We start from the raw sequence: 71,687 nt of genomic DNA, 5'->3' as shown, positions 1-71,687 counted from the left end.
CAACTGTAAGTAGAGGGGAAATCCATGGCCATCAAGAAGGTCACAGATTCAGGTAACTGAAGCTCAATAAGTGGTGGGCGTTTTAAGCCCTTCACACTGCTATCTGACTACCAGGAAGCCCAGGTAGTTGGTGGGGGCATGGTTTCCTCTCCCTCGAGGCCATCCTTACCTGCAAGGACATTCCACAGGCAGATACCCCCGGGGCCATTGATTGCCTGGTACGGGACCTGGATCATGTTGAGAATGGCGAATCCCATGCTGACCAGAGCCAGGGCCAAGGCCAGGAAGAGGAGCAGCAGAATTATCACGTGAAGGCCTGTGTTCAGCTCCGTCACCAGGTGTGGGAAGACTGGGGAGAGAAGAGACAGTCCACGTTTCAATCTCAGCCCATGCTATGCTTGTCACCACGAAGGCTCTAATAGAGGGCCATGTGGTGGGGGAAGGCTGCAAGTCCTGGGCTTTCAGAAAGCAGGAGACTGCATAAGCTGAATACATGACCTCCACGGTCACCACTTGCAGGTTGACCAGCAAGCCTCTCTTCCGTAGGGTGGATGCAAAATCAAAGGGTGCCCCTGCTGGCTAGCTTCAGTTGCATTGACCTTGCAGCTCTGGGATCTTGTCTGAGTTTATGAACATAAACCCCAAAGAAAGGTGGTTTGAGGGATCTCAGAGCCTTGACCTGGGTTGGTCTGAGAGCTGCCTTCACTAAATCAGCAGGGCAGGAGGGATCTGTGAAGAGTGTAGCAGGGTGCAGCAAAGTGAGGCTGGCATTTAAAAATCTGAGTTCGAATCCCAGCTTTGGTCTTTTGCCACAACTATAAAATGGGGCTCTTCTAAACCTTACCTCTCCCTATTCACCCTCAAGATTGCTGTGGGTAGCAAATGAAGTATGTAGGATTAATAAGGCCCACTTACTGGGTACTAATACAAAGCTAGCTGCTCCTTATGCATCATCTTGGAGGTCTCATAATTACTTAGTGAAGTAGATAATGTCCCCTGTGTGTCGGACACTTAATTCTCACATTGGCAAATACTGTATTAAAATATTAATTTGTATTTTTTCCCCATATTAATGTGGCAGGATAATTTAGGGAAATATTCATTTGCATTCGTTTTCTCTGTATTTGCCACCACATCCTAACTGTGAAGGTGAAATGATCTAACATAGAGTGCCTCAAATACTGCCTGGGAAAGAGTCAGTTCCCAGAAATGGCAGCTGTGGTTATTGCTGTCATTATTTTTACCCTGTGACTTGGAAAAGTGATGTGACTTCTCAGAGCCTCAGTTTCCTCATCAGTCCACTGGGGATAGTAACAACTGGGTAAGAATTGAGGCTAATTAACATTTACCAAGTACAGACACTGGCAGAGCCCTTTCATCCATCACCTTCAATCTCACAATAAGGATAAGAGGTTGAATCGATTAACCCACTTTACCCACAGCCTTCAAGACATTAAATCCCTTGTCTTCGGTCAAGGTGACCCTGAACTCTATATAAGATTATAATTCTATGTACTATAGAGAGAATAGAGAGCTTGGAGACTCTGTTTTCAGTAGTTAAAAATGAAAATTTTCAAATTATGAAAACTACAGAATTCCTGAGCACACCCAGTCCTCCGAAACCACTCTAAAGTTGTTTGCTCAACTTCTGGCCAAATCTGGGTCCAGGGCGGGCCACGGTGGCTCAGCAGGCAGAGTTCTCACCTGCCATGCCAGAGGACCCAGGTTCAATTCCTGGTGCCTGCCCATGCAAAAAAAAAAAAAAATCTGGGTCCATATTTGAGCTCCCAACTCCCTGCAACTTCACTTGCTAGCACTAACCAGTCCCTCATTTGTTGTCCCCTCCAGCCTGAACTCCCAGCTTCCTTGGCTCTACTCCCACTCTGACCCTTGCTCCTTTGGCTCCTTTTTGCTGATTTTCCTGCCTTGTTCACCAGAGGCTGGAGCCCCCCCCCCCCAACCTGACTACAAGGCTGTGCTCCTTTCGTTCACTCTAAGGTATCCTTCTCCCCACACAAGTTTCCAGACACTCCCCATTTACACCCTTACTTCTGATCTAACTTTCCAGTTCTGTATCTCAATGTATCTTTATTTCCACATGGTTGTTCCATTGACATTAGAAACTTCACCCTGGAAAATGATCTTCTTTCAAAGGGATTTTTCTTTGGAAGGTTTATTTCTTCTTTCTGCTTCACTTCTATCACAATGTCTATTAGTTAGTTTATTTTTTCTTCCTAATCCCCCAGATGTTTCTATTCCAAACACGCTACCCTGTTGACTAGTTGGTTTCGTTATTCCCTTCGTTGCCCATTCAATCCTTAGGATCCAAGACTAACAGAGTAATCCTCACCAAACTCTTAAAATAGATGGTGTCACGTGGTTGGCAAAGATCAGGAGGTCATCAATACCCAGCATTAATGACTGTGTGGGGACAGAGGCATCCCAGACCTTGTAGAAATATTAATTTACATTACCTTGTTAGAGAGTTGTTTGGCAACATCTAGCAAAGCAGTTTCACTGCTAGCAGTTTAATTTTCAGGAGCCAGATAGGCCTGGTTGGAACCTGGCTCCTATATTCAATGGCTCTGTGACATTGAGCAAATCACTTAACCTCTCTGAGCCTCCGAGTTCTGGTAACTGGTAGGGTTGCGAGGATTAGTGACAATATGTTACATGTTTGACGTCTTGCATATGAATAGTCAGTAACAATGAGTTTAAACTTACTTTATTGTTATTCATTTAACAAATGTTTTTGAGCATCTTCTATGTGTCTGATACTGTTCTAGGGACTTCGGATATGTCAGTGACAACACCCTTGCCCTTGGGGCCTTATATTCTAAAGGGGTGGAGACAGATAACTATTGTAAACATTACAGATAAATAAATTCTCTAGTATACAAGAAGGTGATTATCATGGTAACCTGTTGTGCTATCTAATTATCATGAGCTATTTATAGTATATTCCCTAAGGACAGTCTTGTTAATTAGTCTTAAGAATATTGATGCTATGGAATCTCTCATACCCTTCAACGGCTTTGTTAATTTCCATTACCTACAACTCTAAAAAATGGTGCCATTTTCCCCCTTTAAAATGTGTTTTTGTGTGGTTTTGAAACAATCTCAAGCTTCAGAAAAATTGCAAGAATGGCACAACAGTCTTAAGCCATCTGAAGAACCATCTGAAGAGAAGCAGCAACCTATTCCCCTTTATCACTGAGCACATTGGGGCTTATCTCCTCTAAAAGGTTGCTCCCTGATGTATCCTCAATACAACCATCAGAATCATTACTTTGGCTCTGCTGCCTTTAATGCTCACACCCCATTCAGATTTCACCAATTGTCTCCAGGGAGTTCTTGACAGCAGCCAGTTCCAGTGCAGTATCAGGTGCTGGGGTGGAGCCAAAAGCTTTCTGGCTCCATCCTCCCTCATAGAAACTTTCAACCACTAGCAAAAACTGGCAGAAACATCCTTCTCAAAGCTCCCAAAAACTAAAAACATAAAAAAACAGTTAAAGGTTTTCAAAGCCTTTTGCAAGGCTTTGATCAGGAAAAAGGATACTTAAAAGCATTAGGATTTTGTGCTGCCCTGGCTGACCCTTCCCCCCTCCTCTCACAGGCTTGGCTGCTCCAGTTCCCAGTTTAGGTCCTTGGTTTGGCTGTAGGACATACAGCGCAGTGTCTGGGATCATGAGCAAGATGTTTCCTAGGGAAGATGAGACATTTGTATCCATGTAAATGGGGGAATTCTTAAGGCCACACATGCATGCCCAAGACAAGATGCACAGACAGCAAGGCTCAGAGAGGCCACTACACTTTGGCCTGGAACTATTCTCCAAATTATTTGCATGGATAACCCCTGATCCAGAGCACTGGGCACAGATCATTCTGCAAAGTCTCGGAAAGGTGTTTTCTTTTTTCCCTTCTTCATTTTTGTTAGTTCTTGGTATTCAAGGAAAACTCTGTCATAACACTAGCTAGATGCAAACTTAAGTAATAGGCACTTCAGAACCTAAATTCTAGTGATACCTTGCAATATCATCAAAATGTCCAGGTTTTAACAAATGACTAAAAAACATATAAAGAACCGTGAAATGATAGCCCAGGCAAAGGAAAAGTTTAAAACATTAGAAACCACTGATGAAGAAGATCAGAACTGGGATATACCAACAAAATGTTTTTTAAAAATGCTCCTAAGTATGCTCAAGGAGCTAAAGGAAAACATGGACAAGGAATTAGAGGAAATGAGAAAAGAAATAGATGAACACAAAGAAAATATCAATAGAGAGAAATTATGAAAAGGAACCAAACAACTGGAGAACATAGTAATAGAAATGAGAAATTCCCTTGAGGGGTTCAACAGCAGATTGGAGCGGTAGAAAAAACAATCAGTGAACTTGAAGATAAGACAATTGAAATCATCCAGTCTGAGAAGTAGAAGGAAGAAAAAAATGAAGAAAAGTGAATAGAGCCTGTGGGATGTAATCAAGTGTATCAATATATACATCGCGGGAGTCACAGAAGAAGAAAAAGAGAAAGGGACAAAGAGAGTCTTCAAAGAAATAATAGCTGAAAACTTCCCAAATTTAACAAAAAACATGAATAGGCCCATTTAAGACACTCAAACTGTAAACAAGGATATATGCAAATAGACGTGCAGTACAGCATATTATAATCAAACTGTCAAATGCAAAGCTAAAGAAAGAATTCTGAAAGCCACAAGAGAGAAGCAACGTGCCACATACAAGGGAGCCTCGATAGGATCACATGTGGATTTATCATTGGAAACCATAGAGGCAAGAAGGCAATGAGACGACACATAAGTGCTAAAAGCAAAAAATTGCTCATCAAGAATTCTATATCCAGTAAAACCATCTTTCAAAAATGAGAGAGAAGTTCGATCGGTAGCGGGAGCGGAGAGCGGACCCCAGAGAGCCCTGAGCAGCCCCACCGCCGCCGCCGGCCTAGTTACCATCACACCCCGGGAGGAGCCGCAGCTGCCGCAGCCGGCCCTAGTCACCATCACCGCAATCATGAGCAGCGAGGCCGAGACCCAGCAGCCGCCTGCCGCCCCCCCTGCCGCCCCCGCCCTCAGCGCTGCCGACACCAAGCCCGGCACCACGGGCAGCGGCGCAGGGAGCGGCGTCCCGGGCGGCCTCACATCGGCGGCGCCTGCCGGCGGGGACAAGAAGGTCATCGCAACGAAGGTTTTGGGAACAGTAAAATGGTTCAATGTAAGAAACGGATATGGTTTCATCAACAGGAATGACACCAAGGAAGATGTGTTTGTACACCAGACTGCCATAAAGAAGAATAACCCCAGGAAGTACCTTCGCAGTGTAGGAGATGGAGAAACTGTGGAGTTTGATGTTGTTGAAGGAGAAAAGGGGGCGGAGGCAGCAAACGTCACAGGCCCTGGTGGAGTTCCAGTGCAAGGCAGTAAATACGCAGCAGACCGTAACCATTATAGACGTTATCCACGTCGTAGGGGTCCTCCACGCAATTACCAGCAAAATTACCAGAATAGTGAGAGTGGGGAAAAGAACGAGGGATCAGAGAGTGCTCCCGAAGGCCAGGCCCAACAACGCCGGCCCTACCGCAGGCGACGATTCCCACCTTACTACATGCGGAGACCCTATGGGCGTCGACCACAGTATTCCAACCCTCCTGTGCAAGGAGAAGTGATGGAGGGTGCTGACAACCAGGGTGCAGGAGAACAAGGTAGACCAGTGAGGCAGAATATGTATCGGGGTTATAGACCACGATTCCGCAGGGGCCCTCCTCGCCAAAGACAGCCTAGAGAGGATGGCAATGAAGATGATAAGGAAAATCAAGGAGATGAGACCCAAGGTCAGCAGCCACCTCAACGTCGGTACCCCCGTAACTTCAATTACCGACGCAGACGCCCAGAAAACCCTAAACCACAAGATGGCAAAGAGACAAAAGCAGCCGATCCACCAGCTGAGAATTCGTCCGCTCCCGAGGCTGAGCAGGGCGGGGCTGAGTAAATGCCGGCTTACCATCTCTACCATCATCCGGTTTAGTCATCCAGCAAGAAGAAGTGAATATGAAATTCCAGCAATAAGAAATGAACAAAAGATTGGAGCTGAAGACCTTAAGTGCTTGCTTTTTGCCCGTTGACCAGATAACTAGAACTATCTGCATATCTATGCAGCATGGGGTTTTTATTATTTTTACCTAAAGCGTCTCTTTTTGGTAATGACAAACGTGTTTTTTAAAAAGCCTGGTTTTTCTCAATGCACCTTTAAAGGTTTTTAAATTGTTTCATATCTGGTCAAGTTGAGATTTTTAAGAACCTCATTTTTAATTTGTAATAAAAGTTTACAACTTGATTTTTTCAAAAAAGTCAACAAATTGCAAGCACCTGTTAATAAAGGTCTTAAATAAAAAAAAAAAAAAAATGAGAGAGAGATTAAGACATGCCCAGATAAACGAAAGCTGGGGGAGCTCGTCACCAGTAGACCCACTCTATGAGACATGCTAAAGAGAGCTCTTCAGGTTGAAAGGGAAGGACAGTAGGATATAGACTGAAGAGATGAAGATCTCCGGTGAGGGAAAGGACATGGGTAAATATATGTACCAGTACCACTGTATATTTGGTCTTAACTCCACTCTTTCACTTCCTATGGGATCTAAAAGGCTAATGCAAAAAATAATGATACAGCAGTAGTTTTGGACTCATGATGTATAAACATATAGTTTATGACAAGAGCTATACAAAGGTGGGGGACAGAGGGATATAGGAGCATAGTTTGTGTATACAATTGAAGTTAACTTGTTATCGAAGCAAATGAAATTGTTATAGATCTAGGGTGTTAAATTTAAACCCCGTGGTAACTACAAAGAAAACATTAGAAAATATGTAAGCTTGCAGAGACTGAAATTAGAGTTTCCAATTTCAGGTTGCCAAGGCAAGAATGAAGAGTTAATGCATAATGGGTACAGGGTTGCTGTTTGGGCAAATAGGAAAGTTTTTGTAATGGGAGGTAGTGAGGGTTCTGCAGCAGTTTGAATGTGATTAATTCCTCTGAATGGTACATATGTTGGGAGTGGTTAGGATGGGAGAGTTTATGTTGAATATATATTCCCACAATAAAAAATAAAAAGGAAGAGTCATTAAAGAGACAATGACAATTAAATGCAATCCATGATCCTGGGTGGGATCTAAGGAGAGGCGAAAAGGCTCAAAAAGACATTATTGGCATATATAAACTCTAAGCCTCAGATCAATATTAAGTTTCTTAAACTGGTTAACTGCACTTAAGGTACTTATATAAGTGAATCTCCTAGGTCTTAGGAAATGTACATGACAGTATTAAATGTTCAGGAGCATGATGTATATAACATCTCAAATGTTCAGAAAATGGACTGATAGACTAACAGACAGATATATGGACAGAGGGGAGGATTCATAGATGGCTACATAGAATGACATGGCAAATGTGGCAAAATGTTAAGATTGGTGGATATGTTAAACTGTGGGTGTAGGAGTTTGTTGTAGTTCTCTGTATGGGGTTTGTATTATTATTATTAATATTATATTTGTAATATTATTATTATGCTGTATGGCAGGGTCACATTTCATTATTTTTCCATGTGAGTATCCTGTTATTGCAGCACCATTTGTTGAATTTTTGTTAGTTTGTTTTTTGTTTTGTTTTGTTTTCTTTTTGGGGGAAGTGCCTGGGCCAGAAATAGAACCTGGGTCTCCTGCATGACAGGTGAGGATTCTACCTCTAAACTACCCTTGACCCCCTCCATTATTTTTGTGACTGTCCTTTCAAATTGTACGGTTGAAAGTATTTCAAAATAGAAAGTGAAAAAAAAAAGGATTGAATAAGGGATCATGGTGATGATAACATAACATTGTAAAGGTAATTAACACAACTGACTTGTACGCTTTAAAATGGCTCAAATGGCAAACTTAATGTTATATGCATATTACCACAATATGTTTTTTAAAAGAGAGAGAGAAAAAATCAGGTGCTGCATATAGTTTGCATGTTCCCTTTGAAACATTTCCTTTATTTTTATTTCCATGTTTATTTGTGTCTTTTTAACTTTAAATGTTATATTTTTAATTGAACTACTTTTCCAGATGTGTAGGGTCCAATTTAATTGCAAGGTCAATATAAATATACCTAGAGATTACAGACCCAGGCACTCAATGTCACTGACATAATTATGAACTGCGCTAGTGTCTTTTCTTGAAATTAATAAACATATATTTTCTTCATATTTATAAGTGATATGAATTTGTATTATGATTTTTGTCAACGGTTCCAGCTTTCTATCTTTCCACATCTAGTAAGCTATTTACTGACCACACTTCTAAAAACTACTACAAATCTGATACATAGAGATCGAAATAATAAATTCCTTATCAGTTTGATTTGCCATTGTGTTGATTAAATATGATTTTGTAGGTCACTTGGCAGCAGCAACATGTAATTGTTTGACTCTAAAGGCTCACAGAATATTGCCTTCTTCGTTTTGGTGTTTTTCCTTTGCCAGACCACCCTTCCTAAACCTTTCCTGGATTCCTGCCTCACCGGGGTTTCTACTGTTTGCACCTCGAGCGGCTCTGAAGCTGCAGTGGATGCCAGCTAACGTTTGTGCCCACTCATGGTCGTGGAGAGCAGTCACACGCCTTGCTTGCCCCGGGTCTCCCAGCCAGTACACATGGAATTGGACTTTGAACCTGGCTGGTCAGACTCCAGAGCCCAGGCGCAGAGCCCTTTTGCTCCCTCTCTGACTTTGACGTTTTTACCTAAATAGAACTAGAACCAGTTACCGCGCTCCCTGGAGGCTCACTCGACAGGCAGTCTACACCTGGCATGTTGGTGATAAAGAACCCATGTGGCCTGGGTCTAAAGTCTAGCTCTGCTGTTTCCTGGCTGGGTGACCTTAGGCAAGTTACCTAACCTCTCCCTGCCTCAATGTATTCCTCTGCAAAATGGGACCATTAATAGCCCTTCCTTATAGGTTTGTTGTAAGGCTTAGATGAGACAGGCCCTGTGAAGTACAATGTCTGGCTCATGTAAGCAAGCACTCAGTATTTTAACGGCCATTATTGATGGAGGTAAACTACAAAAATAGGCAAATACCTATTTTTAGTGCTCTATAACTATGGAAAGAGGTCTCTTCTTGAGGCTAAACAAGAACCCTTGACTCACTGTGGACATTATGCCCAAGACGGAGGCAACAGTCACTCAACTCCACATTTACACATCAGCGCACTTACAGAGTTTTAAAAAAGTAACCGTTCTAAAGCACTTACTTCACATGCTTAAATATACTCACTGGTGAATTGGGACTGGCGGCCCCCGAGCCCGCACTGCCGCACCTTCCGCCCTCGGAAGAGCCCGTAGTAAATGTCCCCGATGAATTTGACCAGCTCAGGCTCGGTGGCATTGACCAGGTCGACTCCAGTCTGACAAAGGATTTTCCCACTCAGCCAGCGGGGCACTGCCAGGGCGATGATAAGCAGGATGAAGGAGGAGAAGCTGAGGAGAGAGGCCAGCCCGTACCACGTCTTCTTGAACCATCCCGGCATTCTAGAAGGCGCAGCTCATCCCCGAAGTCTCCGAGCAGCAGCTGGCGGGGTCCCGGGCATCTTCCACACGCTCAGCAATCCTTTGCTCCAAGATACGCTTTCCCAAGCACGCCGGTTCACGTCTGCCGCCTCTTCCTCTCTCAATCCTTGCCTTCACAGCCCGTGTTTACTACTGCCACATCCGGAAGCTTGACAGAGGCGATCTTCACCTGACTCCAGCGGACTTGGTTACTGGGGGAAGTAACACTATCTCTCCCGCTAGACTAATGTTTCAGCACAGGGCTTAATTGTTCCTGGTTTCAAGTATTTAAGTAACCCTGGTGTGGACCTCAGGATGATTAGGAAGTCATCAATAGGCAGAACCAAACAGATCGGAGAATAAAGAGGTGCCTGCAGCAGAAGGAAAGCCCAAATGGAATGATGAGCATTTGAACATCGCCAAGGATGTGCAGTATCAAATGTCCATCTCTTTGATGTGTGCCCTGGCGTTTCTTCCCCTTAATGTCAGAATCCCCAGAATTGTTAATATCATGAAATGACCCCTGATCTCAAGACTTTTAATTGAAATGTGTAAACAGGGCTTTATGGCTGCTGGATTTATCATTGTGTCGGTTTGCAGAGGGTAAAATGACAACGTGAATCCATTTGTGGCTGTGGGAGCTGCCTGAACTCCAACTCGTATATCCCTCCCTACTCCATGCCTTTCAGGTCATCTGAAACGGGACAGAAAAGTGTTTTTCTTAACGTGGCAATGAAAAAATAATCGCCTTGCTAGGGTGTTTATCTCTTCTAATAGTGAAGGTCTGTCTTTTACTTTTGATCTGTAGGCAACAGGAATGAAATGTTCCCTAGTTTCTATCTCGTACTGCGGCTTATATTTTGACTTTATTGCTTAATGTCAACTTAATGTCACGTTAGATTGTCAGCAGTCACCCTGTCAATAACTTTAGGGTGCAAAATAAAGCACTGGAAAATTTCCTTTTTGGCCACAGAATTCTCATTTATGACTCACTTCCTAAGTGTAGATAGCAGGACGGGACCTGAGGTATGCAGCCTTCTATGAGCAGATGGTCTACCCTTGGCTGTTTGCAAAGTTCACTTGCCAAAGACTCACTTACTGGCAGATGCCCAGCCCCAGCCCTCAGAGACTCTGATCCTAGAAGGCTGGAGGTGAGTTTAGGAGGTGGCATGGTTAACCACAGTTGTCCCAGGAACCTGGCTTGGAGAATGCTCAGTGAGCAGAGGAACATTTTAATGGAAATGACAGTTTCCTTCCTTATAGGTGGGGTTCACTTCAGTGGCCACCCCACAGTGAAAATTAAGAGACGCGTCTCCTAAACTTGTGCAGAACTTTATCACGCACAAAAGAATTTTATTGTATGCTCTTTCACCCCTGATGCTTGACAACCTTTTAAAGTAGGTAGAGGATATACAATTCCAATCATTTCTCTCATGAGAAAACTGAGTGTCAGGGCTGGGGCTAGAATTAAGCTGTCGAACTACAACAGCTCATCTTCATCACAATGACCTTGAAATAGCAAATGTTTTTCTGGTAATGAAATGCTATAATATATAAAGCAGGCTTAGAAGAGTGTTTATCACTTAGCAAGTGATTAATGTTAATTAACATTCTTATTTTAACACTAAGCACACTTTGAGAAAGCAGGATGTGTGTAATACCTTTGAGATGTATTTCTGTCCTAAAGGATGGACATATGTTTGCTTTTAGTATTTGTCTTAGTTTGTATCTGTTATATGGCCCAGAAAAGGCCATGTTCTTTTAATCTATTTCTGTGGGTGTAGACCTATTACGGGTAGGCTCTTTTGATTAAGTTATTTCACCTGAGATATGACCCTTCATGCAAGGTGGGTCTTGATTCCTTTACTGGAGTCCTTTATAAGAGGATAAAAGACACACAGAAAAAGCCCAAAGGGCTCATACAAGCCCCACAGAAGCTGAGAGAGAAAGCCATTGAAGCCAGAAGCTGAAAACAACAAAACCTAGAGAGAAGGACCAGCAGACGCCAGCCATGTGTCTTCCCATGTAACAGAGGAGACCCAGATGCCAGCAGCTTTTCTTCTGAGAAGGTATTGTCCTGTTAATGCCTTAATTTGGACATTTTCATGGCCTTAGAATGGTAAGTTTGTAAGCTAATAAATCCCCTTTGTAAAAGGTATATTGCATTCCAGCTTTAGCAAACTGAAACAATATTTGTCTTAGTTTCCCAGCTGCTGAGATAAATACCACACAATAGGTTGACTTCACAATGGGATTTTACTGTTGCATGGGTTTGGAACCTGGAAAACTTGTTGCTTCCCAGGTCAGTGGAGTTCTGGCAATCCTTGAGATTCCTTGGCTTTCTCATCACATGGCAATGTCCTCTCCTTTCTCTTCACAATTCCAGCTGACTTCAGCTTTCTCTTTATAAGGCATCCAGTAATAGGATTAAGACCCATTCTGATTGCATTAGCCACACCTTACCTAAAAGTAACATCTTCAAAAGGTCCTGTTTACAATGGGTTCACACCCATAGGAATGGCTTAAGGTTAAAACACTCTATTTTATTCCCTCCCCCTAGGGTACATAATTCAATTTACCTACGGTATTGTTTTTTTTTTAAAGTATTTTTATTGAGAAATATCCACACATGTACAGTCCAAACATATTATACAATGACTCACAATATCATCACATAATTGTGTATTATTCACCATGATCATTTTTAGAACATTTGCATCACTCCAGAAAAAGAAATAAAAAGAAAAAAAAAAGAACTCATACATCCCAAATCCCTTAACCATCCCTCTCATTAACCCACAATATTTCAATCTACTCAGTTTTTACCCTTTTTCTGCCCCATCATTTACTTATTTTTTTATCCTTTTATATATATATATATATATTTACTCATCTGTCCATACCTGGATAAAAGGAGCATCAGATACAAGGTTTTCACAATCACACAGTCACATTGTAAAAGCTATATAGTTATACAGTCTTCAAGAATCAAGGCTACTGGAATACAGTTCAACAATTTCAGGCACTTCTCTCTAGCTACTCAAATACACTGTAAACTAAAAAGGGATATCTATATAATATGTAAGAATAGCCTGCAGGATAGCCTCCCTACTCTGTTTGAAATCTCTCAGCTACTGAGACTTTATTTTGCCTCATTTATATCTTCACTCTTTTGGTCAAGAAAAATTCCTCATTCCCCTGATGTTGGGTCCCAGCTTATCCCAGGAGTCATGTCCCACGTTGCCAGGGAAATTTACAGCCCTGGGAGTCATGTCTTACATGGGGGGGACCACAGTGTTTTAGGACTGAAGTAATTATTTTTGGAAAAACTTTATAAGGAACAACTAATTCCCTTCCACGCGTTTGCTGTGCTGAGTGGAAGTGGGGTTAAGAATTCTAACTATTAAAGAGCTGGATTCAAATTCCTCCTCTTCTAGACAAGTGTATGAGATACTCATGTCTCGGTTTTCTGATCTGTCAGAGGATTGTTGTGCCGACAAGAGCAAACAGCACACACATATCACCCAGCACAGTGCCTGGAGAGTGGAAGGCACCAAGTCACTGATATACTCTCCAGCCAGTCTTCAAGCAATTCTGAAGCTTCTGAAAATAAAATCAGTTTCTGGTTGCATCCTGTTCTCTATATTCTCTAATGATGCATTACTGTGTACCTAACTTGGCATTTATTTATTTATTTATTTTAAATATTTTTATTGGGCCACGGTGACTCAGCAGGCAGAGTTCTCACCTGTCATACCAGAGACCCGGGTTTGATTTCCAGTGCCTGCCCATGCTAAAAAAAAAAAAAAAAAAAAAAAATTATTAAGAAATCTTCACACACTTACAGTCCATCCATAGTATACATTCAATGGCTCACAGTATCATCACATAGTTATGTATTCATCACCATGATCACTTTTAGAACATTTACATCACTCCAGAAAAATAAATAAAAGAAAAAAGAAAAAATTTTTACATCCCATAACCTTTACCCCTCCCTGTCACTGAGCACTAGTATTTCAATCTACCCAATTTTTTTTAACCCTTTATCCTTCACCCTTACTTATTTAATTTTTATTCTTATTTTTTTTACTCATCTAGCCACACCCTGGATAAAAGGAGTGTCAGACATAAGGGTTTCACAATCACATGGTCACACTGTAAAAGCTGTATAGTTATACAGTCTTCTTAAAGGATCAAGGATACTGGAGCAGTTTCAGGTACTTTCTTCTAGCCACTCCAATGCACCATAAGCTAAAAAGGGATATCTAAATAATGCATAAGAATAACCTCCTGGATAACATCTCAACTCTGTTTGGAATCTCTTGGCATGCTCTCAACTTCAATTCTCTGCGTTTGTATATTATAGTTAGTCCATATGAGTGAGGCGTGATATTTGCTTTTTTTGTTTCTACCATTTCATTCAACATATCGTCCTTAAGTTTCAATCACCTATTTGCATGCCTCACAACTTTCTTCCTGCTTGCAGCCACTCAGTAGTCCGCTGTATGTATACACCACAGCTCCCCCTTCTATCTCTCAGTCATTTTCTGGCACTCATTTATTGAGCAAACATCTAAGCGTCTGCTGCGTACAAGGTACTGTGTGGGGAGGGCAGGGGAGGGAGGAGGCACAGAGATGTATACTACAGCGTCCTGCTCTCAAGAAGGCTACAAAAGAATTGGGATGGTGCTTTTCAACTGAGAGTTGTCCCTCCCTTCTCCAGCGACATTTGGATGATAGGGGAGGAGGCAGGAAAGAAGAAAGAGGAAAGAGGGCAGGGACCATTGCTACTGGCTTCCAGCTGGGAGAGGGCAGGGATGTTGTAAACCCACAATGGCCAGGAAGCTCCCATCACAAAGAATCATCAGGTACAAAACATCAATAGAGCTGCAGATGAGAAAACCTGTGTCAGGGGCACAGGCCGTGGGCAGATAAAACCTAATATGCGAGATAGCAGATGCCAGGCTCTGTGGGTGGGGGCTCACATGCGGACCTCTGATATTGCCCCTGAGGCCCAAGCACAGGACCAAAAGACTCTTCAACATTAAACTTGTGTCCGGACCAGACCAAAGGCCTGCTGTACTATATGTATGAATAATTTTCAGAATCTCGGTAATCGTTTCCCATAGTGTATTTTTTAAAAATGTAATGCACGGGGGTAAACTTTTGAAATATAGTATGCTACAATTTTGGTGTCACTGTTTTGGCAATTTAAAATTTTCAAATATGCAAAAAATAGATATTTAAATACACCCCCCCCCAAAAAAAAAATTGGAAGAGGCCTAGACTCACAATCGCAAGAGGCCTAGGTAATTATAATAGAAGCAGTAGTAAAAATAATATTAATAATGATCAACTATCATTTATTGAGTTCTGAATACATGCTACCCAATTGCTCTAAGTACCCCCTATTATCTTTTAAGTTCCTTTCCCAAACCTAGGAGGACAGACGATTATTTCGCCCATTTTACTGGCGAGGAAACTGAGGCACAGTTAACTTAAGGAGGTTGCTTAAGTGTCATGCAGCTATTAAACAGCGGGACCAGGCAGTCGGGCTTCGGAGCCCTCATTCCTGTTCAGAGGAAAAATCCACTTGTGGTTTGCTTTGTCTCTCAAATGGACTCGGCTCTTCGAGCGCAGGGGCCGTCTACACTGGCGCAAACCAGCTCACTACCCCTCCCGCCCTTGGCCCAGCGTCTGGCACGCCCCAGGTGCTGGGTAGCGCCCAGCGGGCATGCTGCGGGGCTTTGCCGGTGTACCCGGCTTGGGGTGGCTGCGCCGGCAGAGCGTGGCGGTGCGCTAGGCGGCAGCAGCGGGCGCCGCGCCGGGGTACGGGGGCTGCGCGGTCCTTCTTGGCGGGGTCAGGTGGCTGGGGGCAGGGCGGGGCGTGCCGAGGCGCTGCGCGCGGTGTGGGGACGGACGGAGCAGCAGCCGCACGGCCTGGAGGAGCGGGATGGCGGCGGCGGCGGCGGGCGATGCGCGCCGGGTGCTGGTGTACGGCGGCAGGGGCGCGCTGGGCTCCCGCTGCGTGCAGGCGTTCCGGGCCCACAACTGGGTAAATTCGCCGGTTGGGGTGCTGTCAGGTTTCCAGCGGCGGGGTGGAGGGGGTGGGCGGGGAGCACGGTGTCCGCGGCAGCAGCCCCCAGGCAGGGTGGCGGCCGGACACGACGGCAGTTCGTGGGCAAGGCTTCCGTCGGCTGTATCCCCCGAGGGCGGTCTGGAAAAAGCTGGGGCCCCTGTGCACCCTTGATCTAAGAGCTTGCAAGTGCGTACACAGGTTACGCCCCCGGCCCTAGGTGCGGGGCCTTTGCTCTGTGTGTGTGTATGTGTGTGTGTGTGTGTGGTCTTTGCTGTGTGTGTGTGTGGCCTTTGCTGTGTGTGTGTGTGTGTGTGTGTGTGTGTGCGCGTGCGCGCGCTCTCGCGTTCCCTCTGCCTCCACCAAGCCCAGAAACTTGCGCTGTGACTTAGAGAAAATTCCAGAGTGGGAGGAAGAGGATGGGGGCGGCGCGGCCAAGAAGGGACCGGGAGAGACCACTAAGGAGGGACTTCCTGGCTCATCTTCCTCGTCCTGTGACCGTGAAATGATTCCTGAAAGCTCGGACTTCATTTTCCACATCTGTAAAATGGAGATTAGGATAGCTTTTACCCTAGATGGGCCCTGCAAGGATTAAATGAGATAATCGATACCGTTGTATGTAAATTACCTGGGACGTGGTAAAACCTTTGGAATGCTGACTGTCGGTGACGATTATTTTCTTTAGCCACAGTTGGACTTGAGGGTTTAAAGGCTGATGCTGGCTGCTTCTCTGCTTAGCAAAGAATGTTTCAGTGGTTTTATGTAGTCAGGGGCTCGTCCTGGAAAGCAGAAAGGTAGAGCGGGGCAGATCAGCCGTTAGGGACCCTGCCCCCAGCAAGGTTCAGCACATTCCTGGTAGAAATTGCCGGCTCTGTCCTCGGGGTGCAGCTCTCACTTGTTCAAAGTCCACGCTGGCGCTCTGGGGAGCTTCTCTGGGCAAGGGATTCCCTTGGGACCAGAGAGAGGGTCCTAGGATTTTTTCTTCACCCAGCATCTGGCGTGGGGACATCCTTCTAAGGATTCTGAATACACTACCCTGTGCGTGCCGTCCACCTACTGGGAACCTGGTGAAACAATGATTCAGGGACATCTTGCCAGATCTTGGAGTTGGATGATGGTGTGGCAGCATTTTTTGGGGTGTCTGCCAAAGGCTAGATGCTGTACCCCACATACCAGAGCTCCTACCCACTCTTAATTTCACTTAATTCTAATGCAGTAGATCCTCTGATATCTGGATGTTACAGTTGCCCAAGTTGTGTTTTCCCCTGGCAGGGGTTGCTTTGGTTTACCTTTGACCTGGCAGGAATCTCACTGCTGACTTACCTTTGACCTTGCCTGCCCTCTTGTTCCAGTATCCCCATGCCATGGAAGTGGTGAGTGTTGTTGAATAGATACTGTGTTCTTCTCATTTTGTGTGAGAGAGATTTATCTCTGGGAACTAGGAGCTTCCTGAGTAAGAACCCTATGTCCCCGTGCCAAGAGTGGTCGCACCTCCATGTCATGTTAGGCTCACACTGACCCTGTGAGGCCACTCTTAACAACCCCCGTTTACAGGTGGAGGAACTGAGGCACAGAACACGGGGTTAAGAAAGCAGCTGCTGTGTGGAAGAGCTAGGATCAAACCCAGGTCTGCCTGAGCCCCAACCCACAGCCCATCCCATATGCTCTAGGACAGGGTCAGCAAACTAGGGCCCACCCACCACCTGGTTTTGTTCACGCCCAAAGCTAAGAGTGTTTTTTTCCATTTTTAAATGGTTGCAAAACGAAAGTATAGTAATATTTTATAAAAATTGCGTGAAATTCAAATTTCAGTGTCTGAAGTTTTATTGGCAAACCAAACCCTTTCATTTACCCATTGGCTAGGCTGCTCTCCCACCACAGAGGCAGAGTTGAGTAGTTGCCACAGGGACAGGAGGGGCTGGTGAAGCCTAAAATATTCAACATCTGGCTCTTTATAGAAAAGTTTGTTGACCTCTGTGTTCTAGTTTGCTAGCTGCTGGAATGCGATATACCAGAAACAGAACGGCTTTTTAAAAAGGGGAATTTAATAAGTTGCTAGTTTACAGTTCTCAGGCCAAGAAAATGTTCCAATTAAAACAAGCCTATAGAAATGTCCAATCTAAGGCATCCAGGGAAAGATTCAGGTTCAGGAAGGCCAATGAAGTTCAGAGTTTCTCTTTCAAGTGAGGGGGCACATGGCAAACATGGTCAGGGTTTCTCTCTCATCTGGAAAGGCACGTGGTGAACACGACATCATCTGCTGGCTTTCTCTCCTGGCTTCCTGTTTCATGAAGCTCCCCGGCAGGTGTTTTCCTTCTTCATCTCCAAAAGTTGCTGGCTGGTGGACTCTGCTTCTCGTGGCTATGTCATTCTCTGCTTTCTCAGAATGTTTTGCATTCTCCAAAATATTTCCTCTTTTATAGGATTCCAGTAGACTAATCAAGACCCACCCGAATGTGTGGAGTCACATGTCTAATCAAGTTTAATACCCACTCTTGATTGAGTCACAACTCCAGGGAGATAATCTAATTACAGTTTCAAACATGTAGTACTGAATTAGGGATTAGAAGAAACGCTGCCTTGACCCAATGGGATTAGGATTAAAACATGGCTTTTCTAGGGGACATACATCCTTTCAAACTGGCACACTCTGCTCTAGGGTTTCCCTGGAAGTGCAAGGTGTGGTTTTTAGAGGGGAGAGGGGGGAAGGAGAAGTGAGATGTTTGGAGTAGGATGGGCTAGGATGGGCCGCAGTGAGGGGTACGCTGGCTGGACTTCCCTGCTGGGCACTGAAGGTCAGCAGCTGGTGCCTTTCTCTCGTCGGGTTTCATTTAATCCTCTGTTCTGTCCTCTCCTCTCCCATTTCTGAGTTTTTTTGAATAACGAATTCATCGTCTCCTCACCAAATCTGTTGTCTCTTTGCTTCAGTGGGTAGCCAGCATCGACGTGGTGGAGAATGAAGAGGCCAGTGCTAGCGTCATCGTCAGAATGACAGATGCCTTTACAGAGCAGGCTGATCAGGTAATTCCAGAAAGTTCCCAGTGAGCATGGTGGTCGGAACCCTGAGGGGGAATGTCCGCAGGCTCTGCGTTCTGCCTTTTGTGTGTGTATGTGTATGCTGTATGGCGGGGGTCACGTTTCATTCTTTTTCCATGTGGCTATTCCCTTATTGCAGCAGCATTTGTTGAATATTTGTTGGGGTGTTTTTTTCATTTGTTGGTTTTGCTTGTTTGTTTGCGAAGTGCACCAGCCAGGAATCGAACCCGGGTCTCCCACATGGCAGGGGAGAATTCTACCACTGAACTACCCTTGTACCCCGCCCCCCCCGCCAGTGTTCTGCCTTTTTAATAAAGTGTTGCTTCTCAGGTTAGCAAAGCCATTTATGTTTATTGTGGAAAATTTGGAAAAAGTGGAAAAAAAAGATAAATTCCTCATAATCCATTTTTAGTCAGCCCCCTCTTAACATTTTGGGCCATTTTCTTGTCTTTTCTATTCATATATTATGTTTCTTCGTTTTACAAGTTGAGATAAATTTGTATTTTATGGCCAGCTTTATAAAAATTTAACGTTGTAATTTAAATACTTTTCCAGGTCCCTTAAAAACAAAGACAAAAACAACCTCTTTGTAGACATTGTAAATCTTTATTTTATGGATGAGCCACAATTTATGTAGTTTCTGCCTACTGTACTTTTACATTTTTGTAGTTATTTATGCATTTATTACTTTTTTTTTAAACCATTTTCAAGAAGGCTGTTGTATTAGTTTAAGCTTCTGGAATGCAATATGCCAGAAATAGAATGGCTTTTAAATAGGGAATTTAATAAGTTACAAGTTTTACAGTTCTGAGGCCAATAATTTGTCCAAACTAAGGCATCCAGAGAAAGATGCCTTGGCTCAAGAAAGGCTGATCTGGGAAGGCACGTGGCTGGCATCTGCTGGTCCTTGTTCCCGGTTCCATTGCTTCCAGCTTCTGAAGCCAGTGGTTTCCTCTCAAACGTCTGTGGGCCTCCACTTAGCTCCTCTGGGACACAGCTCTGGGTTCTGGCTTGTTTAGTATCTCACGGGAAGGCACATGGGGACCGCTGCTGGGCTTAGCTGGTGTTTAGGCGTCCGCTGTCTCTGCGGGCACTCCGAGCAACTCCGTTATCTCTGTCAGCTCTGAAGCAACTCTTCTGCAAGCATCTGAGGGTTCTCCAAAATATTTCCCCTTTTAAAGGACTCTTTCCTTATTAGTAAACTAATGAAGACCCACGTTGAATGGGCGGAGTCACATCTGCATCTAACCAAAGGCCACACCCACAATTCCGTACCATTAATCCGTGGAGATGATCTAATCAGAATGGTTTCCACTCTACGGTCTTGAATCAGGATTAAAGGACTTGGCTTTTCTGGGGTACGCAACACTTTCCAACTAGCACAACTGTGGTGAACTCATCTTTGCCTGCATCTCTGATTATTCATTTAGGATGCATTCTGAAAAGTGGAGTTACCCAGTTCAAAGCAAGGACAGTAACAGAGAAGGCCATTTTAAATTCTAAAATGTGCTAATTGTGAAGCAAGAGGTCAGACAACGCTATACCAGTGTGTAATGAACTGAGAAGTTCCCCCTTCTCTCGCTGTGATGGCACCACTCCCTGGAAGGCAGCACTGCTGACAGTTTGGTGGGCATCTTATTGTAAATCTCTTAGGTGCTATGAAGTGATTTTATCTTTCTGGAAGAGCTGTTAGGATAAGCTGCCCTGGACGTCTGTGCTTTGCGTGGTGCTCATGCTAGCACTCTGCCCCATTCCCAGGAAAATCTCCACCGAGTCCCTTGTGGAATGTGCTGTATTTTAAAAGCTGTTTTCTTCCTTACAACCACCCAATGAAGCAGGCAGGTGGGTGATACTTGTTCCACTTGACAGCCAGGGAGACTGAGTTTCAGAAATTAACTGACATGCCAAAAAGCTACTTAGTGGTGGAGCTGGGAGTGTAGGTCTCTTAACAGGGGGCCACTGAGTTCATGTGCCATTGGTCTCTAAGTGGGTCCATTCTTCATTTTGTTCCATTTCCTCTAATAATCTTCTTAGCACCTGTTGCATGTCTGATATTTTATATCCTTAACTGTTTTTTTGCAGTGATTTTTTAAAATCGAAGAAGTGATTAATATATGATACATAAAATACAATAAGTTAGCAGAGAGGGGAAATTTATAGTCCTACCATGCAGTTAATATTTCATTATATTTTCTTCCAGTCCATCTCTCTGAACTTAACATGTATAAATCTAAACTTTGAGCGTGCTCAGCTGTCCTTTCTAAAGCATCCATTGACATCAAAGCCAACTGACTTTTTCCAGAATATAAACTTTTTGTTCTCACTTTTTTACATGTCATCCTGTTGTTTCCTGTACTTAAGTAAATTAGCCTTACTGGGTTTCTTCAGAAAACCTGACATGGCATTGCTCTGTGCCAGGCACCTTTCTAAGAGCTTTATTAGCATTAACTCAATTACTATAACAACTCTCAGAGGGGAATTTTTCTTTTTATTTTCACTTTAGAAATGGGAGAAATGGGGAGACTGAGGGACAGAAAGACTCTGGAATTTGTCCAAGGTCAATCACACCAGGATTCGAGCCCAGGAAGTATCGATCCAAAGTGCTCCTACCCGGTCTGCTAAGCTGCCTCTCAGCACAGTAGCATCATGTGAATAAAGCAGTGAAAGCTGCAGCTAAATAGAAGGGAGGCGCCTGGGTTTGTGCAGCAGCAGATCCTCTTCAGCTCCCGTTAATTGCAGGTTTCTGATCTTGGCATGGTCTGTCAGATGTGGAAGTTGTCTCCACCTGGAACTTGAATGTACAGTGCATCTTATTCAAGACGAAGCTTAAGAAGTGGCCTGATTTTTTTTTTTTTTATTAATTAAAAAAAGAATTAACAAAACAATTAGAAATCATTCCAATCTACATGTACAATCAGTAATTCTTAATAACATCACATAGTTGCATATTCATCATTTCTTAGTACATTTGCATCAATTTAGAAAAAGAAATAAAAAGACAACAGAATAAGAATTAAAACAATAATAGAAAGAAAAAAAAACAAAAAAAACAAAAACAAAAAACCTATACCTCACATGCAGCTTCATTCAGTGTTTTAACATAATTGCATTACAATTGGGTAGTATTGTGCTGTCCATTTCTGAGTTTTTATATCCAGTCCCGTTGTACAGTCTGTATCCCTTCATCTCCAATTATCCCTTCTCTTTTTTTTTTTTTTTTAATTAACGGAAAAAAAGAAATTAACCCAACATTTAGAGATCATACCATTCTACACATGCAATCATTAATTCTTAACATCATCACATAGATGCATGATCATCATTTCTTAGTACATTTGCATTGGTTTAGAAGAACTAGCAACATAACCGAAAAAGATATAGAATGTTAATATAGAGAAAAAAATAAAAGTAATAATAGTAAAATCAAAACAAAACAAAACAAAACAAAACAAAAACCTATAGCTCAGATGCAGCTTCATTCAGTGTTTTAACATGATTACTTTACAATTAGGTATTATTGTGCTGTCCATTTTTGAGTTTTTGTATCTAGTCCTGTTGCACAGTCTGTATCCCTTCAGCTTCAATTACCCATTGTCTTACCCTGTTTCTAACTCCTGCTGAACTCTGTTACCAATGACATATTTCAAGTTTATTCTCGAATGTCCGTTCACATCAGTGGGACCATACAGTATTTGTCCTTTAGTTTTTGGCTGGATTCACTCAGCATAATATTCTCTAGGTCCATCCATGTTATTACATGGTTCATAAGTTTATCTTGTCTTAAAGCTGCATAATATTCCATCGTATGTATATACCACAGTTTGTTTAGCCACTCTTCTGTTGATGGAGATTTTGGCTGTTTCCATCTCTTTGCAATTGTAAATAATGCTGCTATAAACATTGGTGTGCAAATGTCCGTTTGTGTCTTTGCCCTTAAGTCCTTTGAGTAGATACCTAGCAATGGTATTGCTGGGTCGTATGGCAATTCTATATTCAGCTTTTTGAGGAACCGCCAAACTGCCTTCCACAGTGGTTGCACCCTTTGACATTCCCACCAACAGTGGATAAGTGTGCCTCTTTCTCCGCATCCTCTCCAGCACTTGTCATTTTCTGTTTTGTTGATAATGGCCATTCTGGTGGGTGTGAGATGATATCTCATTGTGGTTTTGATTTGCATTTCTCTAATGGCCAGGGACATTGAGCATCTCTTCATGTGCCTCTTGGCCATCCGTATTTCCTCTTCTGAGAGGTGTCTGTTCAAGTCTTTTTCCCATTTTGTAATTGGGTTGGCTGTCTTTTTGTTGTTGAGATGAACAATCTCTTTATAAATTCTGGATACTAGACCTTTATCTGATATATCATTTCCAAATATTGTCTCCCATTGTGAAGGCTGTCTTTCTACTTTCTTGATGAAGTTCTTTGATGCACAAAAGTGTTTAATTTTGAGGAGTTCCCATTTATTTATTTCCTTCTTCAGTGCTCTTGCTTTAGGTTTAAGGTCCATAAAACCGCCTCCAGTTGTAAGATCCATAAGATATCTCCCAACATTTTCCTCTAACTGTTTTATGGTCTTAGACCTAATGTTTAGATCTTTGATCCATTTTGAGTTAACTTTTGTATAGGGTGTGAGAGATGGGTCTTCTTTCATTCTTTTGCATATGGATATCCAGTTCTCTAGGCACCATTTATTGAAGAGACTGCTCTGTCCCAGGTGAGTTGGCTTGACTGCCTTATCAAAGATCAAATGTCCATAGATGAGAGGGTCTACATCTGAGCACTCTATTCGATTCCATTGGTCGATATATCTATCTTTATGCCAATACCATGCTGTTTTGACCACTGTGGCTTCATAATATGCCTTAAAGTCAGGCAGCGCGAGACCTCCAGCTTCGTTTTTTTTCCTCAAGATGTTTTTAGCAATTCGGGGCACCCTGCCCTTCCAGATAAATTTGCTTATTGGTTTTTCTATTTCTGAAAAATAAGTTGTTGGGATTTTGATTGGTATTGCATTGAATCTGTAAATCAATTTAGGTAGGATTGACATCTTAACTATATTTAGTCTTCCAATCCATGAACACGGTATGCCCTTCCATCTATTTAGGTCTTCTGTGATTTCTTTTAGCAGTTTTTTGTAGTTTTCTTTATATAGGTTTTTTGTCTCTTTAGTTAAATTTATTCCTAGGTATTTTATTCTTTTAGTTGCAATTGTAAATGGGATTCGTTTCTTGATTTCCCCCTCAGCTTGTTCATTACTAGTGTATAGAAATGCTACAGATTTTTGAATGTTGATCTTGTAACCTGCTACTTTGCTGTACTCATTTATTAGCTCTAGTAGTTTTGTTGTGGATTTTTCCGGGTTTTCGATGTATAGTATCATATCGTCTGCAAACAGTGATAGTTTTACTTCTTCCTTTCCAATTTTGATGCCTTGTATTTCTTTATCTTGTCTAATTGCTCTGGCTAGAACCTCCAACACAATGTTGAATAATAGCGGTGATAGTGGACATCCTTGTCTTGTTCCTGATCTTAGGGGGAAAGTTTTCAATTTTTCCCCATTGAGGATGATATTAGCTGTGGGTTTTTCATATATTCCCTCTATCATTTTAAGGAAGTTCCCTTGTATTCCTATCTTTTGAAGTGTTTTCAACAGGAAAGGATGTTGAATCTTGTCGAATGCCTTCTCTGCATCAATTGAGATGATCATGTGATTTTTCTGCTTTGATTTGTTGATATGGTGTATTACATTAATTGATTTTCTTATGTTGAACCATCCTTGCATACCTGGGATGAATCCTACTTGGTCATGATGTATAATTCTTTTAATGTGTTGTTGGATACGATTTGCTAGAATTTTATTGAGGATTTTTGCATCTGTATTCATTAGAGAGATTGGTCTGTAGTTTTCTTTTTTTGTAATATCTTTGCCTGGTTTTGGTATGAGGGTGATGTTGGCTTCATAGAATGAATTAGGTAGTTTTCCCTCCACTTCGATTTTTTTGAAGAGTTTGAAGAGAATTGGTACTAATTCTTTCTGGAACGTTTGGTAGAATTCACATGTGAAGCCATCTGGTCCTGGACTTTTCTTTTTAGGAAGCTTTTGAATGACTAATTCAATTTCTTTACTTGTGATTGGTTTGTTGAGGTCATCTATGTCTTCTTGAGTCAAAGTTGGTTGTTCATGTCTTTCCAGGAACCCGTCCATTTCCTCTAAATTGTTGTATTTATTAGCGTAAAGTTGTTCATAGTATCCTGTTATTACCTCCTTTATTTCTGTGAGGTCAGTAGTTATGTCTCCTCTTCCATTTCTGATCTTATTTATTTGCATCCTCTCTCTTCTTCTTTTTGTCAATCTTGCTAAGGGCCCATCAATCTTATTGATTTTCTCATAGAACCAACTTCTGGCCTTATTGATTTTCTCTATTGTTTTCATGTTTTCAATTTCATTTATTTGTGCTCTAATCTTTGTTATTTCTTTTTTTGCTTGCTTTGGGGTTAGCTTGCTGTTCTTTCTCCAGTTCTTCCAAATGGATAGTTAATTCCTGAATTTTTGCCTTTTCTTCTTTACTGATATAGGCATTTAGAGCAATAAATTTCCCTCTTAGCACTGCCTTTGCTGCGTCCCATAAGTTTTGATATGTTGTGTTTTCATTTTCATTCGCCTCGAGGTATTTGCTAATTTCTCTTGCAATTTCTTCTTTGACCCAGTCGTTGTTTAGGAGTGTGTTGTTGAGCCTCCACGTATTTGTGAATTTTCTGGCAAGAAGTGGCCTGATTTTAAGCTAAGCTGTAAAACTCTCTAGCCTTTCCCTCTGCTCCCGCCCACTTAAGAATTTCTAGACAAACAGCCTGACATCCAGTTTTTGTGTATTTAAAGTCCTGGAAGAGTAAATTTAATCCTAATTTGGTATATAAAATTAGTCCTCTCTGAGCAGAAAATGCACCAGGAACAGTTAGGAGATGAAGTGAGAAAGACGCTGAACCTTTAGAAAGCTTTTGGGTGGAAGCAGAACCAAATTTAAGGGAGAGAAACTTAAAAATGTTTCATTTTTACTTTATATTATAAAAGTAAACGTTGTAAAAAAAAAAAAAAGCCGGAGAGGTGCTTTGTTTCGGAGTCAAGTGTGGCACCTGGGATTGGGCTGCTGGCAACAGGACATGGCTTAAGAAGGAAGGGATGGCGCATTGGTGCGACCCATGAGGTCTACAGAGAATAAATCCGGGTTAGATGAGAAACTCAAAAGGAGAGACTGAGGGAAATTCAAGAGTCTTTCTTAAAAGGGAAGCTGTAGGTGTGGCACATGGAAATGGAGACGATTGTTTTCCATTATAGAAGCATTCCCTTCCAAGCAGTAAGTTGAAGCCTCAGAAACTGCTGGGGATAGAGGTGATGGACTGAAATATTACTGTGGGAAGAGACGCACAGACTTGATTTAAGTCTTAAGAGTTGGACTTATCTTAAGGAAGCAATTGAAAGGTGTCTTCTCAGCCATTCCAGAGAAATATGGAAAAGGATAGTAAATGATAGCCAGAATTACCTCTTGCCAGATTTTTATTTTGATGCATTATAACAAGAGGGCATGTATGTAATTTCAACACTTAAAAAATTCCAAATGAACACATTAAAATGAACCCCGATGTGCCCAACTCTCAGCCTCAGTACTTTCCAATATTTGCCATTGGACTGCAGTTTTAGTGGCAGTTTTCAAACTCCTCTTTGGCCTTTTCTTTCAGAGATTCAGTAAAGGGATTTTATATTGGGAGGGAGAGCAGAATGATCTGCAAAGAAAGCCTGCAATGAATAGTACCAGAATGTTGGCTATGGGCAGTGAAGGTCTGGGTGATTTTTATTTTAACCTTTTCCTACTTTTCTTTATTTTTTGATTTCGGAGGTACTTATGTCTCCACCCTTCAAACTATATATAAGACTCTAGATTGTTGTATAAAAATCACATTGAAATGTGATTGGGCTTAGCCACCCAAAAACGTTCATCATAGATTGGTCCTACAAATAATTTTCATTGTTAATTGCCATGTTCTGTAATGTTACATGAACTAGTAAGTTGCTAGTTTACAGTTCTAAGGCTTAAAAAGAAGAGGAAGATAAACTGAGGTATTTGTAAAGATATCTTACACTTTGTGCATCTTTTTGTCCCCTTTGTTTAAGGTTACTGCTGAGGTCGGAAAGCTCTTGGGTGAAGAGAAAGTGGATGCAATTCTTTGTGTGGCTGGAGGATGGGCTGGAGGCAATGCCAGATCCAAGTGTGAGTTCTTTTCTTCACTCGACACTTACAATGCTCTGCTGTTTGTCCAGCTGACAACTGCAGGTTTTCCCTGTGTCTTCCAAAATATTTTCAGTAGCTCAGTGAGATAGGAATTAACACACCTGTTTTACAAATGGAGAAAGAGTTTCTCGTGGAAGGTGATTAGGGGAGGAGCACATGGAGGTTGAAGTTTAGGGTAGTGGCAGAATGAAATAAACTTTGTTTCTGCCTGGTTCTTCTGAAGATTGTTACCCTTCAGGAATTGGGGATGCATAGGAAATGGAGAGATTATTCTGGAGGTTAAAAATAGCTGTTCTAACTTGCTGCCTGCTGGAATGCAATATAACAGAAACAAAATGGCTTTTAAAAGGGGGAATTTAGTAAGTTGCTAGTTTACAGTTCTAAGGCTGAGAAAATGTCCCAATTAAAACTAGTCTATAGAAATGTCCAATTTAAGGCATCCGGGGAAAGATACCTTGGTTCAAGAAGGCCAGTGATGTTCAGTGTTTCTCTCTCAGCTGGAAGGGTACATGGTGAACATGGCGGCATCTGCTGGCTTTCTCGTGGCTCTACCGAAAGGGAGCCTCTCCAAAATGTTTCCTCTTTTAAAGGATTCCTGTAAGCAACTCCACCTTCAAGGGGTGGAGACATACCTCCATGGAAACAATCAAAATGCTCCCACCCAGCAATATTGAATGAAGATGAAAGGACATGGTTTTTTTGGGGTCTACCACAGATTCAAACCAGCACAATGACTCAGAAATGAGCTTTTATTAAAGCCGATTACATTTTCCAACTTTAATTATGAGCATTTTTAAATATACAGAAAAGTTGAAAAACCAATTGAATGGATACCCTTATGCCCTCCATCTCCATTCAGTAGTTAATATTTTGCCATATTTATACTCTCTTGTTTTCTAGCTTGTGTGTATCATGTGCATGTATTTTTTTGTTACCCATTTGAAAGTGAATTGATACTTCACCATATTTATGTTAGCATGGATCTCTTAAAGATAACCCATTCTCCTATATTATCACAATACCATGGTTACAACTAAGAAAATTAAAAACAACCACATAAGGTTAATATCCAGTCCATAGTCGATTACTCCAGTGTATTCTAGGTCTTTTTTTTTTTTTTTTAACTTTTTTTGTTGTATAATATAACATATATACAAAGCAAAGAAAGAAGAAAGTAATAGTTTTCAAAGCACTCTTCAACAAGTAGTTACAGGACAGATTCCAGAGTTTGTCATGGGCTACATTACCATCATCTCAGATTTTTCCTTTTAGCTGCTCCAGAATATAGGAGGCTAGAGGGAATTTTTTTTTATCACAACAATTGACTTTTTTTTTCTTTTTTGTGAAAAATAACATATATACAAAAAAGCAATAAATTTCAAAGCACAGCACAGCAATTGGTTATAGAGCAGATTTCAGTTTGACATAGGTTACAGTTCCACAAATTTAGGTTCTTACTTTTAGCTGCTCTAAGATACTGGAGACTAAACGAAATATCAGTTTAATGATTCTGTAATCATACTCGATTGTTAAACCCGACATTCTCTGTATAGCTATACCATCACCTTTTGATCTTTCTATCCCACTCTTTAGGGGTATTTGGGCTGTGGCCATTCTAAATTTTTCATGTTGGAAGGGGCTGTCAATAATAAGGGTAAGAAGATGAAACTAGCTCATGTTCTGGAGAGGCTGGGCCCTCTAGGTTTCAGGACTTATCTGGACCAGGGACCCATCTGGAGGTTGTAGGTTTCTGGAAAGTTATCCAAGCGTATGGAACCTTTATGGAATCTTATAAATTGCCCTAGGTGTTCTTCAAGATTGGCTGGAATGGTTTTGTTTGGGGTTTGGCAGGTAGCAATGTCTATGTCTCACTGAAGCTTGCATAAGAGTGACCTCCGGAGTAGCCTCTCGACTCTATTTGAACTTTCTCTGCCATTGATGCTTTATTAATTACACTTCTTTTCCCCTTTTTGGTCAGGATGGAATTGTTGATCCCACAGTGCCAGGGTCGGACTCATCCCTGGGAGTCATCTCCCATGTCACCATGGAGACTTTCACCCCTGGATGTCATGTCCCATGTTGCGGGGAGGGCAATGATTTCACTTGCAGAGTAGGGCTTAGAGAGAGAGAGACCACATCTGAGCAACAAAAAGGTCCTCCAGAAGTAACTATTAGGCATACCTATAGGTAGGCTAAGCTTCTCCACTACATTCATAAGCTTCACAAGAGTAAGCCTCAAGATCAAGGGCTTGGCCTTTTGATTTGGGTGCCCCAAATGTTTGACACAGTATCAGGGGATTCCCTGATGGTAAAATTTAATAGTTCTATATATTTTTTCCCCTCCCTCCAGGGACTTTAACAGTACTTTTGATTATCTGCTTAATGTATTCTAGAATGTATCCTGGCATTACATTAAGCTATGCAGGATTAAAGCTCCTCGTTATTCTGGGCTCCCTGTGTCTCCATTGATCAAATAAGCTATCCAGACAGGTTGAGTTAGATTGTGTGCTACAGAAAATTTAAGTTCCAGACAAAATAAACCTTTCTTCCTTTGGTCTTGAAGAGTAGGTGCAGTTCTAAAATAGAGATAATGTCTTCTTTACCCCTGTATTCTGAATAATACTTAATCCCGACCTAATCAGCTTCGTTCTTATCTCTAAATACCTGGTTAATGCATATAAAAAACATCCTCTCAAAATCCAGAAATAATAATTACCACTCCGGGCTAAATGTGTCTGCTCTAAGAACTTATGGTCTAGGCCCCTGTTTTCTTATAAACATTTCCTAAAAGAGACCATACAATAATTGTTTCTTCATTTCTGGCTTATTTTGCCTCACCCAATGTCCTTCAGGTTCATTCACATCTTTGCATGCCTCATGACTTAGTTCTGTTCTGTAGCAGTACAATACTTGATCAAATGTATACACCATCCTTCGCCAGTCTACTTCTCAGTCAGTGCATTCCTCAGCCACGTGCATTCATTAGGAATCATATATTATATCCAAAGTCTACAGTCCATCAACACTCTCAATTTTAGATAATTTCATTGTTCCTAAGAGAAAGATAACCAATAAACACACCCTCATGAAACAGGAAATCCACACCTCCCCTTAACTCATGTCCTCCCCCATTACTTACCCCTGCTGTTGCTGTGGTATTGCTGATATTTTCCTCTTAAACAATGCCCATAGCATGCAATAGCAGCTTTCCCCCTGTACCCTGGACCTAAACACTCTTTGTACACAAATCATACTTTTGAAATAGTTCTTGCAAGTATTTATTTATATGTCTGGTGTTAATCAGTGGGCCATATAGGTCTATACAACCCCTTTCAATCATGTTCACCTTCAATGTTACAGACCCACTAGAGAACCACCTGCACTTCTGTCTGTTCTTCTAGGTCTCTTTCTTTCTCTCTCTCTCTCTCTCTCTCTATCTCTCTTCCTCTCTTTCTCTCTTTCCCTTTCTCTTTCTCTCTTTCCTTCCTTCCTTCCTTCCTTCCGTCTGTCTGTCCATCCATCCGTCCGTCCTTCCTTCTTTCTTTCTTTCTTTTTCTTTTACATGGGCAGGCATCAGGAATTGAGCCCTCTAGGTCTTTTATAACTGTTTTTTTTCCCCTAAACATGTTATTCTCAAAGTTTATGGACTGCATTTTGTTCTTTTTCATTTCTTCATCTAGAGCACTTTTTGTTTTCCTGTGATAGATGTTTTTTTTTTTTTTTTTATTAACGGAAAGAAAAAAAAAAGAAATTAACACAACATTTAGAAATCATACCATTCTACATATGCACTCAGTAATTCTTAACATCATCACATAGATGCATGATCATTGTTTCTTAGTACATTTGCATCGGTTTAGAGGAACTAGCAACACAACAGAAAAAGATATAAAATGTTAATATAAAGAAAAGAAATAAAAGTAGTAGTAATAGTAAAAAACAACAACAACAAACAAACCAACAAGCAAACAAAAACAAAAAAAACCCTATAGCTCAGATGCAGCTTCATTCAGTATTTTAACATGATTACTTTACAATTAGGTATTATTGTGCTGTCCATTTTTGAGTTTTTGTATCTAGTCCTGTTGCACAGTCTGTATCCCTTCAGCTTCAATTACCCATTGTCTTACCCTGTTTCTAACTCCTGCTGAACTCTGTTACCAGTGACATATTTCAAGTTTATTCTCGAATGTCCGTTCACATCAGTGGGACCATACAGTATTTGTCCTTTAGTTTTTGGCTGGATTCACTCAGCATAATATTCTCTAGGTCCATCCATGTTATTACATGGTTCATAAGTTTATCTTGTCTTAAAGCTGCATAATATTCCATCGTATGTATATACCACAGTTTGTTTAGCCACTCTTCTGTTGATGGAGATTTTGGCTGTTTCCATCTCTTTGCAATTGTAAATAACGCTGCTATAAACATTGGTGTGCAAATGTCCGTTTGTGTCTTTGCCCTTAAGTCCTTTGAGTAGATACCTAGCAATGGTATTGCTGGGTCGTATGGCAATTCTATATTCAGCTTTTTGAGGAACCGCCAAACTGCCTTCCACAGTGGTTGCACCCTTTGACATTCCCACCAACAGTGGATAAGTGTGTGATAGATGTTTTGATGACCCCAGAGCAGTTTTCTAGGAATGTCCCACATTCTGGATTTCTGTGACCATTTCTTTAAAGCATCATTTAACATGTTCCTCTAGCCCTAGGATTTCCTGGGAACTGAAATTTAGGTCTAGAGATTAGATTAGGTTAAATATTTTTCAGGGCAGGGATTCTTCCTATGTGAAATTGTGTACTTTATATAACATCACATTGGGAGGCACGTCACAGCAGAGTGCCTGTCTTTGGTGACACTGAGTTAGGTGCTTTGTTCAGGCGGTAGCCACCAGACCTCCTTTGTAAAGGTACATTTTCCCACTTGCAATTAGTAAGTAATTGAGGAATGGTACCCTGGCATCATGTGAGCATCCCATTCCCCAACGCCTTTTGCTTCTTGGTTTTAAGTATCCATTCATCATTCCTGCCAGAATCAGTTGTTCTTTCGGGGTGGGGGGTGGGTGTGGGGGTTATGTGGAAAAGGGTGTTTTCTAATTCTGTCTTTTCTTCTGTATTTTTTTAGCCAAAGCCATTGATTTTTTTTGATGCACACCTAAATAATAAATTGGTATTTTGTGGGGTGAACTCATTGTATATGGGGAGCAACTAGTGGTAAAATGTGGGTACATCAATTTTTATTTCTAGTTTTTATTAGCAGGGGAATGCAGTACTATGATTATTAGTTCTTACAGACCCTTCTCCTGTATCAGGAAGGCTGTTCCTTCTGGATCATGTCTGCAGGTCCGTGGTGGGGGGGGGGGGGCTGTGTTCCCTTTAAGGGGCCATCTGTAGAGTCGGTGATGTGACTTATATTCCCACTTGGTCCTCTCATGTTTCTGGCAGGGCCAGATGGTTACAACAAGTGTGAAATGCTGGTGATTTCAGCTTTCTGCTAATGAGATTTTAAAATTGGCATTAAGCTTTTAGACTTAAAATTTAACTGAGTAAATAGCCCTCTTTATGGCCAAATGATCATAGTCCCTCAGATATTTAGTACAGGTAACACCTGATTTAGATATGTGTTCTTATTGCAAATCTAATGCCCTTTGTAAAGTAAAACAGTCTTGGAATTAAGGCCAGTCTAACAAATGTGCGACAGTCCGCATTGACTGGCTAACATTTTACCATTTGGGAAGAAAGCAGAGCCTTGGGTGGCCACGTGGCTTGGACTTGAACTTCAACTTGCATCTCTGACCACGGAGCTGGGTGTTGTGTGTCTTAGATCTTGTTGTAGACAGAGGCCAGGAGAGTGGAAGTGGCCGGCAGTGCTTTCTTTAGTGCAGGACTGTGGGACTTGAGTTCACCTTTTGGCTTCTTTACTGAGTCTAGATTTTTTTTTTTTTTTTTTTTGCTCAGCTCTCTTTAAAAACTGTGACCTGATGTGGAAGCAGAGCATATGGACGTCCACCATCTCCAGCCACCTGGCCACTAAGCATCTCAAGGAAGGAGGCGTCCTGACCTTGGCTGGTGCCAAGGCTGCCCTGGAAGGGACTCCTGGTAAACCACCTTTCCCCTGTCCGTGGGATGGGATTGCTTATGCTTGCTTGCTGGCTCGGCCGGGCACGTTCATGAGCTGAGGACTGTCAAAGCACTTGCAGTCCCCAAGCTGCTTTACAGTGGTATGGCTTTTGCTTCCTTTTAGGTCTGAGTCTTTTTAGTGGGGGGAGTCCTGACCCTTTATTTGTATTTGTCCTTGTGTTCAAGGTGGTTTAGGAATATTATAATCTGGCTCCCCTTCATGTGGTTGATGTATGATCCACTCAGGAAATGAATAGTGTTGTAGTAGATATTAATTAGTTAATAAACATGCATTATTATCACCACATTATGTTTGCATGTTACAGGCAAGCAGCTTGGCAGCTGGAAATAGCCCGGGCTTTAGAATGAGAAAGGCTCGAGGTAGATTCTTCATTCTAGCTGTGTGGCCTTGAACAAATTACGTGTTCCCTTTGAGTCACAGTTTCCTTAACTGTATGATAGTGACAATAACACCTACCTTGAAGAGTAGATGTTAAAGCTTTATTCATGTATATAAAGTGCCCAGCACACAGGAGGGCCAATAAATGGTAGATGTTAAGATACTATAGTCATTCTTTTCATTTCACATATATGCATTCATTTAATCCTGGGGTAAGTGTCATTAATATCTTTTTCAGTTTGTAGGTAAGGAAACTAACTACAAGTTAAGTAACTTGTCCATGGGTCATGCCAGGAGTTGCAGCACTGGAACCCGAGCTCTAAGTCCATTTGACTCTAAATCATTTGCTTTTTCCAAGCTCTAAGCCCATTTGACTTTAAATCATGTGCTTTTTCCATTACATCATTTAGATCTGAGTTTCCTTTGAGCTAGGGCTAAAGGAATTTAAACCAGATGGGAAAGATAGTGGGGCAGGGAAGCAGAGAGTATCTACCTTCACTACTCAAGTTCAACTCTTTTAAAAAAAAATCAGAGTTTTTTTTTTGCCCTCCAATAAAGATGGTAGAGACTTTGACCATCTTTTTCCATTTTAACACAACTCACTGAACTCTGAGGCTCTTAGTAATGAACAGTTTCTTGCATTCTTTGTTTCATTACATTTCATAGGCCTTATGATCTTAAAAGTCCCTGGCTATTGTAACAAAGCTGTGCAAATGTTAGTTATCAGTTTGGGTAAGATCTGATTTTTATTCAAGGAGACATAGAGCAAAGTTAGAAGGTAAAGAGCTTCATATTTGAAAAAGAATACCCCAGCACTGAAGGACCTACATTTTAGAAGGAAAAAACAGTCTGTTGCTTTCCTTTGGTTTTTAAGTATCTTGGTTTAAATTTTTGGATAGTGATTAAGATCACAGGCTGCTCTATTATGACTCTAGCATTTATTTGTAGTGAGATGTTTAGCAAGTTGCTTAACCACTTTCTGTCTTAGTTTCACCATCTGTACAATTGGGTTAAGAATTATCCTTCCTTTATAGGGTTGTTGTGACTTGTAAATGTCTGAATAGATGTGAATGGCTTAGAAAGCTCAGTAGTAAATGTTGGCTATTATTATTTACTCCAGGCTGATTTTTGCTGACCTGCTCCTGCTTCAATTTTCTATAAGTTTGCTGACCTTTAAGCAGTCTGGCCAGATACTAGCAAACTTATTTAGCCCCTAACTTCTTTCACCTTTTGCTGAGAGTCCTGAAAAATCTGGAGAAATTTGTGTGTAATTTGAAAGTAAATGAAGAATCAGGCTCCATAGTCCTTCAAACCCAAGATTTGTTCAAAACTGAAAAGTTGTTCACTTGCAAAGATACTGAGAAAAGCCTCCATCTTCCTATTTCAAGGTTGTATTTATAGACTCTCTGCCAAAGAATTAACTATATTACAATGACAGTAATCACTTTGGTTCATTTAAAGATCCGTGCTGTGATTGAAAATTGGTTTTTAGGACCTACCATCATCATTTTATCATTCAGAAGAGAGCATCTGTGGTCTTAGCAAAATGCATTTTTTTTTTTTTTTGCCGTATCTTGTAAATCATCTTCCTTTGCCCACATCGGGTACCCAAGAAGGATGTCGTTCTGGAGGTCTAAGCCATGGTGGTTCCTGGTGGCTGTCTCTTCCTTCATCTGATCCTCTGCTCTTGTGTTGTTTGAAGGATGGGAAGAGTGAATCTCAAAGCTCTGTTGGGAAACTGGGGCTGGATTGCGTGCCACCACAGGTGGGCTATTCAATCACTGCAGTACGTTGGGTCTTCTACCACTGTTGGAATCCTGCCCCTGATTAAACAGAAGCCAGAGGTGGTGAAATCGTCTCCTTGTGCTTCTAAATAACTTTTTGAACCCTTGATCCTCTTTTGCAATCTGAGATTGTTGTCGAAGTGGTTTGGCGATGGGTCCCTTGGCTGGGCTATGATTCCTACCCACGCTGCCCTTACCCCCCAGGGACTTTGGCTGACTCCTCAGCCAGTTGTACTTTAACTAGCACGTGTGCAGGGGTGAGGGGTGTGTTTCTATGGAGGCTACTGACCTCTGGCTTTTTGCAGGAGGAGAGGTGTTTATAGAGGTGAACTGATCTTTTTTGTTGCTGTGAAAGTAGCATTTAGTGGGCAATTGTGTAGGGTCCTATGGGGATCATAGTGTGAAAAGAGAAGCAGTTTCCCTGTCTGCAAGGCAGATGGAAATCTACCCTCAAAAAAAGCACCTTTTGCTTTGTTCAACAGATATTCATTGAATAGTGAGAGGATAGAAGACTTATAAATCAAAATTGCTCAAATGGTGCACTTTAAATATGTACTATTGTACTTCAGTATACCTTGATAAAGAAAAAGTAGCATTTTTAGGCATATCCTTCCTAGGTGGCAGGCTAGGACCCAGCCTTCTATATTTGTGATTATGTTTCCTCACCAGAGGTACCTGTCAAGTAGGTGCTATTATTGTCTCTTAATTTACAGGTGAGAAAACCAAGGCTCAGTGAAATGAGGCCACTTTTCTAAGCCCCTTGGCTAGTCAGGGGTGTATAGATTGATTTGACAGCAGGTTGATTGATTAACTCAGTAGTTGTATGGATGCCTGGGTAGGAGAAGTGGTTTGAGTCTGGGAGACTGTTAGGTCAAGGTCTAAACAAAATTCTCTGGGGAAGCAGAGGTAAGAGATGTTTCCAGCTCTGGAGAGATTTTTGTGGAGGGATATGACTTGCGTGTTTCGGAAAAGAAGAGGCAGCAATTTGACAAAGATGGAAAGCAAAGGTGAGAAGGCAGTGCATTATTTTCTATTTAAATAATTTTATTAATCAAGTTCTTAAATGGAAAATGTAACAATGCACGTATGTAAGGAAGGCTCCCCCCTGTTCCAACCCCTGGTCCCTCTGCAGCCCCTCCCCAGCCCAACCACAGCTACGGCTTCTTGTTTCCTTCCAGAAGTTTCTTGTGTGTATTCTAGTGTGTGCCCGCATGCGTGCTCACATGTGCATTCACTGTTTTCTTTTTAACATAATTTTGTGGATCTAATGGGCTTTTCTTCACCTTGCTTTTTAAAAATTTATTTATCCGTAGATTATTATTTAAAAACTAGTTTGCCTGGAATATTCATAAACGAGTGAGTTACTGGGCAGCACTACATACTTCCAGTGCAGCAGAGCTGCTGGTTTGCTCTTAAACGTACAGATTTTGAGAGCCCACCCGCTGTTTAAGTCCAGTTGACAGACTTGCCTTTACGGTGTTTTAATAGCAATGAGTGCTGCTTTTTGGGTGGGGGTATGTTGGTAAACAAAACGATTACGAATTGCTGCCTTTGTGGCACTTAACATTTTTTGAGGAATGAAAGAGCCTTTAGAGTTCATAAGGTTCTTCTGTCTTCATCTAACCCTTGTCTGGGGCAGTGATGTCGCATTATACAGAGGTTGAAATTGCTCCTGAATCACACACCCAGTTCCCTCTCCTCAGGGCTCGAGCCTGGGTTGGAAGCCCTGGCCTTGACACCACAAGCAGGCTTCTTCCCCACCTGAGAGGGGATGCCTCCTTGGAGCCAGGATGCTGCTTTGCCATTCCTTTGTCTTTCTAGCACCGAGTCTGGGGCTTCACAGATAGCAGAGGCTCCATAAGGCCTGGAGTTAAGTGAGGTGTTGATTCCTGGGAGCAAATAGATCCTGGCAGCCCCTTTCCAGGCTCTGGACTTTGTAGGTGGCATAGTGGTGGCAGAGGATCATGATGTCAGGGCCAGGACTGTCACACCAGTCATCTCAAAGTAAGCATGGGCCATCTCTGAAAAGGAAGATTTCCCGTCTCTGAAAAAGAAGGAGTGATGGGCTGCAGATACCTCCTCTACTGGGAGGGATACCGGACAAAAGCAATGGGTTCTCTGCCCTGTGCATGTAATGGCCAATCCATGATGCCAGGGTTTCGAAGAGGGAAGAAATTTAATTTAATTTAATTTTATGCATGACGTAGGAGCACAGACGGCCTATCAGTCAAAAAATCTGTCTCCCTGAGTCTAAGGAGTTCAAGGTTTTTATAGATTCCAACAAGGTGGGAGGTAGTTGTTACCATTACAATATATATACACAAGGCTAAGACCAGGGTAGAATAACCATTACAATGGAAAGTATTAACAAGGGTGAAACAGTTGAGTTTCAGTAATTTCTGGTATTAACTTCTGCCTGTTCTACAATATAGAAAGAAAACATCTGTATAATGATTTAGCAGTCATAGTCAGGGGGTAACTCAGTTATACCGGGGGTGATGTGATGACCAGCTGGTGGGGGGGGGGTGGTGTACGTGTGGGAAGAATGTCCCCTTCCTGCCCCAGGCACTGGGAAGTTCTATTCCAGGCCAGGGCCTTAGCAGAGCCCCTGACACGTCAAGGTGACTTCCGCAGTGGTAAGAGCATCCCTCATGCCCGGTACATTCTCCCTGGTTTCCACGACCCTTTCTTGGATACTGTCTTCGAGCTTCAGCACAGCCTTGCAAATACATTGAGTGGTATCTGAGTTACCATCTCCATTTACAGATGGGAAACAGGCCCAGAGAGGATTCCGAGCCCAGGACCTTTCCCACCATTGGTTACTGTCCTCTGAAGACAGGTAGTTGTTAGTGATTTGCCCAAAGTCCTGGAAAACAATGACCAGTGTTAACTGAGTGTGTCCATGTGGTCAGCATAGTACACAGTATCTTTTTGATCCTGATATTACCTGTAGCATTTGGGATATGTCATTCCGTATTGTGAGTAGAAAACCAGATTCCAGGGTTGGCTAATGTTGCCTGGCGTCAGTTAGCAGGTGGCAAAGCCAGGATGTGAACCAGGGAGTCAGACTCCAGGTGTGTTGTTGAGGGTTTCGTGAGGTTTCAGGAACTTGGCCAGTATTTTGTAAGTGGTAAGTGGAAGAGCTGGGATTTGAACCCCCTGCAGTCTGGCTCTGAAGTCCTCATTCCAAATGACTGCTCGGTTTTGCCATCCCATTGCACTGGGCACATGACTCAATACCACCAATAAAAAGATCAACCTCATGGCTTTTATGACAGATATTAAGTGCCAGGCGCATAGTAGGTGCCGGGTGCATAGTAGGTGCACTTGCATCACGCCTCTTCCACATTTCTCTCCATAAGTGTCACCCTGCTCATTTCCTCTGCACCCTGTGTGGTGCTTGGGGGCCAGTGTCCTTGGAACCCTGTGACTGGGAAGGCCACTGGCCCCAGCTAGCCAGTCCCCAGTTCCTCTTCCTCCTTGCCTCTCTTTCCTTTTAATGCCTGGGGTGGGGCTGCAGAAAGAGGCGGCCAGGCTGAGCTGTTTATAAAGTTTACAGGGAACAGCAACTGTCAGCGGCAACCAGTGGGGATTGAGCCATTTTCTCCCCACTTCCTTTCACAGGGATGATTGGCTACGGCATGGCCAAGGCTGCTGTCCACCAGCTCTGCCAGAGCCTGGCCGGGAAGAACAGCGGCATGCCAGCCGGCTCTGCCGCCATCGCTGTGCTCCCGTGAGTGCTGGGGCCCGGGGGTTCAGCTACCTCACCTGCCTCTGCCTGCTGCTGCCTGAGAGCTGCTCTCCACCAGGGAGGGTGTCATCATCTTAGGTTCTCAAAGGCACCAAAGGCCCTTCACCTGCTTCTCCAACTTTTGGCATGTCCTGGGATGTCTGGAAGGGTGGGTTGGCTGGCTGGGTGGGTCTCTCCGTCTTGCCTCTTTCTTTCTTGTTTGCTTTCCTTCTTGCTTCTTTCTTTCTTGTTTTCTTTCCTTCTTCCCATCCTTCCCTCCCTCCCTTCCTTGCTTCCTTTAAAAGCATTCTGCTCATTTTATTGGAATACACATCCTTCTGATTTTTAAGCCATTGTAAGGTCAGCATGGAAGAGGCACTGTTGAGTCTGTGTGTTGGCAGGGGAAGGTCTGTGGGAGAATGTGGGACATTTCGGGAGAACTTTCTGTTTGATCAGGAAGAGAGTCCCCAGTCAGCTGTCCTAGGCAGCTGCTTTGGGGTAGAGGTTCCTTCTTACTGGAAGGATTCCAGCACCAACTGACTTCTCTGCTGCCTGCTGTGCCATAAAGGGGCTGCTGGGGCTGCTGGGTCTGCTGGGGACACTGGACTCAATGGACTTCCTGGTTCCCTTTCATTTGTTAGGTTCATGACCTGGTCCCACACTATTTTGAGTGATCCTTGAGGACTGAATGTTCTCAGGAGATTTGTACATATCTGAATTCTCTGCCCTCTCACAGAAAATCCTAAAGTTTTATGGGAAACAGCCACAAAATGAAGGATGCGATTGGCTTTTCCCTTACTTAAAGGGATACTATTACACTTAAAAAAAAATTCTTGGAAATAAGGCTGCTCCATTTTAGGGAGTGAATGAAGACTTCAAGAGCAAAGCAATTTACTTCAATAAAAAGTATGCTTACACGCATAAGAACAGAGAACAGAACGTGGTGCTTTTGTCTGTCCCCTACTGCCTAAAGGGAGAGTCTGCGAGCATCTCATTAAATTACTCCCGGGTGCGATCTCCGTTGGTGTGGGTGGCTACCCGGCCTGTCTCTGTCCTTGTCACTGCATGTCCCATGTCTCCATGTAAATATTGCTGCCCTTGATGCCAGAGGCGCACGGTGGCAGTGCCAGCTGTTTGCACTTTCTGGGCTTCCCAGGGGCTCTGAGGCACAGTGGGAACAGGCACTGCCGTTGGGAAGGTGAGGCACAGATGACATCTCTTCTCTCTGTGCCTCGCAGAGTTACCTTGGACACCCCGATGAACAGGAAGTCCATGCCAGAGGCCGACTTCAGCTCCTGGACGCCCCTAGAGTTCCTGGTGGAGTGAGTATCACGGTGATCAGCAGGGGCTCAGTGCCTTCTGACCCCTATCCTCTGCCTTTTATGGGCTTGAAGACAAGCCTGTGTTCTCTTGGGTTACCCACATAGGGCGTCTTTGTGAGGTTAAAGGGCCTCAGAGGGTGTATCGACATCAGTCTGGATGTCATGGCAGCTGGGCTTGGAGATGGGCAGCAGAGGGGAGAGAACAGTGCTGACTCAGCTGCTGGCTCCCCACGCGCCAGCCAGCCAGCTTGACCATCCTGCGTTTAGTGACCTCATCTGTGTCCCGGGGCCCATGATAATTCTTAGGAGGCTTAAATGCGGTCCTGCTTGCTGAGCACCTGGCACAATGTCTGCCCATTGCCAGGGCCCGGGGAGCCTCGGCTCCTATGAATGACTCTGTCGCTGTTGACAAGGAGCAACTGCATGGATGGAAGATTTCGATCTAGGGGCGACATCTGGAGTCATGTATCAGTATTAGTGCTGAGCCCAGACACACAGGGGTGGGCTGTGACAAACGTCCTTTGTTCCCCAAATCATATTCACCCATTTGTGGCATTGGGAAGCTCACCTGCCAATGACTCAGTTTACTCTTTTGCGTTTTCCTGCATTCAGATCTCCCCCAGCCCCTTGATTCAGCAGACATGCATTCATGAGGCACCGGGTGCGGTGCTCGGCCCTTGGGAGAGGGCGTTGAATCTGCCACTGTCCCTCCCTGCCTGCCCTCAAGGAGCCTCTGCCTTGCCTGCTGGGCCGTAGAGGTGGAGGGGACGAGCTCTCCCAGAAGCTCTAGGGTGGAGCTGCTTCTGCAGCTGTTTGTAGGAGATATTTTTGTAAAGCACCTTGGCACATGTTTGTAGGAGATGTTTTGTAAAGCACCTGGCCTGATGTTATATCTCATTTAAATTAAGTTGGGAGACATTGGGATTTTTCTTTTATGTTGGTAATAAGCACTGGTTATACTTCATAACCACTGGCTTATTTAATTCTCCGAGCAGCTGTACAAGGGAGGTGCTGCCATCGTGCTCATTTTAAGACTAGGGACTCAGTCTTAGCAGCCTGCCTGAGGCCTTGGCCGTGGAGCCCAAGGTCTCACCCGCTATGCTGACATTCATTTCTTTGCTCTGTGCCAGGCACCCTGCTTAATACTGGGAGAACCCCTTGACTTACAGAAATATTTAAAAGTGTGGAAGTAACCGATCTTTGAACTGTGTTTGGATTTGAATTTCTTTTTTACAGGTTAATAGTCTCAACAGTACTCAAGAAAAACAGTGATCTACGGCCTAGATTTTAGGTGGGATATCTGGAGTCATATTGGGGCTGAGCCTCAGAGTCCCAGAGGGCGGCTGTGAAACATTCTTTGATCCAGAAATCATATTCACCCCCATATGCAGTATTTGGAAACTCGCCTGAGAAATTGACATGCAGATTGCTCTGAAATGTCTGTGAGCTCATTACCTTGTTACCATGTATGGTCAGAATCACAAACTGCTGGCGAGGCTGAAGATGAAGTAAAACATGCATAATTAACACATACGGCAGAGCCACCCCCTTGCTAAGCTCTGCCCTGTCCCCTGAGATGGCACCATGACGTATTGTTGTACTTTAACGATTTTTAGCAACATCTTGATTTTTTTGAGTCCTTGAATCTTCCCTTGGCTTGCTCAGCCACTGGAGAAGGGGCTCATGGTGATTTGATGGTTAAAAATCAGCTCTGATCTAGAAGGTTACAGATGGTCCATAATATGCCATCAGTCCTGAATGCTTTCTAATTAAAGATGGTTCAGAGTCCCAACTGGAGGAATGTCAAAGCATGATGTTCTCAAATACCAATATTTTGATTAAAAAAAAAAAACAACAACTCAGTTATTTGCCATTATATCTTGTGAATTCATTGTGCTGTTTTTTATCCCCATCTTCTTACAGGGAGTCTTTCCTGTCACCCCAAAGCAGAGCTAGCTGTTAAATGTCCCCATCAGTGCAATCACATAAGCTTTTGTAACAGTCTATTTATTATATCTCCTTTTCCATCGTTCCTCTGTCCCTCTTGAAATGTTGAGAAGCTACCATACCAAAGTATAAAGTATTTGCATATAATTCTCTCTTAGAATTAACTAAGTAAAACTTTTTTAAAATCAACAAAATCATGCCACCATGTTATAAAGAATTCTAACAATGCATGTGAATACTAACAGGAAAGTTAAAGTCACTCCAAATCCTGCCCCTGAGAAATTAGAACAGGTCGAGTCCTGAAGTCTTTGGAAGCTTGGGTGCCTGTTTGTGATACCTTGGGGATTTTTTCACAGTTGGGTCTGTGCCTTCCCATTCCCCCAGGCCTGAGCCAGATTCTTTGCTTTTAACCTGTAAAACTTCTCTCCGTTGTGCTAGAACCTTCCACGACTGGATCACAGGGAGAAACCGACCGAGCTCAGGGAGCCTAATCCAGGTGGTAACCACAGGAGGAAAGACGGAGCTTACCCCGGCGTATTTTTAAGCTTCATCTCAGTGCCTGAGAGGCCTGACCTGAAAAGCTGTTGACTGTTTCAACATGGCTGCGACCGGCACTGTATTTTCTGTAATCCTGTTCGTGGTACGAGTTAGTGAGTCCTATTCTTCTCTTGGCTGGTGTGCATTTGCTCTCCTAGGAAAATATAAAGTATTTATGGGAAATGAAAAGATGTTAGGGTAGAGGCCTATGAATAGCCCTCTGCTATCTGTGTTAACTCTTTACGCACCCAAGCTCTCCGAGTGGCCCCCTCTGTGACCATGTCAGGTTAAATTGTTTCAGAGGCTCCATTTATCTGTCCCTTAGAGTAACCATCATCTTGATTTTTTGGATGATTTGCTGGTATGGGGAGCATTTTGTGGGCTGAGCTATTTTTCAATGTCATGTTCTTGTTGCATATGTAGTTATCACAGCTGTGAATTAAATTGCCTTAAAACTCCGGTAACATCCATTAAGCAAAATCCAGTGGACTCTGTCTTGGTGTCCCCTTTTTCTGTGCAGTTGCCAAGTGTCCCCTGGTCAAGGGCTAAGGTGTGCAAGAAAAGTACTTGTGATTATTTGGAGTTTTTCTGTCTAATAAAGGCACTTCGTTAATTGTGTTGTCTTCTTTCATCAAACCATGTCTTACATACAGAGGCCATTGATGAATCTAATAGATTCATGGACAGCTAGAGGTCTTTTAGTCTGATGTTCTTAAAAGCAGGTGGGGGGCAAAAAAAAGCAGGTGGGACTCATCCCAAAATAAGTGTTTTCAAAACACTAACATGTGCACGATGTTCTCTTGGGCATATCAGAATCTCAGGGTGTGGGATGACTGTGAATTTAGAAGCTGCTCTCCCAAGACTGATACAGGCTATTCTGGTTGAAAACGAGGGAAATAATTCAACCCAGTCATTTTTGCAGATGAGGAAACTGAGGCTGAACGGTGACTTGCCATCATTATTTCCAGTTAGTGGCAAAACTAAGCCAGAAGACTGGTCACCATATCTGTTTATAGAGGCCTTTACTGGGGGTCTGTTTTGCTTACCTCCACTGACATCACCGTAGATGTTATCTGAGTTTCATAGGAAAGAAGACGGAGGCTCAGAAAAGTTGTCTGATCTGCTCAGGCTCCCCCAGCTAGAGAGCTGCACAGCTGGCATAAGAACACAGCTCTGTTTATAGGACCCCACTCAAGTTACAAAGCACCTCGGGTGTCCTTTCTTCCATCTCATCCTCCCAGTAACAGCCAAGATTGGCAGTTTTCATTTTTCACTGAAGAAGCAGTCCCAAAAGTTAAGTAACTCACTGAGGGTCATGCAGTTTCACCAGTCCTGGTAGTTTTCATTCCATTCTAGAAACCAGACCGTAACAATTGACAATTCAGGTGTGTTCCTTTTCGTTTCCACCGACCTGTACAACCTGCTGATACATAAAGTGAATATAAGGAGGAAGGGGGCTACAGAGAGGGGATTCTTATCTCTTACGCTTCAGCCAGTCATTCAACAAGCCCTTTCAGAGTGTCACGTATATATCACGCACTAATCTGCTGCTTGGTATATGTCATGAATTAAGTAGTGCAAAGATCCTTGCCTTTAGCAGAGATTGCATTCCAGTGGGGGTAGGGAGATGGACAACTAGCACAAATATGAACACATTTGAGGATGTAGAAAGGTGAGAACTGTGGGTAAAAAAGAACAGGAAAAAGGGAGGGTAGGAATGCTGGAGGAGGGGTAGTAAGGGAAGACCATGTGAGGAGGTGATGTGAGCAAATCTTAAAAGAGGTATGGATGTAGCCCCTTGGATATCTCAAGTACGAGCATTCTAAGCAAGAGCCAGGCAGGGTGGAGGCCCTAAGGCTGAGTGTGTCTCATAGGTTTGAGGAACATGGGGAGGCTACGGTAGCTGGAGTGGAGTGAGGGGAGTGAGCAGAAGGGGTTCTTGGGGGAGATGAGATCAGATTGACAACTGGATAGGAGAGCAGTTTCCAATCTTTCTTGGTTTGCTGTACCTTCAGTGTCTTGGTAATCTCTTCGTGATGCCAAAAGAAATCCCAAATTGATTTTATAAGTAGTTAGACCCTGACAAATTTCCTACTAGTCTGACAGATGTTATTGTGTTATCCTAGACAATCTAAATTGTCCTTCAAGGCCCTGTGACTTCCCAGCATGGCCTTGGTACCCAGTTTGGGAATGGCAAATATAGGGTGGTGTGCTGGTTTGAAAAGATGTATGTACCCTAGAAAAGCCATGTTTTAATCCTAATCCCATTTCGTAAAGGCAGCCGTTTCTTCTAATCCCTATTCAGTATTGCATGCTTGAAACTGTAATTAGATCATCTCCCTGGAGATGTGATTTAATCAAGAGTGGTTGTTAAGCTGGTTAGGTGAAGATATGTCTCCACCCATTTGGGTGGGGTCTTGATTAGTTTATTAGAATCCTATAAAAAGAGGAAACATTTTGGAGAAAGCTAGAGATTCAGAAAGAGCAGAGAATGCTGCAGCACCATGAAGCAGAGTTAACCAGCCAGCGCTTTGGAGATGAAGAAGGAAAATGCCTCCCGGGGAGCTTTATGAAACAGGAAGCCAGGAGAGAAAGCTAGCAGATGATGCCATGCTCGCCATGTGCACTTCCAGTTGAGAGTGAAACCCTGACTGTGTTCACCATGTGCCTTCTTACTTGTGAGAGAGAAACCCTGAAGTTCATTGGCCTTCTTGAACCTAGGTATCTTTCCCTGGATGCCTTTGATTGGACATTTCTGTAGACTTGCTTTAATTGTGACATTTTCTCAGCCTTAGAACTAAACTAGCAACTTATTAAATTCCCTTTTTTAAAAGCCATTCTGTTTCTGGTATATTGCATTCCGGCAGCTAGCAAACTGAAACAGGTGGTCTTGCCCATAGTAAGGACTTTGACTTTGATATTTTGAGCAAAATTGGGAACCATCATGAGGATTTTGAGCAAAGGACTCACAGTGATATATTTTAAAAGCTATTCTAAAGTAGGAGATGCAAGGGTAGTTCAATGGTAGAATTCTTGCATGCCATGTGGGAGACCCAGGTTTGATTCTCGGCGCATGCATCCACTTCCCAAAAACAAAACAAACAAAAACAAAAATTCAGCAAGTGGTGCTGCAATAATGGGATATTTACATGGAAAAAGAATGAAATGTGACCCCCGCCCTACAGGGGGTCAAGTGTAGACAAAAGGAGACTTAAGAAGCTCTTGCGATAACCCAGGTGAGAACAGATGGTGACTTGGATTAGGGTGGTAACCATGGAGGTTGAAATGCAGGTTAAATAGTGCATGTATTTTGAAGGTAGAGCCAACAGGATTTCCAGATGGATTTAAAATGAGGGAGAGAGAGAAGAGCCAATGGTGCTCCAAAGCTTTTGACATGAACTACAGGACAGGTAGAGTTATTAACAAATGTGTGGGAGAGCTGTGTGCAGAGCAAGAGTCTGAGGGACTACAGTTTTGGGCATATGAGTCTGCTCTGTTAGTATCCTGGTGGCGATGATCAAGTTGGCAGTTGGATTTTGAGTCTGAAGTTTGAGAGAATGAATAGAGTTTGTATTGAAAGTATGGGGCTAGAGATGACTAAAGGAGGTCTAGTCATTACCCAGTAATGTGAACAGGCAAGTTGAATATGAAGAATTATTGAGTCACAAGGGACCAATTATAAAGGGCTAAAGAGAACTCTGAAGAACAGTCAAGGGCTGAGGAGGAAGGAGGAAGAATAGGAAGGCAGGCCCTCTTCCCAATGCTGGAGTCCAGCCATTGCTGGAGAAGGAGGTTGCAGCCACTTGGAGTTTGCTGGTTGCCCAGATCAGAACTGGCCTGTGGTCTCCAGGCACACAGGAAACACCCTGCCAATGTGCAGGGCATTGCAGCCGGGAACTTCTGCTGGGGCACCTGGGAGACTTGTTTTGAATCCCAACTGTCCTTGAGGATGCTGCTAAAACATGGTGAGGAACTGACCGTGGAGATGCTGCTGCATGTCCTCCTCATGTACTGGGGCAGCCATGTGGCAGGAGCAAGACAAAACTATGGAGGCATGCTGGAACCAGGAAGAGTAGCTGCTTCCTCTTGCAGTATTCATTCAGAGCCCTCCATTGGCAGAATATCACATGCAGCTCTGCAGGAGAAATGTCCAAACGGCCTGTATTGATATCATGGGACAGACAATGAAGGATGGTTTGATGCCAGTTACTTAAATATATATAGAGAGAAGAGAAGATGGCCAAGTACAGTCCCAGCACTCTTTAAAATTAAGAGATGGGAAAGAAGAGAAGATGGTCAAGTACAGCCCCAGTGGTCTCTAAAATTAAGAGATGGGAAAGAACTAAGAATGTGGTGTCCTAGGAGGATAGTGGAGGAAGTGTACGAGAAGGCGGGAATGGGCAGCATTGGCAAGTCAAGTAAGATGAAAGTTGGGAACTGACCCTTGGCCAAGGGTCACTTGTGACTTTGACCAGCAGTTTTAGTGATGTAATGGGAGGTACAATGGGATTGGAGTGTGTTTAAGAGAGACTGGGAGGAGAGGGATTGGTGTACAGACAAATTTAACTCAGATGCTTGGGGCTTCTCAACTTTTTTCTTACAGAGTCTAAGAAAAAAACCACTAGGCTTTTGTGTCTGGCTTGTTCTCACAGATATGCTTTATTGCTGAAATAATTTCTCAGGGAGCTGATCTAATTGTGTTATTTGAAGCCTGGCTTATTGAATTTTCAGGCTCTGTCAATCTCAGCTTGTCCAATAGATCTTGCCCCCATGTGCTCGTTTCCTGCCACTTTCCCCATTGAGACTTCTGCTCTCTCTCCATATGGTCTCTCCAGGTCAGAGGTCAGCCCAGGCATTCCTAGAAGTCCAGAGTGTCCCTAGATTTCTGGGAATCGTTAGCGCTTCATGTCACGGGGCTGCAAGGGAGCCCGTTGTGATCTGTTCCATTAAACAATTGTGGCTTTTGTTTGGAACTTGAAGGTAGAGGCTAATCTGCACCCAGAAGCAATATAAAGTTAGGGTTTAATAGAGGGGCTCTGGAGTCAGCCTCCTGGGTCTGAGCAGGCCTCTCCCATTTACTGTAGAACCGCGAGCATATTCCTTAATCTCTCCATGTCACAATCATACAAAGTGGGAATAATGATGGCAGTGATCCCAAGAGGCTGTTCTGAGGATTAAGTAAGTGATTTCACATAAAGGGACTGGCACATGTAAGTACCCAGGAAGAATTAGCTGTTATTATTACCCATCTTTAATTTTAGACTGAAATATGATGGGAAAATAATATTTTTACTTTTTAGGAACAAATAACTTCAGAAGTACAATCGGCTATTTATTGAGCGCCTTCTCGGGGTCAGGCTCTGTGGGGGGACAAGGCATATTAAAGATAGTCACTTATTTGACTAATATTTACAGTGACCTTTTTGCAAAATGCTGCGCTTATAACAAAGGTGCACAAGAGAGACCTGCCTTTTGAGGCACTTGCAGTTTTGGTGGGGAGAGGGACAACCAGACAAAGAACTATCACCTATGGTTTAGTATGTGCCAGAATTTTAAATACATTTGTATGTGTGTGTGTGGGCTGGGAATCAAACCCAGTCTCCTGCATGACAGCATTCTACCATTGAACCACTCCTGTACTCTAAATACATTTTAAGTGTCACAGTAACCCTCAGTTTTGGTCCCCTTCTGCCCAGTCATAGCCGCAGTTGGTGATCTTGTGGTCCTGGAAGGAGTCGCTGCTGCACGCACTGAGCCCCAACCCAGAGTGAGCCCCGCCCCCGGGTGAGCCCCCCCCCAGTGAGCCCCCCCCCCCAGTGAGCCCCGCCCCAGAATGAGGCCTACCCCCAGTGAGCCCCGCCCCCGGGTGAGCCCCGCCCCCCAGAATGAGCCCCGCTCCCAGGTGAGCCCCACCCCCGGGCGAGCCCCGCCCCCAGTGAGCCCCGCCCCCGGATGAGCCCCGCCCCCAGCGAGCCCCGCCCCCAGCGAGTCCCACCCCTGGGCACTCCAGGGTTCCGCCTTTCCCAGGGCTTCCTGGAGAGGCCTGAGGAACACGCTGGAAAGATGGGGGAGTCGCCATCCTGTAGGAGGAGGAAGGATAAACTTTCTCCCTCCCTTGATGGGCTCCTCTGAGAGGCCCCAATTCATCCAGCCCTTCTGAAGTTATCCTGAGACCAAACAGGGAGTCATGCTTGGGACCAAACTGATCACAGTAATGCACACCTAGATTCGCTCTCCTTCCCTCCCCCCTCCCACCTTCCTGCTTCCCTTCAGGAGATTGTACTTCCCCAGGAAGCGTTAGAACCTAAGTAATTTTTCAAAATTTTGCTTTAGAAAGCTCCTATTATGGGTCTTTTATCTATCTATTTTTACTCATTTATAGCTTTATTGAGATACAGTTCATTTATTGAATTCCCTCTGCTTAATGTGGCCTCTGTCTGGAAGCCAACTCAGCAGGTAAACTCACTGCCCTCCCCCCTCGCTGAGGGATGTGGCATCATAGGATTGAGAAAGCCTTCTTGACCAAAGGGGGAAGAGAGAAATGAAACAAAGTAAAGTTTCAGTGGCTGAGAGATTTCCAACAGTCAAGAGGGTGTTCTGGAGGCTATTCTTAAGCTCTATATAGATACCCCTTTTTGGTTTTTGGTGTATTAGAATAGCTAGAAGAAAATGCCTTTAACTGTTGAACTGTGTTCCATAGGCTTGATTCTTTTTTTTTATTGCTGTCAATTAAAAAAAATTTTTTTAAAACATAACAACATACAAACACGAACATTCTTACCATATGATCATTCCATTCTTGGTATATAACCAGTAACTCACAGTATCATCACATAGTTGTGTATTCATCACCATGATCATTTCTTAGAACATTTGCATCAATTCAGAAAAAGAAACAAAAAGAAAAAAGAAAAACTCATATATACCATACCCCTTACCCCTCCCTCTCACTGACTGCTAGTATTTCCATCTACCTAATATAGTTTAGCTTTTGTTTCCCCTATTTTTTTTCTATACCCCTTACCACTCTCTTTCATTGATTACTAGCATTTCAATCTACTAAATTTATTTTAACATTTATTTATTTATTTTTAATCCATATGTTTTGCTCATCTGTCATACCATAGATAAAAGGAGTATCAGACACAGGTTTTCACAATCCCACAGTCACACTGTAAAAGCTATGTAGTTATATAATCATCTTCAAGAATCATGTTTCTTGAAGATGATTGTATAATGATACAGTTTTTGCAATGTGACTGTGGGAAAACTTTGTGGCTGACCATCCCTTCATCCAGTGTATGGGCAGATGAGTAAAATATAAGGACAAAAATAATAATAATAATAATAATAAATAAATAAAAGGGGTGGGGGATAAGGGGTAGGGGGTGTTTTGGGTGTTCTTTTGCATTTTCATTTTTCCTTTTATTCTTTTATGTATTTTTTTTTGAGTAATGAAAATGTTCAAAAATTGATTGTGACAAATGCACATCTATATGATACTGTGAACCACTGATTGTACACTTTTGATTATGGAGTATGTGACTGTATCTCAATTAAATTACAGTAAAAAAAATCCCTCTGCTGTTGCGTAGTTTTGTTTTCTGGCTGACCTCTGACTGACAGTCTTGCCTGATTGTAAAATGGGAATATTAATATCTACCTTATGGAGTGGCTGTGAATATTCATTGAGAGAATATGTCCTTATTATTTATTATTATGGGACTTAAGGGAAAGTGGCAGGCCTAGCCTTGGAAATGGTACATTTTGATTTCTGCCTTTTAAATTTGCCCCCAAAGCCCGTGATTCAGTTTCACAGCTTCCACCTGTCACTGTGGGACGGTGGCAGCACTGTCCACTCAGCCTGCTGAGTAGGCTCGTGGGGCCAAAGCAGCACTGTCGGTCCAATAACTTGGGCCTGGGGAGAAGTCTGTGCAGAGGTGCCCCATGTGGCCCTCTCTGCTGGGCTCAAAACTCGAGGCACAGGGGGCTGCTGCCTGGAGTATTTCAAGTCAGAGCTGATTACAATTCCAGAAAGTGGGAAGGTTTAAGTAATGCGAATAGGGAAACTAGGAAGCTGACACTGCCATTCAAAGTGCAGCTTTCGCATGTTTTGGGGTCTAGAAAGAGGATTGGGAAAGTTTCTGGGTCCCTTTTGAGGGGAGAAGATCTATGTTGAGTCCAAATTTTTTTTCATGGGTCACCTTCCATTCTAATAGTCTACTGCTTAAATTTAAAATAAGTACCACTTGGGACATCTGAGAGCAAGCAAGTGAGCAAGTGAGAGCAAATAAAGCTAGCAGAGGCTAAAGAAAGCACATTAGATAGTCCGGTGATCCTGGTCAGCCACAGGCTTCTGCTATCGTGGAGCTCTGGACTAGCCTTTACAGAATGAGGGTGGAATGAGGGTGGAAACCTGAGATTGTTCTAGCATGTTCTTACCGTCCAGAGAGCCTTTATGGAGGCAGAGCTAAGCAAATCCCATTCTGGCTTCTGTCCTGGTTTCCTGGTTTTATTGCTCCATTTTCAGGAAGAATTCCCTAAAATTGGATTGGAAATATGCTTAGGAGAAAAATTAAAATGTGCCAATTTACTGGTTATCTAAGAATTGCAAACTGAAGTAATGAGATAGCAGTCATAATAGTTACCAAATGAGTACCAATTTTTAAAAATTTATTTATTAATAAAAAAATAAACAAAATAAAACAACATACATAATCAGTAATTCACAATGTCATCACTTAGTTGCATATTCATCATTTCTTAGAACATTTGCATTAATTCAGAAAAAGAAATAAAAAGACAATAGAAAAAGAAATAAAATGAACACAGGAAAGAAAAAAAAAATTATACCTACGATACCCCTTACCCCTTGCTTTCATTGATCACTAGCATTCAAACTAAATTTATTTTAGCTTTGTTCCCCCTATTATTTAATTTTATTCCATATGTTCTACTCCTTTGTTGATAAGGTAGATAAAAGGAGCATCAGACACAAGGTTTTTACAATCACACAGTCATATTGTGACAGCTGTATCATTATTCAATCATCCTCAAGCAACATGGCTACTGGAACACAACTCTACATTTTCAGGCAGTTCCCTCCAGCCTCTCCATTACATCTTGAATAACAAGATGATATCTGCTTGATGCATAAGAATAACCTCCAGGATAACCTCTTGACTCTGTTTGGAATCTCGCAGCCATTGAATCTTTGTCTCATTTCCCTCTTCCCCCTTTTGGTAGAGAAGGTTTTCTCAATCCCTTGATGCTAAGTCTCAGCTTATTCTAGGGTTTTTCTCAATCCCTTGATGCTGAGTCTCCGTTCATTCCAAGATCTCTGTCCCACGTTGCCAGGAAGGTCCACACCCTTGGGAGCCACGTAGAGAGGGGTAGGTTGGTGAGACTGCTCGTTGTGTTGGCTGGAGAGAGAGGCCACATCTGAGCAATAAAAGAGACTCTCTTGGGGGTGACTCTTAGGCCTAAATTTTAAGTAGACTTGACCTATCCTTTGTGGGGTTAAGTTTCATATGAACAAACCCCAAGACTGGGGGCTCCGCCAATAGCTTTGGTTGTCCACACTGCTTGTGAGAATATCAAGAATTCAACTTGGGGAAGTTGAATTTCTCCTTGTTCTCACCACTACCCAAAGGGGGCTTTACAGATACTTTTCCACTCACTGATCGAATCACTCTGGAATTCATCCGGGCATCACTCTGGACAAACCAGCAAAATCTCATGCCCTACCTGAGATTCCAAGTACTTATGGCGTTCAATCAAACTATCTACATAAGTTATATTAGGAAATGCACTAGTCAAAATATAAATTTTGTAACTAATAAACATTTTTTGCTTTAGTCTCACACAGAAGGTGACATTTTAAAATATTATCATCTATTTTCAGTACCCTGCAATAATGACATTCCTTTGTTCTTTCTCATGTAAAAACATTTTTAAAATTGTACCTTGTACATTTCACTATTATTATACATTCTAGGCATTCCTAGATTATATCATCTCAATCTTTAACATCTATCTTTCTTTCTGATTTCATTTATGTCTCCAGCCCTCCTCCCTCTATCATTCTCACATGCAGCTTCATTCAGTGTTTTAACGTAATTATATTACAGTTAGCTGTCCATTTCTGAGTTTTTGTATCCAGTCCTGTTGCACAGTCTGTATCCCTTCAGCTCCAATTACCCAATATCTTACCCTATTTCTATCTCCTGATGGTCTCTGTTATGAACAAAATATTCCAAGTTTATTCTCGAATGTTAGTTCATATCAATGAGACCATACAGTATTTGTCCTTTTGTTTTTGGCTAGTCTCACTAAGCATAATGTTCTCAAGGTCCATCCATGTTGTTACATACTTCATAAGTTTATTCTGTCTTAAAGCTGCGTAATATTACATCGTATGTATATACCACAGTTTGTTTAGCTACTTGTCTGTTGATGGACATTTTGGCTGTTTCCATCTCCTTGCAATTGTAAATAATGCTGCTATAAACATTGGTGTGCAAATGTCCGTTTGTGTCTTTGCCCTTATGTCCTCTGAGTAGATACCTAACAATGGTATTGCTGGGTCATATGGCAATTCTATACTCAGCTTTTTGAGGAACTGCCAAACTGCCTTCCACAGTGGTTGCACCATTGGACATTCCCACCAACAGTGAATAAGTGTGCCTCTTTCTCCACATCCTCTCCAGCACTTGTCATTTTCTGTTTTGTTGATAATGGCCATTCTGGTGGGTGTGAGATGATATCTCATTGTGGTTTTGATTTGCATTTCTCTAATGGCCAGGGACATTGAACATCTCTTCATGTGCCTTTTGGCCATTTGTATTTCCTCTTCTGAGAGTTGTCTGTTCAAATCTTTTTCCCATTTTCTAATTGGATTGGCTGTCTTTTTGTTGTTGAGTTGAACAATCTCTTTATAAATTCTGGGTACTAGACCTTTATCTTATATGTCGTTTCCAAATATTGTCTCTCATTCTGTAGGCTATCTTTTTACTTTCTTGAAGTTCTTTGATACACAAAAGTGTTTAATTTTGAGGAGTTCCCATTTATTTTTTTCTTTCTTCAGTGCTCTTGCTTTAGGTGTAAGGTCCATAAAACTGCCCCCAATTATAAGATTTATAAAGTATTTCCCTACATTTTCCTCTAACTGTTTTATGGTCTTAGACCTGATGTTTAGATCTTTGATCCATTTTGAGTTAACTTTTGTAGAGGGTGTGAGATACGGGTCCTCTTTCATTCTTTTGCATATGGATATCCAGTTCTCTAGGCACCATTTATTGAAGAGACTGTTCTGTCCCAGGTGAGTTGGCTTGACTGCCTTATCAAAAATCAAGTGTCCATAGATGAGAGGGTCTATATCTGAGCACTCTATTCGATTCCATTTGTCAATATATCTAACTTTATGCCAGTACAATGCTGTTTTGACCACTGTGGCTTCATAATATGCCTTAAAGCCAGGCAGCGTGAGACTTCCAGCTTCGTTTTTTTTCCTCAAGATACTTTTAGCAATTCGGGGCACCCTGTCCTTCCAGATAAATTTGCTTATTGGTTTTTCTATTTCTGAAAAGTAAGTAGTTGGGATTTTGATTGGTATTGCGTTGAATCTGTAAATCAATTTAGGTAGAATTGACATCTTAACTATATTTAGTCTTCCAATCCATGAACACAGTATGCCCTTCCATCTATTTAGGTCTTCTGTGATTTCTTTTAACAGTTTCTTGTAGTTTTCTTTGTATAGGTCTTTTGTCTCTTTAGTTAAATTTATTCCTAAGTATTTTATTCTTTTAGTTGCGATTGTAAATGGAATTCGTTTCTTGATTTCCCCCTTAGATTATTCATTACTAGTGTATAGAAACATTACAGATTTTTGAATGTTGATCTTGTAACCTGCCACTTTGCTGTACTCGTTTATTAGCTCTAGTAGTTTTGCTGTGGATTCTTCAGGGTTTTCAACATATAGTATCATATCATCTGCAAACAGTGATAGTTTTACTTCTTCCTTTCCAATTTTGATGCCTTGTATTTCTTTTTCTTGTCTAATTGCTCTGGCTAGAACTTCCAACACAATGTTGAATAACAGTGGTGATAGTGGACATCCTTGTCTTGTTCCTGATCTTAGGGGGAAAGTTTTCAGTTTTTCCCCATTGAGGACGATATTAGCTGTGGGTTTTTCATATATTCCCTCTATCATTTTAAGGAAATTCCCTTGTATTCCTATCCTTTGAAGTGTTTTCAACAGGAAAGGATGTTGAATCTTGTCGAATGCCTTCTCTGCATCAATTGAGATGATCATGTGATTTTTCTGCTTTGATTTGTTGATATGATGTATTACATTAATTGATTTTCTTATGTTGAACCATCCTTGCATACCTAGGATGAATCCTACTTGGTCATGATGTATAATTCTTTTAATGTGTTGCTGGATTCGATTTGCTAGAATTTTGTTGAGGATTTTTGCATCTATATTCATTAGAGAGATTGGTCTATAGTTTTCTATTTTTTGTAATATCTTTGCTGGTTTTGGTATGAGGGTGATGTTGGCTTCATAGAATGAATTAGGTAGCTATCCCTCCACTTCAATTTTTGTGAAGAGTTTGAGCAGGATTGGTACTAATTCTTTCTGGAATGTTTGGTAGAAATCACATGTGAAGCCGTCTGGTCCTGGACTTTTCTTTTTGGGAAGCTTTTTAATGACTGATTCAATTTCTTTACTTGTGATTGGTTTGTTGAGGTCATCTATTTCATCTTGAGTCAAAGTTGATTGTTCCTGCCTTTCTAGGAAGTTGTCCATTTCATCTACATTGTTGTATTTATTGGCATAAAGATGTTCATAGTATCCTGTTATTATCTCCTTTATTTCTGTGGGGTCAGTGGTTATGTCTCCTCTTCCATTTCTGATCTTATTTATTTGCATCTTCTCTCTTCTTCTTTTTGTCAATCTTGCTAAGGACCCATTGATCTTATTGATTTTCTCATAGAACCAACTTCTGGTTTTATTGATTTTCTCAATTGTTTTCATGTTCTCAATTTCATTAATTTCTGCTCTAATCTTTGTTATTTCTTTCCTTTTGCTTGCTTTGGGGTTAGTTTGCTGTTCTTTCTCCAGTGATTCCAAGTGGATAGTTAATTCCTGTATTTTGCCCTTTCTTCTTTTTTGATATAGGCATTTAAGGCAATAAATTTCCTTCTTAGCACTGCCTTTGCTGCATCTCATAAGTTTTGATATGTTGTGTTTTCATTTTCATTTGTCTCAAGATATTTACTGTTTTCTCTTGTAATTTCTTCCTTGACCCACTGGTTGTTTAAGAGTGTGTTGCTGAGCCTCCACATATTTGTGAATTTTCTGGCACTCTGCCTATTATTGATTTCCAACTTCATTCCCTTATGATCTGAGAAAGTGTTTTGTATGATTTCAGTCTTTTAAAATTTGTTGAGACTTGCTTTGTGACCCAGCATATGGTCTATCTTTGAGAATGATCCATGAGCACTTGAGAAAAAGGTGTATCCTGCCGTTGTGGGGTGTAATGTCCTATAAATGTCTGTTAAGTCTAGCTCATTTATTGTAATATTCAAATTCTCTGTTTTTTAATTGATCTTCTGTCTAGATGTTCTGTCCATTGATGAGAGTGGGGAATTGAAGTCTCCACCTATTAGGTAGATGTGTCTATTTCCCTTTTCAGTGTTTTCAGTGTTTGCCTCATGTATTTTGGGGCATTGTAGTTCGGTGCATAAAAATTCATGATTGTTATGTCTTCATGTTGAATTGTTTCTTTTATTAGTACATAGTATCCTTCTTTGTCTCTTTTAACTGTTTGACATTTGAAGTCTAATTTGTTGGATATTAGTATAGCTACTCCTGCTCTTTTATGGTTGTTATTTGAATGAAATATCTTTTCCCAACCTTTCACTTTCAACCTATATTTATCTTTGGGTCTAAGATGTGTTTCCTGTAGACAGCATATAGAAGGATCCAGTTTTTTAATCCATTCTGCCAGTCTATGTCTTTTGATTGGGGAGTTCAATCCATTAACATTTAGTGTTATTACTGTAGGGTAGTACTTTCCTCCACCATTTTGCCTTTTGTATTTTATATGTCATGTCTAATTTTCCTTCTTTCTACACTCTTCTCCACATCTCTCTCTTCTGTCTTTTCATATCTGTCTCTAGTGCTCCCTTTAGTATTTCTTGCAGAGCTGGTCTCTTGGTCACAAATTCTCTCAGTGATTTTTTTGTCTGAAAATGTTTTAATTTCTCCCTCATTTTTGAAGGACAATTTTGCTGGGTATAGAATTCTTGGTTGGTAGTTTTTCTCTTTTAGTAATGTAAATATATCATCCCACTGTCTTCTCACCTCCATGATTTCTGCTGAGAAATCTATACATAGTCTTATTGGGTTTCCCTTGTATGTGATGGATTGCTTTTCTCTTGCTGCTTTCAAGATCCTCTCTTTCTCTTTGACCTCTGACATTCTGACTAGTAAGTATCTTGGAGAATGTCTATTTGGATCTATTCTCTTTGGGATACGCTACACTTCTTGGATCTGTAATTTTAGGTCTTTCATAAGAGTTGGGAAATTTTCAGTAATAATTTCTTCCATTAGTTTTTCTCCTCCTTTTCCCTTCTCTTCTCCTTCTGGGACACCCACAATTATATTATCATTCAGTTCCCTGAGTCCCTGCTCATATTTTTCCATTTTTTTCCCTATAGTTTCTGTTTCTTGTCGGATTTCAGATGTTCAGTCCTCCAGTTCACTAATCCTAACCTCTGTCTCCTGAAATCTACCATTGTAGGTTTCCATTGTTTTTTTTCGTCTCTTCTACTGTACCTTTCATTCCCATAAGTTCTGTGATTTGTTTTTTCAGACTTTCAATTTCTTCTTTTTTGTTCATTCCTTGCCTTCTTCATATCCTCCCTCAATTCATTGATTTGGTTTTTGATGAGTTTTTCCATGTCTGTTCATATATTCTGAATTAATTGTTTCAGCTCCTGTATCTCATTTGAACTATTGGTTTGTTCCTTTGACTGGGCTGTATCTTCAATTTTCCTGGTGTGATTTGTTATTTTTGCTGGTGTCTAGACATTTAATTACCTTAATTAGTTTATTCTGGAGATTGCCTTCATTTCTCTTACCTAGGGTTTTCTTGCTAGATGAATTTGTTGTCTATCTGTTCTTTGACCTTCAGTTCAGCTTTTTCTGGACCTCTAGCTTAGAAAAAAAAATTTTTGTTTTGTTTAACAGAGGATAATTTTTCAGTTCTTGTTTCTTGCCCTGCTTGTATGGTGCCTTTTCCCTCCCCACCCTTAGGAGGGTCTACGTAGGTATTATAGACTCCAGCCATGTTTTCTTGGACTAAACCGGCCTCCTATCAGGGGGAAGGAGTCATCTGCATCAGTTTTCCCTGAGGGTGAGACCCAGCAGGTTGAAAGACTTTCCTGTGAAGTCTCTGGGCTCTGTTTTTCTTATCCTGCCCTGTATGTGCTGCTTGTCTGCCTGCGGGTCCCACCAGCAAAAGATGTTGCGGCACCTTTAACTTTGGCTGACTCTCCCTGCTGGGGGCGTGGTGGAGACAGAGGAGAGGTTGTAGGCTGGTTTTAATGGCTTCAAATTGTCAAGCCCTGGGTCTGAACTCCTGAGGGAGGGATTCCACCTGAGTTGGACTTCCCCCCTCCCCTGGGGAAGGCACAGGTGGGAGACAGCCCTGAAAGCAGTCCGTTTCTGCCTATGCCTGGGGAAGCTGCAGCCCAAGAAGTCCTGCCGCTGAATCCAGAGGCAACCAAGCCTCCATAGAAAGGCAGCCACAAAAACCTCCATTTCCTCCCCTTTCCTCTTTTTCTGTTAGCCCAATGAATGACCTCCACCTTGATGAGGTTCACCTGAGCTGGGGGCCTATTTTTAGTAGTCAGAATTTGTTAATTAATCCCACAATAGGTGTTTAATTGTGCTCAGTCCCTGCTGCTGGTAAATTTCCTTTCCTTTCCCCTCTGGGAAACAGCCTGCGGGGGAGGGGCGCCACGTCTTGGGGAAGTCACGGTTCTAGGGAGGCTCGCAGCCGGTTCACCTGGTCCAGACTGGGGTACACTGTGTGACTGGTCACTGACGTGGCTCCGGGAGCTCTTCTGTACTGTTTCTGGTTATTTAGTAGTTGTTCTGGAGGACAAACTAAAACGCGCACATTGCTAAGCCGCCATCTTGGCCGGTATGTGTTTTTTTGTTCCCTGCTGTTGGTAGACCCAGATAGCAGAACTTTTTTTGAAAGTAATTGATGGTCTCTATCAATACTCTGAAATATTAAGATTATTAAATAAATATTCTATCAGTATTCTTAAAACAATTTGTCGTGGTAATTCTGTATCTTAGATACTGTGCTGGTTTGAATCTATTATATATCCCAGAAAAGCTGTGTTCTTTAATCCTCGTTCAGTATTGCTGAGTGGAAGTTTTTTGTTTCTGCAGAGATGTCACCCACCTGATTGTGGGTGGTAACTTTTGATTAAATGGTTTCCATGGAGATGTGTCTCCACCCATTCAAGGTGGGGTTGCTTACTGGAGCCCTTTAAGAGGGAACCATTTTGAAAAAAGCTTTAGAGCTACCAGAACCTACAGAACCCATGAAGCCAGAGTCCACTGGAGATGCATAAAGAAAACACCCCTGGGGAGCTTCATGAAACAAAGCTGGGAGAGAAAGCTACCAGACATTGCCATGTGCCCTCCCAACTGAGAGGGAAACCCTGAACTTCATCAGTTTTTCTTGAGTGAAGGTAACCTCGTGTGGTGCATTAATTTGTCATTTTCATGGCCTTAGAACTGTAAACTTGCAACTTAATAAATTTCCCTTTTTTAAAGCCATTCCAATTCTGGTATATTGCATTCTGGCAGCTTGCAAAGTAACACAGATGCTTTGAAATAATCAGAAATAAGGAAAAAAGTGTTATTTTAATTGTGCTAATAATTTACTGCATTATTAAAAATCACACTTTCGCATAATTCCTTGAGAAATGAGAAAATCCTTATGGTATAATGTCAGGTGAAAGGGAGGATGTTTATGTAAATAAACACTCTGCTGTTTACTTAGTTCCTGACACATAGTATTGACCATCAACACAGATTCGGTGATTGCCTGTCCCTCTACTCTCCTTCCCCCTGGATTTGTGGGGATAATGGTAATATCTGCTGCCTTCTATGTGCCAGGTATGATATAATATGATATAATATAATGTAACCTAATTATATTAGAATATATTGTACCATATATTTCGTCAGTTTAAAGACATAATATTTTATATTTCACCACCACAGAACCTGAGCTGTGTCTACAATAAGCAGTGTACCATAGTTTGACTGCTATTAGTAACACACAAAGTAATGATGTGTCTTATAATCAACTGTGTCTTAGATTCAGTGAAATACCCTATATGCATTAAGTGGGAAAAACTGAAAGGAAATACATCAAAATCTCAACAGCATGCATTTGTCTGGGGGCTTGTCTCTGTTCTATGGGTGACTTATTTTCCTTTTTTCCTCAAAGAGCAATTTGTTATCCAGTGAGATGAAGCTTCACACTGCCCAGCGTTACGCCACAGGATTTTGGTACATTTCCTCGTTATCATTTAGCTCATTATTTGCCCTAATTCATTTATTGTCCACCTTCCCTGTTGGACTGTAACTGCGAGAAGTCAGAGACTCCGTTTACTTTGTAAAACACTACACTCTGCTGCTTACTTAGTGCCTGACACATAGAATTGACCATCAATGCTGATTCATTGACTGACCAGCCCTCTCCTCTCCTTCCCCCTGGATTTGTGGGGATAATGGTAATATCTGCTGCCTCCTATGTGCCAGGTTCTGCTGTGATGGCTTATGAGTTATCACAGCTCACAGTGACCTTATGAGACAGGCACTGTTATGTCTCCATCCTACAGATTGGAAAACTGAGCACAAAGCGGGGCATTCGCTAGCTGGGCACACAGTGACAAGTGGCAAACCAGGAGTACCATGTGGGCAGTGTGGCATCACACTCTGCTTTCCATCAGCGTTCGGGACTTTGCCGTTAGAGGTGTCATATGGGCTGGAGCACACGCTTCAACTAGACATCACTGCTGGACTGAATGAGACCCCAGGAGGTTAAAAACTGGCCTGAAGGGAGGGGGGTGAAAGGGTAGTTCATTGGTAGAATTCTCACCTGCCATGAGGGAGACCCGGGTTCAATTCCTGGCCTATGTACTTCCCCAAAACAAACAAACAAAAGAAAGAAAAAAACAAACAAAAATCCAACAAATTGTGTTGCAATAATGGGATACTCACATGGAAAAAGAATGAAATGTGACCCCTAGCATGAAGCATACAAAAAAAAACGAACAAAAAACTGGCCTGAGACCACACAAGGAAGTTCATCAAAAGCATGGGTGATGGGAAAAGGCTGGCTGTGGACGGGGCATGACATCCCCCTCCCCTCCACTGCCTTCCATTTCTTCTCTTTTTTTTAAATGTGCTTTTATTGAGATATGTTCACATACCATATAATCATCCAAAGTGTATAATCAGTGGTTCACAGTACCCCTTCCCTCCATTTTCATGATTTTTTTTGTCTTTTTCCTCCTGAACCTTTTTCCCCCATTTTCCTTGTCTTTGTAGTTTTGTCTTCCCATAAAACTTAAAAACTTTATATGGTGTTATTTTCCCTACAAAAAGCTATATACAGGTGTGGGATTGCTTGTGGAAGAAAGGAAATGCTCAGATATAAATTATGGCTATGGGATTATACTGGAACCACTGATTTTTTACTTAGGTTGGATTGTATGATGTGTGAATAAAACTGTTTAAAATGAGCAGAGAAAAAAATGCTGAAGAAAATGTGGAGAGATATATCTATTCACTGTTGGTAGAGAAGCTGGGAGGTGCAGCCCCTCTGGAGGGCAGTGTGGTGGCTCCACAGGAGGCTAGATGTGGGGTTGCCATATGATTCTGCAACCCCATTGCTAGGTGTATACTTGGAGAAACTGAGAGTGCGGACACGAATGCACATTTGCTCACTGGTGTCTATGGCATCAGTGTTCTTGATTTGCAATGGATGGGGGTGGCCTAAGGGTACACTGACTGAGTAATGAAAGGGGGGAACTGTGGTGTATACATAGAATGGATAAGAAAGAATGAAGTTGTGAGTCATGCAACTAGGTGAATGAAACTTGAGGACAGTATGTTGAATGAAATAAATCAGAAACAAAAAGACGAATATTATCATGCCTCACTTATGTGGATAACTATAGTATAGAAACTTGGAGAATTGAAATTGGGAGCATGGGCTATGAAGTTACAGCGATTGTAAAGGGTCCTAGTTTGTAAGCTCTTACAGCAGTCACGTCTGTTCTGCGGTTGTAATTGTTATTTCTAAATTCTGAGATGCTGAGCTATTTGTGTATAACCTGGTCATTCCCTGAAACTTTGGATACTTGTGTGACACCTGAGACTCACAGTTAAAGCTCTGAAGCTATGGAAGTTAGCATAACCCCATACAGCAACTGTTCAAAAAGTTGAAAAAGGAGCAGACTTCAACTAGAGAAATGAAAGAAGCTGATCTGGATAGGGTTAAGGTAAATAAGAATACAGGGTAAAGGATGAACCCTAACTGATAAAGTCTCCAAAACTGATCTCCAGCTGGGATGTTCTATCATTTGCAGGCTTCCAGAAATGATGGTCCGTAACCGGATTTCAGGATGAGCCTCTTCACTCTTTGACCTATGAAGAACAAATCTCTTCTTCCACCTTCATTTGGATTTTGGAGATTAAATTCTACTTTTGTCTAGTCCTTATTTTGAATAGCCTCCCACTCATCCACAGTCATCTCTTTTGGACCTTCTTCCTTTACCTCTTCAACTTTATTCTCCTTATTTTCCGTGTCTGCCACTGGATGTTCTTCACCTTCAGATGTTTCCTCAGTCACATCTGTTTGCTCCAAGTCAATGAATTTGTCTTTGACAGTTCCCCAGTTGTGAGATCTACTACCTCCACGTTTGTCCTCGTGCTTCAGGCCACTGTAATGTGAAAAGGAAGCTCTATCACTTCCACTATGCTTATCAAACTCATGTTTGCCACGAGAACCCAACCCATCTCCTTGGCCCATTCCACGTCCACGGCCTCTTCCAAGACCACCAGGGCCTGGGAAAGGCCGCTCAATCAGCCCTCGATCAACTGAAAATTCTCCTCCCTCAGCCTTTTCTTCAAGTGTCTTTGCAAATCATCCTCCACCAGGTGGCCACCTTTCTCCTCTCCTACCAATTATTGTCCCTTCACCCTGAAATTATAGATCAGGTCCTCTTCCAATGCGTCTTATTCCTTGTTTCTTAAGTGCCAGGGGCGGCTGCACCTGTCTTTGTTGTCAACCACGCCAGCGGTGGGGGGCAGCGGTCTTTCGGGGCCCCCATACTCGCTGTTTGCCGCCTTGGAGTAGGTCTGGGCTGTGGCCTGAGTTGCGCTCTTGGCCGCTGGGTCCCCAAAGCTGCCCCCCACTGGCTTTTTTTCCCTTGCTTTCTGGTGCCTTCAGTATCTGGAAGGGATCCAATTAGTTGTCAAATAACTGATTGAACCGGTTCGTGACCACACAGCCGAAGCCTTCCGGTAAGTGGCCAGGCATGAGGGGGGCGGGGTTGCAGCGGCAGCGCCTGGCCAAGCGCTCCTGCCTCTGCTCTTCCCACAAGCTCCCGGGAGAGCTTGCCTTGGTTTTTGAGTTTGTGATTAACGTCTGTCTCTCCCATCAGCCTTTAAGATCCCTGACGCGAGAACAGTTGTTTGCTTGTTTTCTTATACTTAACCGTCTACTTCCAGCATCCAGCGAAATGCCTGACACAGAGCAGGAGCCATGTAATTTTTGCTAAATGGAAGAGGCCTTGGAGAGGGGAGGGAATCGCAAACCCTCTGGGAACCCTCGTGCTGTGCACTCGTGTGGGGGCTCCGCTCGACCTTGAACCTCATCTGCTGTCCTGGCCTGGAGGCTTCAGTGCCCTGCCAAGCCCATCTTGCCATCTGTCTTCCCTGGTATTGTGCCAGAGGGACACAAGAGACTGGAGCCAGTGTGGCACAGGGAGGTGAAATTAACATTACACTAAAAAGGTGTTCAATCCTTTTTATCACTCTTGCTCTACTGTCCCCATATTCAGACTTCAGCCTAACCCATTTTCACAACGTTCCTTCGGTGATCTAGAAGTTTATTCTACCTCCAAGGGATTCAGGCAAGCCTCAGTGGGCTGCATGGGCTATCCAGGAGTGCTCATAATTTGGTGTTCTTTTTTTTTAGGACAGATATTACAAATATTCTTTTAATATACTTTTATTTATTTTATATATTTAGTGAAGTACTTGAGAAATAGATTTTTAGTTAATAAATATTTTATGCAGAATTTTTTCTTCTTAAAATGAATTTATTTTCATGGAAAGCAGCAGCCCCAATGTTCTGAAAAAGCTTTTGCAATACACTTTTTCATAGTGTTTACTCTGTCTTCAGTTTTCCTATGTGACCTAAACCATTTCTTGGGAGGCTCATAAAAGAGTTTAGAATTTAAACAGTTAACAGCTGGCTATCAGCAGAGAGGGAAACATCTTCTGGGCTCAGCATTCCAGCCGATGGTGATGGCAGCCTTTTAGCTGTATGTCTGCAAGCGTAGTGAGTAAAAGAGAAAAACCGACATGAGAGGAGTTTGAAGAATGCCCACTTGGGGGAGCTGTCAGCTCAGTGTGACTGGTTTTCACGGCTACCAGATATTGAAGTGATGTTTCAGTGACTTTTAAAAATTGGTGTCCTAGACCACTTCCTAGCTCCTTCAAAACACAGATCAGAGTGACAGCTTGATAATATGTAGCATTATTGTTGTCTCTTTCATCCACAAGACCGTAAGCTTCACGGAAGCACTGAATGTCAGGGTTCCCAGAGACGCTCCTTGAGTCCTCTTCTTCTCTCACTTTAAATTATCATAGGAATCATCCAGGGAGCTTCTTAAAAATGGCTTTCTGGTACCCTTCCCAGTTCCAAATCAGTTGTTGAGGGGTAGAGGTCTGTATTAGTGAACTATTGCCACATAAACCACCCCCACACTTAGTGGTTTTAAAGAACAACACTTATTATCTTCGACACTTTCTGTGGATGAAGGATTGGCTTCTGTGGGTTTCTGGCATGGGGTCTTTTGTGACGTAGCTGTTAGATGTCAGCTGGGATTGTGTTTATCTGGCAGCTTGACAAGGGATGGAAGATCCACTTCTGAGGGTTCCAGGAATAGCATGGGACGGGAAGGGTGTGCTGGGCTGGCTCAGTTATATTCCACCAGTGGTGCTGTTTGGGAATGGCAGATTTTTAGATGCCGGTCCTTTCACTGGGTGCACCCATGCTGGTGTCCTCTGACTGCAGCTCTGCCAAAGCACACAGCCTCTCTCCTCCAGCAGGTGTAGCCTTCTGTCCGCAGGCTGCCATGGTTTCCTCCTCTACTGGGTCACTTTCTCCTTTCGGGCCACTCTCCTGGGCTGTGTCCCTTTTGAGATGTTTCCCTCACACATGGCTCATATCTAGCCAGTGGGGAAGACATGAGCTTCTGTTGCCCTTTCCTGCCCCTCCTCTGTGAGGCAGGGGCAGGGGAGGGGGGAAATACCACAGCATTTCAGCAGCTTTATCCCAAGACATTGTCTTCTACCATTTTAATCTCTCCACTGTCGTAGACAGGAGGTGGGTGTTCATGGATTCTGGCAACAGCTTCTAGCCTCTTGATGGATCCTGCATGAATGATCACTTTGTTCGAAGGGGTGGAATGTGGGTTCTTGGTACTTACCATGTTCTTGGCCTTTGGGCATCAGTACAAAAGTTGACATACCACATCCCATTCTCACATGCTCCAACTCAAAAGCCTTCCTAAACATTTCACGTCTCCATGCTCCAACTCTAAAGCCTTTCTAAACACCAGATGCCAGTACCTGGGAGGCTGTGGGCCCTCTCCCCTTGGGGATGCTGAAAGCAACTTGAACATGAAGTGTCAGAGCTCAACATCCATCCCTGAGAGCCAAAATCCCCTTCTGCCTTTTCTGCTTGGGTCTTGGCATTCAGCTCGGGAAGCTTGTGTTATCCTTGACCCCTCTTCCTCTACCTCCTCCATCCATCCACTGACCAGTCCTGCTAATTTTCCTTCCTAATTTTTCCTTGAATGTCTCCTTTACTGACTTTGCCAACCACCCTCTCAGCATTGCCTTAGTTCAGCCTTTCATTAACCTCTTCCTTATCCTGTCTTGGCTAATTCCTTCTAGACCTGGAGTAGCCATCTACTCCAGGATGAAATCCCATCCCTTTGCCCAAAGGATGGGTTGGGTGAGGTACCTCTCCTCTGCTCCTATAATTTTCTGTGCCATTACTGGACACCTCGTGTACCCAGTCCATCCCCTCTGCCCATATTTTATTCCAGTCATTGCTGGGGCCACCAACTTTGAGCAGGTATAAGCTGACCACATTTGCCTTAACATGCATCGGCTCTCATTTTCTCATTTTCTGTCCCTAGATTTGTCTGACATTGAGGTTGGGGATGCCTAAAGGAACAAGTTGGGCACTTGCCTGGGAGGACCAGTGGGTCAGCATTTCAAGAGGCAATCCTTGATCATTGGGGGGTAGGATTTGGTGGATCAATGTTTGCCTTTTCTGTCCTTCAGGCAGTGATACCAGGCACATGCCTCACGGCCCCTGCAAGAATCTGCAGTGGAACCAAGACCCACTTGTCTGGAGCTCCATCCAGCTTGATAAAGCACCTAGTGTTGGCTTTCCCTCTCATCCTGCTCACGCTTCCCAGGCTCTTAGTACCTGCCTTTGTGACCTAGGACACTTCCCCAATTAAACTAGCTGCCTGCAATTCCTTATCCCAGGCTTTGCTTTCTCAGGCAGAAGCCAACCTATCTTTAGCTCTGCTACTGCCTTTACCAATTTAAAAATATGGTAATTATTTATGTCTGTTTCCTCCAGTTGACTACAAAGTCATTAAAGACAGTGACTGTGCCCCAATTGTCACCCAGGGAGTTTGTAAAAAATACCCATTAAATGAATCGTTCAGATGCAGAAAGAACATGGTATGTTCACAAAGAGTAACTTAAGGGTATTGGGGGTATATTACATTCAAAGGTGCTTTTCATGTATTACCTCATTTAACTCTATAACAATGCTAAAAAAAAGTAAAATAAGAAAAATAAAAAAAAAAATAAATACCACAGTTTTATGTGGCTGGTCCTATTATTATCCCCATTTTTTTTTTTTTTACAAAATAATGAGTGACTTTATATGACTAGTATTATCCCCAGCTAAGGTCTGAAAGTATATTTCCTTAACAATTTAAACTTTTCCTGGGTTTCACAATTGCTTCCGTTTTGTTTTCTTCCTGTTTTTATTCTACACCTCAATTCACCTCCAAACTCTTTGAAAATCTAAAACCTGAAAGCATTTTATTTATGCATTCAAATGCGTGAAGCAATCTTAATTTTTCTTTTGGGGCCATCACGCCTGAACTCTCCCCGTTTAAGCATTTCATGTTGTCCTCATGCATGTCTTCTCTCTCCTCCCTCTTTATATATATATACTACTTTAGACTTTGTGGCTATCCTTTAAATATTAAAATGTCTTTTCCCCCTTCAACAACACACAGTGCCTCTTAACTTCTCGCTTTACAAAGATACCACCATCATTCCATTCGCCTTTTCTCCTCCCCCTTGGATACCTCCATTTGTCAACCATCCTTTTTTTTTAACTTTATCAAAGTCATATTTTCCCCATTTTGTCAATGAGGAAACAAGCTTAGGGAGACTAGGTGACTTTCCCAGAGTTGTACAGATAATGGAAAGAAAGGTCGGGATTTTGTAGCTCTGGTCTGTCTGATTCCGGAGATTGGTCTCTTTTCAGTTTTGTTATTGGGGAGCTATGGAAGCTTGTTTTTATGGAGCATGAAGTGCCAGCAGGGGAAAGCATGGACATGAGGTTGTCCTGGATGGCAGGGATTGGATCATGCAGGAACTTTTCTAGTGATTTTTATCTTGCAGGCAATGGAGAAACTTTAAAGTCAGCTTAAAACATTTTCTCATTGTAAGCTTTTCCAAGGTTCCCTGCATTTTCAAAACTACGACGCAGTTTGAAGAATATTCACAAGGGGGCAGGTGTTGGCAACAGATGAGAAAACTGGTCCTGGGTAACCAGCGTGTGAAAGTTGATTCAATTTTCTTTTCCTAGTGGGGCCTCTGCTCAGCTCTCTGAGTAAATCTAAGATCGATAAGTCACTTCCAGCATTGGAGAGCTGCTGCTGTCCATTCTGTGTTTTCCCGTCCTTTCTCCTCTCCTCCCGCCTTCCCCCCTTCCTCATGTGTACCTCCTTCAGTGAAGTGGAAAAGTCAGGTTAAAAAAAGTTGCTAGACACTGCTTAAAGATCACTAAGTTTGCAATATCTTGAAAGCCCAATCCACAAACAAATAAACAAAGAGATACATACACAAAAGAGAACACAACGACGACAAACAGCAATAGGTTAGATCATCAGAGCCCTTTGAAAACGTTCTGTCCCCTGTCACAGTAAGCCAGCTGTCCTTGGGAAAGTTCCACCTCTACCACACACTTAGGAAACGTGTGATTCCAATTCAGACTCGGCTAATATTTATCGGATACTGACTGCTTTAGACTTGGTGCCAGGAGATAGACTCGGTGCTGGATTTCACTGGCTCTTCACACTAATTTTTTGAGCTAAGCAGGAGTCTCCTGTTTAAAAAGGGGGCCACTGAGTTTCAGAGAGTCTAGAATCATGCCATTGTCATGCCATAGCGCCATATTTCAATGGGGAGTTTGGACATCTGCTCTTGTGTTCCTGCCACTCGGCCACACTGGATTGATGCATCACCGCCTTCATGTGAGCGTGATTCAGGTGACAGAGAGGAGGTTGGTGTTAAGCAGCTTTTCTCTCGAATGACTCCTAAACTCAATGCATAGATGTTCCAGGGGAAAAGTAAAGGAATGGGAGAGGGAGGTTGTCATTACTCTAAACTCCAGCCTTCCGACTCTGCATCGAGGCTGGTGAACTCCAATCATTGGAGTGGAACTGTGGCTGCCCCAGTGGCCTGTGACCTCAGCTGGGGCAGCTATGAATAGTCCTGCAGACCAGCACAGAACTGAGGTCCAACAGATATTTGTGACAACAGAACTGCTTATATGGAGGTAAAGACTAAGGACTGGAGGCATGGAGTGGCTGGTCCAAGGCCAGTGAGTGGAAGAGAGGTGCAGAATGCAGGTCCCATCTTGGGGGCCTTGAGTGTCCCTTCAACCAGAGTTTCCTAGTGTGCAAGACACACTGTGCCACTGGGGTAGGTGAACAGGGAGATCTGGGGTGGGACATGTGGAAGACTTTTTACTTCGTCATCATGTGTCTGTCTCTATTTTAATATGTATTAGAACAATATATAACAAGCACTTCAAACTCATGAGTCTGTGGATATTATTATGATCATGAGGCTAAAGTAAACAGTGAGTAAAAAGTAGATAGATCATTACAAAGAGAACGCATTACACAGAGAAAGCATGACATTAAGTATATTGCTTCCTATTGCTGCTGGAACAGATTACCACAAACTCAGGGGCTTAAAACAACATAAATTTATTATCTTACAGTTCTGGGAGTCAGAAGTCCTAAACATTTTAGACATTGCCTGGACTTCAATGCTGCATCAACAAGATCTATTGGTATCAACTTAAATCAGTTTCCCCTGCGAAGTTAGTGTAGAACTATGCTTGCAGGTGGTATGTGCTACAATGTATCTATCAACTGGGGTCCTGAACTGTCTCTACCAGTGTGTTTCTTAGAACATCATTATCTTGGTATATTAAGAGGTGCCATGAAAAAAAAAGTTTCCATGGCCAAATAAGTTGGGAAAATGAAAATCAACATCATCTATTTATCATCTATCTATCTATCTATCTATCTATCTATCATATACCTATCTCATCTATCTATTGATATATATTTATATATGTACACAATGACATATTAAAAAAGATATATATATATATATCATACTTTTCAAATAACAATGGTAACATTTAATTAGAAATTTAACCTGGCTGTTTGCTTTCATTGAACAATGACACACTATACTGTGGGTTCTCTAAGTAGGAGAATCTTTTCCTTGCAGGATTCTGTAGGGCTTCTAATATGTTGATGAGCATCAGGAATCTCCAAAAGGGGGATGTAGCAGGCAAGATTTCCTTGAGGGTTGTTATCTACAGAGGAAAACAAAATAGATGGGCATGTGGCTGGCCTGGAGCAGGTACTCTGCCAACGAGTGTGGCAGGGATAAATGAGTGAAGGCATAGTAGGGCAATGTGATCAGGATTTCCAAGAAGGGAAAGAGAACTTCCCCGATGTTCTGAATGATGAGAATGATCAAATTGAAAAATATTTATGAATCATTTCTATTCTAGTAATTACCCTTTATTAAGTACCTACTATGTGTCAGGAATGATGCTAGATGCTTTCTTCCATTACCTTCTTAGCTAAATAGGGTCTAGAAATACAACAAGTCACCTGGGATGGCTTTTACAGGCTCACTCTGTAGAAGCAATTTTTACAAAGCAATTTTCACAGCTCCACCAAAGCTTAACCTAACCTAGGATCATAATAGGAAGGCACAACCACCAGCTGACCCTTCATGCCACTTGAAATACTAGTAATTAATGGCAGAAGTATTATGCATAATTGGACATGGCTACTGTGTAACTCTTTTTAAACTGCAGGATTTACACTGGGTGTCAATCTTCCCTTTAGTTAGAGAACCCACAGCATACTGTGTCATTGTTAAGTGAAAGCAAGCAGCTAGGTTAAATTTCTAATTAAATGTTACCATTGTTATTTGAAAAATAACAGCTTAGTGTTGATGTCAGATGACTTTTATCAGTGAGTGGAATTAGAACATATTGTCATTTTAGTCTTTCAGATACTTTTGAATAACACTTATGGACAAGCTTTCCTTGACTTTAATTGAGGTTGAAACAAAGAGAATTAGCATGGTGAAGATGTAAATGAGTGTTCATTTAATACAATAAAAGGATTATGTTGTATCTGGTTTTACTTTGAACCTCTACCAATGCTTTTGTAAAGCAGGCAGGGTGTTTTCCTGTGCCGTGAATTCCAAATATAACTCATGTTCCTGGTTGACAGTACAATGGACAGCCTGTTCCTCTTTTCCCGTACAACTTCCTTAAGTGAGTTGCCTGAGCAGGAAAATGGATGGCCTTTCCCAAGAGGCAGAGGCCAAAACATAAGGAAAACTTTGAGATTCAAGACAATGTGCATTAAGGGCAAATGTATCAAGGGTCTTTCCAGAATTAAAAATAAAGATATGTTAGACTTTCAAATATATAAAGATTTTAGGAGGCAGCATGGTGGTGGGCATTGGAAATCAGAGAGGTTTAATTCCTGATTGCTCGTGAAGTCCTACTGTGCGCTCCTGGCACTGTGCAGGACTCTGGTGACACAAAGATGATTAAGGCACAGTTGCAAACTTCCAGACTCTTAGATTCCAGAAGAGTGGGGAAGACCGACAATTGAACTGGGACTGTGAAGTGGACAGCAGAGTTCACATCTTAAATCTTTCGGTGTCTGTCTGTGTGATCTTGGGCAAATGATTTCACCTCTCTGTTTCTTAGGTTCCTCATCTTTAAAATGGGGCCCTGCCACCTACCTCACAGGTTTATTTTGAGGAGGAAATGAGATGCTGCATGTAAAAGACCCTCATGGTATTTGGTGAGCACATAGTCCGCCCTCAGTAACCTGCTAGTTTCCTTTCTCCTAACATCTC

At 42.3% G+C, this 71,687-nt stretch overlaps 2 protein-coding genes and 2 pseudogenes across 2 annotated transcripts in view; 2 read left to right on the top strand and 2 right to left on the bottom strand.

Moving 5' to 3' along the window:
- The window catches only part of CLRN2 (clarin 2), a 13,394-nt gene extending 3,502 nt beyond the window's left edge, over positions 1-9,892 (bottom strand). Inside the window, exons 1-2 of the mRNA XM_077137120.1 lie at positions 9,322-9,892; positions 170-349 (exon numbers count right to left, since the gene is read on the bottom strand). Of these exons, the coding sequence (XP_076993235.1) occupies positions 170-349; positions 9,322-9,574 (433 nt within the window). The 5' untranslated portion in view covers positions 9,575-9,892. The remainder of the gene's footprint in view (positions 1-169; positions 350-9,321) is intronic.
- Positions 4,898-6,412, top strand: LOC143663068 (Y-box-binding protein 1 pseudogene; annotated as a pseudogene).
- A 5,606-nt stretch (positions 9,893-15,498) lies between the features above and the next one.
- QDPR (quinoid dihydropteridine reductase) lies at positions 15,499-43,442 on the top strand. The gene is made up of 7 exons (XM_077136476.1): positions 15,499-15,651; positions 18,601-18,693; positions 26,873-26,969; positions 32,948-33,088; positions 38,918-39,026; positions 40,262-40,345; positions 42,731-43,442. Exons 1-7 carry the CDS (start codon positions 15,550-15,552, stop codon positions 42,834-42,836), a joined length of 732 nt encoding a protein of 243 aa, XP_076992591.1. The 5' UTR covers positions 15,499-15,549; the 3' UTR covers positions 42,837-43,442.
- Positions 43,443-62,468: 19,026 nt separating this feature from the next.
- Positions 62,469-63,477, bottom strand: LOC143663344 (SERPINE1 mRNA-binding protein 1 pseudogene; annotated as a pseudogene).
- Between the last annotated feature and the right edge of the window lie 8,210 nt (positions 63,478-71,687).

Source organism: Tamandua tetradactyla, chromosome 19 (genome assembly GCF_023851605.1).
Source record: "Tamandua tetradactyla isolate mTamTet1 chromosome 19, mTamTet1.pri, whole genome shotgun sequence".
Taxonomy (NCBI): Eukaryota; Metazoa; Chordata; class Mammalia; order Pilosa; family Myrmecophagidae; genus Tamandua; species Tamandua tetradactyla.
This window is presented reverse-complemented; position numbering and strand designations above follow the sequence as displayed.

Excerpts from the sequence above, each read along its gene's own strand:
- QDPR (XM_077136476.1), top strand. The coding sequence starts at position 15,550 with ATGGCGGCGGCGGCGGCGGGCGATGCGCGCCGGGTGCTGGTGTACGGC. Across the intron at positions 15,652-18,600 it reads CGTTCCGGGCCCACAACTGG|TGGGTAGCCAGCATCGACGT; the intron begins GTAAATTCGCCG and ends TCTTTGCTTCAG. Across the intron at positions 26,970-32,947 it reads AGGCAATGCCAGATCCAAGT|CTCTCTTTAAAAACTGTGAC; the intron begins GTGAGTTCTTTT and ends TTTTTTGCTCAG.